The sequence below is a fragment of the Martes martes genome (genome assembly GCF_963455335.1).
Source record: "Martes martes genome assembly, chromosome: 12".
NCBI classification, from domain to species: Eukaryota; Metazoa; Chordata; class Mammalia; order Carnivora; family Mustelidae; genus Martes; species Martes martes.
Genome location: NC_137900.1, coordinates 58,297,548 through 58,369,347, shown reverse-complemented (window position 1 = coordinate 58,369,347; position 71,800 = coordinate 58,297,548). Strand labels below are relative to the sequence as shown.

Below are 71,800 nucleotides of genomic sequence, written 5' to 3'. Positions count from 1 at the left end.
CTCTCTCTGTCAAATAAATAAATAAAATCTTTAGAAAGAGAGAGAGAGGGGTGCCTGGGTGGCTCAGTGGGTTAAAGCCTCTGCCTCCAGCTCAGGTCATGATCCCGGGGTCCTGGGATCGAGCCCCACATCAGGCTCTCTGTTCAGCAGGGAGCCTGCTTCCCTTCCTCTCTCTCTGCCTGCCTCTCTGCCTACTTGTGATCTCTGTCTGTCAAATAAATAAATAAAATCTTAAAAGAGAGAGAGAGAGAGAGTGCACATGCGTGTGCTTGAGCTAGGGGATGGGCAGAGGGTGGAGAGAAAGAACCTCCAGCAGACACCCCACCAACCCACTGAGCATGCAGCCCAATGCGGGGCTTAATCCCATGATCCTGAGATCATGACCTGTGCTGAAATTGATAATCAAGATGCTTAACTGACTGAGCTCACCAGGCGCCCCAGGAGAGAAGTAAATCTTAAACGTGGACCTATCCCTCGACCTTGCACTTCAGCTTCTAGGAATTTATCTGAAGAAAACAAAGCCGTGCACCAAGATGTATGTTTTACTCAGCCAGTGCTTGTAAGTTGAACACTTAGAAGCTACTGTCAATGGGGGCCTGTGCTAGGGAAAATGAGGGGCATCCAAGCAATTAAGTACAGTGTGACCATTGAGAATGATGAAGTGGATCTATATTTATCGACTGGGAAGAGGCATATGGAAAAAAAGCAAACTACACAATGGTATTTCCATATACAGCAGGGAAGTGTATGAATAATTTAGGGCAGAAATTACTCTGTAATTGTTTTTGGGAGCAGATGCATGAGCAGTAGAATGAAGAGATGATCTTCCCTTCTCTGCACAGACTGGACAGCCAGGCTCCCATTTGGGGGTAACAATCTTTAGGGTTTTGGGGGTTGCCTGAGGGCTGAGGCCATTAACAATGCCGGCCCCATTGAAAGAGTGAGCTGGATAGTCCCCTGGGGTGGGGGTTGCATTCCCTGCTAGTGCCCTGACTTGGAAGGAATCTAGGGCTTCCTCCCACAGGGAATGATGGAGGCCTGCGGCCCGTTCACCCGTGGTAGGACGTGGCATACTGTGGGGATGTGGCATGCTGTGGGGATGCTCACGGAGGCCAGACAGCTGGGGCTGATGAGTTTCTAGCTATTCTCTCAGATTTAGAAAAATAAAGTTAGGACATTGCTTGCCACTCCTCCCTGAGCACAATGGGGTAATGGAAGTATTTGAGATCAAAAAGAAAGGGAGGGGACTGTTCCCTGGCTCTCAAGGAGCAAGACTGGCTTGAGGCACCTGATCGGGACCCTGTGAAGAAGGTGAATGTAGGAGGAAGCTGGGGGCCCCCCCACTACTCACGGGGTCTGGGATCTTTGGCCCCAGAATTTAGGAGCTCTGTTGCTGAGGGAGGCCCTGACATCTGGATTCTGACACAGATTTGAGCATGGAGCTATTGCAGACTCATGTCCGGTCCAGATGTGAGTGCTAGACAACAGGCCTGTGCTCCTGGACCTCGTCCCTGCCTGGGGAGTATGTGCCAGAGGAGGGGGTGGGATAGCAGGCCTTGGTATGTCTCGAACTTTGAATCCCTGTCTGGTAGGGTGCTGAGAGTTGTGTGCCCAGCCTTGCCCCACCCTGCTCAGCTAGCTCCATGGGGCCCCACCAGGTGGAGTTTTCTGTATTAAGAAATCTGGACATGGTGAGCTAGGGGAGGTCATCCAGCCAGCGCCTTGGGCCTTGGTGTGAACGAGTCCTGTTGTTCTCTCAGTAACTTTGGCGGGCTCTGATAACAGCAGCCCAGGAGACAGCCCAATTCCAAGGTCCCAGCTCTGTAGTTGGCAACTTCACCAAAGGCATGTCAGCAATGAGGGAGCGAGCAAGGGAGGCTGAAGGCAGACGGGGTGAACGGGTGAACAGCTGTGTGTGGGCCCTTAGGAGCGCACCTGGCACTTTCCTACCTGTTCTGCGCTGCTCAGACGTATTCCCCATCACAGGGAACAGAGGCTCAGGGGGGTCATGTGACTTGCACAAGGTCACACAGAGTGCGTGTCTGACCCAGCTGTCCTGAGTTCCACTGGCCACTGGACCATGAGCCAACCACTCATGCAGACTCAGCAGCCCTTCCTCCCCAAAACAGGCAGCAGCTAGAGGCTTCGGGCTGAGTGGCGCCCCACCCCTGCAGGAAGATGTAGCCCCTCTGCAAGCCTGATGTCAGCAGCAGTGCCCAGGGAAGTGCAGTGCAGGTCAGGGACTGGGCCCAAGAGCATGGTTTTTCATTTGTGTGTTTTCTGGTTTGTTTGGTTTTCCCTTTACAGTTTAGAGGACTTGGGAATCAGGCATACCTCCTGGCAGCAGCTCCCGGAGCAGGGATGTCTGCACTACCACAGTCTGGGAGACACGTGGGGTGGCGAACACTGAAATTCTCCACGAGGATGCAGGAGACCCGGGTCATGGGGTATGAGGAGGAAGGGAGACCCCGAGGGCTGAGGCCCCACATGGCCCTGAAGAAGCAGGGCTGCTCTCCGCCTCTGGAAGCCTTGCTCTGGGAAGCAACAACCTGGTTCACTGCCGGTGCAGCTCCTTCATGCAGCTGCACAGCACCATCCCTGCCCGGGGCTGACACCTGGCCTCCAGGAGGATTCACCACAGCTTTGCCCTGAGGCTGCGGAGACCAGCGGCGTGGGGTGGAGAGAGACCCCTGGACTTGTGTTCAGCCCTCCTTTGGGTCCTTCTGGGCCCCTATCTCCACCCCCTTCTACCATCCAGCCTCTGCCCAAAGGAGGGCAGCTGCCACACCATTCCCAAGCCCCCTGAACATTCTCAGCCAAAGGCACCTTCCTAAATGAAGCCAGGGCTGTGTTTTGATTGGGCTGATGGTTCCTGATTTTCAGACAGGCTGAGCCAAGAGCATTCAAAAGCTGGTCTTTGGGTTTGACTTTATCAGACTTCAGACCTCAGTGATTCAAGTTTCATGTGGTTTGCCCGGGGTGGGAGCTGAGCCAGCCGCAGTGAGACTGTGGAATGAAGAGGGAAGACCAGCTGCTGAGGACAGGAGAGACCTCCCCCATGACTGCTTTGTCAGCTCAGAAGCCAGCCTGGGCTCTGCCTCTGACTCAGGTGCTAGGCCTCAACTTTGTCTCTCACAGGGCGGGGGCTTGGTGACTGGTGGGTTCGGCTGATGAGCTTGGCCCTGCTGGCTGCCCAGGGCCTGTGGGCACTCTCCCCATCTTGGGCCTGCCCTATCTTGTTGCAAATTCACTGCCCACACCTTCCAGAGAGTGTTCCAGGGCTTTTCTTCATGAGAAACAGGGCCTGCCAGGCCTTTCGCTGGCCCGCCACCAACTCTGAGGTGAGGACATGGCTGGGAGTGCTCTGCTTTGGGGAGATGCAGGCAGTAGAGGAAGCTAAGGAAGCCCTGGATGGGGAGCCCGGTGTTGAGCCAATGGGTGACCAAGGCCAGAAACTTGGGGGGGGGTGGGAGGGGATGGTGGCTGTGAGGGCCCTTTAGGTCTGCCAGCCATGGTTCTAGGAAAACTCTCCAGGCTGTTTTATTTCTCCATCTCCTTCTGCCTGTTTGAGGTTGCTGCTGGGGTGCTTAAGATGGGACTCAAGGCCAGAAACAAAGGTCCCCTTTGTCAATCCAGGAAATCCGGGAGGGGGAGGGCGGAAGGAAAGGCAATTCCTGGCAGTTCTGAGGCATTCCCAGGGCATGGTTCACAGTCCAAAGGGAACTAGGCCTTTGCTGTAAGCCTCCCGGGGAGGCCCTGTCGCTCTTCCTTCTTTAGTCTGCAGTACCACCTGGACTGAGGCTGCAAAACCATGAAGTTCCGCTTACAAGGTGAAACACAGACTTGTCCCAAGGGTCTCTGGGGGCCTAGTTTCTGTTTTCTCCCAAATGCTGTTAGAGACAGACCAGAGCATCAGAGCATCAGCCTCGCACCATGCCCTGGGAGGGCCCCAGCCCTGAGCATCTGTGCTGGAATGTCAGCCTCCTGCTCAATTCCCCCTGCAGGTAGAGAGGGCCACTCTCTTACAGGGGACTTGGTGTTTGGGCCCAGCTGCAATCTACAGGAGAGGAGAGGGGCCCACCAGAGGCTTTAGCGCTATGGAACAAGGTCACTGCACTTGCCTGGAAGGCAGTAGTCATCTCAATGGACATAGCCTTTCCCACAGGTGCTCCCAGCACTTGCCAGTTCACAGAGCACTTCCATAACTTCTGGTCTTGCTGCTGATGATAGCTTTGGGAGGTGACTGGGCCATTGGTAGAATGCAAAGGGTATGGACTTATATTAGGGCCAGATATATTTGGGTTCAAACACCTGACTTCAGGGTGCCTGACTGGCTCAGTTGGAAGACGATGTGACTCTTGATCTGGGGGTTATGAGTTCGAGCCCCACAGTGGGTATAGAGATTACTTAAATAAATAAATAAGCAAAATTAAAAAAAGACATGATTTCACCACATAGCCACTTTAAGGTATTGGGCAAATTATTTTTTTTGCATACAGATATCCAATTATCACAGCACCGTTTTTTGGAAAGGCTGTCCCTTCCCCACTGCTCTGCAGTGCCACCTTTGTCATGAAGCTGAAGTCCCATCATAACTGTGACAGTCTATTTCTGGATTCTATTCTGGTGTGTTGCTCTATTTATCTATCCTGTGCCAGACCATACCATTTTTTTCAAAGGTTTATTTATTTATTTGAGAGAGAGAGAGAGCGAGCATGCACGCATATATGCATAAGTCAGGGGAGAGGCAGAGAGAGAGAATCTTCAAGCAGACTCCCTGCTGAGTGTGGAGCCTGATGTGCAGCTCCATCCCACCACCTTGAGATCATAACCTGAGCTGAAATCAAGAGCTGGATGCTTAACTGATTGAGCCACCCTGGTGCCCCAGATTGGTTTTTAAATATTAAACCAAACTTGCATTCCTACAACAGAATCAATTTAGTCATAATCTATTACCCGTTTTACATAGTGCCAGATTTGATTGATTAATCTGTTTAGGATTTTTGCATTTATATTTATAAATGAGATTGGCAGGTAATTTTCCTTCTCATAATATCCTCATCAGGTTTTCATAATTTTTTTTTAATTTATTTATTTGTTAGAGAGAGAGAGCGAGCGAGCACAGGCAGACAGAGTGGTAGGCAGAGGCAGAGGGAGAAGCAGGTTCCCCGCCGAGCAAGGAGCCCGATGTGGGACTCGATCCCAGGATGCTGAGATCATGACCTGAGCCCAAGGCAGCTGCTTAACCAACTGAGCCACCCAGGCGTCCCATGGTTTTCATAATTTCTGAAGGAATTATTTTTCCTTTTTATTTCAATATTACATTTCTGTTCAAAGAAAAACATTATAGTTTGGATTCTCTCTTTTGTATTTTATTTCCATTTCATTAATTTCTGATCTAATTTTTAAGATTTTCTTCTACTCTATTTGGATATAATTTGCTTTTCTTCTCATACTTTGAGATTAGGGCTTAGCTCTTGATATATATTTAAATATATTCATTTGAATTTTCCCTATAAGCACATATTCAACTGTATTCTATGTGTCATGTTTCTTTTTTTAAAAAAATAAATTTTCCTTCTGTAAATTTTAAAAAGATTTTATTTATTTATTTGACAGAGAGAGACACATCAAGAGAAGGAACACAAGTGGGGTGAGTGGGAGAAGGAGAAGCAGGCTTCCCGCTGAGCAGGGAACCTGATGTGGGGCACAATCCAATGACCGTGGGACCATGACCTTAGCTAAAAGCAGACCCTTAACAACTGAGCCACCCAGGTGCCCCTATGTGTCACGTTTCTTACTATCTAATTTCTACTTTCAAATTTTTTCTAATTCCAATAGATTTATTTTTCTTATGATAACACACAAATATGCTTTTTAAATGTCTTTTCATGTGTAGAGATAAGTTCATGGAGCGAATGTGACCCAGGAGCTGGACCTTGGGCAATCAGGGGCTCCTTACCACCTCCCTGGTCCTTAGAATGTACACTAAGCTTACTATTCCACAGTGGGAACTGTTGCAAGGACATAGCCTTGAGAGACGAAGGTGTTATTGAGACAATCTGGACAGTATATGTTACTGAACCCTGTTAAGGCCTCTATATAAACTCTTAATATTGGGTGGGTGGGTGCAGAAATCTACTCCTTTTGCAGTAGCCTAAGGCAAGTCTCATAAATAAGTCTCCTTGCTTATTAAAACTGCCACTTACCAATAAGGAGTGGTCTGCTTCTGCCTCTCCTTGCCCTCTGCACACAGTAGCCAATTTAAGATTACACCCAGAAAGCTCCTAAATTTTTGAATCAGTATTTGGGTTTTCAAATTATTGCTTCTGTTTCTTATGGCTTTCTAGCTCAATTTCATTGTAAGCCGGAAGCATCCGCAGTATATCAATCCTTTGAAATTTGTTGAGACTTGCTTTGTGGTCCAGCATATGGTCAACTTATGCAAATGTTCTTGTGTGCATAAAATGGACAATGTAGGGCTGTCTGGGTGGCTCAGTGGGTTAAGCCTCTGCCTTCGGCTCAGGTCATGATCTCAGGGTCCTGGTATCCACCCCCACATCAGGCTTTCTGCTCAGCAGGAAGCCTGCTTCCTCCTCTCTCTCTGCCTGCCTCTCTGTCTTCTTGTGATCTCTCTCTCTCTCTCTCTGTCAAATAAATAAATAAAATCTTTTTTAAAAAATGGACTATGTAGTCAGAATTTTGAAGGACAGCATTCTGCATATGCCGTTAGGTTAAATTTGCTAACTGCATAGTTCAAATCTTTCATAGCCTTAATGAATTTTTAACTCAGATCTTCTAGACCCTTTGTTAAAAAACTTCCACTATTATTGTACATTTTTCTGGTTATTCTTGTAGTTCTATCGATTCCTACCTTTCATGTTTTGAGGGTATATTGTTAGAGGCCTACAACCTTAGAATGATTATATCTTCTTGATTTACAGTCTTTGCCTTGAACTCAACTTTATCTAGGCATTAGAGTGGTGATGGTTGCATAATCTTGTGAATATAATAAAAATAAATTGTTAAGTTGTACACTTGGAAAGGTATGAGAAAATCTACCTCTTCTGATACTAATATAGCTACATCAGCTTTCTTTTGGTTAGAGTCTTTGCATTATATATTTTTTCATCCTTTAAATTTTTCTGTATCCTTATGTTTTACCTGTGTCTCTTATAAACAGCATTAGTTGTTTTTAAATCCAGTCCAACAATCTCTGTATTTTAATTGGAGAATTTTTTCCATTTATAGTCAAAGTAATTACTGATATATTTCAGTCTAAATCTATCACTTCATTAAGTGTTTCTGTTTGTCTCACATGCACTATATTCCTTTTTCTTTCCTTCCTTGACCTATTTTTGAATTGACTATGTATTTTTAACTTTTCTGTTTCCCCTCTATTGGCTTAGAAATTTTTCATTCTTTTACTATTTTTTTTTTTTAAGATTTATTTAACAGAGAGAGAGATTACAAACAGGCAGAGAGGCAGGCAGAGAGAGAGGGGGAAGCAGACTCTCCGCTGAGCAGAGAGCCCGACATGGGGCTCGATCCCAGGACCCTGAGACCATGACCCGAGCCGAAGGCAGAGGCCTAACCCACTGAGCCACCCAGGTGCCCCTCTTTTACTATTTTTTTTTAGTAATTATTTTACATGGATTACCAGATCAATTGTTGATTTGATCAATTCTACTAGGAATTTGCCTTCTTCCAGAACAATGCAAGAACTTTGGAACACTTCTGCTCCTTTTATGCCTTCTTGACTTCTATGTTATTGTTGTCATGCATTTTAATTTCACTATATTTGAAACCTCACAAGTGATTATTATTGTTATTGTTTTATAGTCAATATCAATTTGAGATTAGCCACATATTTACTGTTTTCGTTGCTTTTCATTATTTTCTGCATTTTTAATGATTCCCTCTGGAGTAATTTTCCTTTTGCCTGAACAATATGTGGAGGCCGAGAAAAAAGACCATCCCACCTCAGGTTTAGCCTTAGCATAAGTACAGCCATCTTAGCTTCGGCAGCCATCTCAGGCCCCTGGGCTGAACTTTCCCCTACTTTACTTTAGTTCCAGAGATCCCCACCCTGCTTTAGTTCCAAGAAAGTACCCCACCCTGCAACACCCCGGCAACAGCTAATCAGCTTACTGCAGAAAAGTCTGAAACTTCTTCTCCCCCCACCCCCCCACAAACCTCTTGTAATGACCCATAAAAACCCCTGCCTTAACTAGCCTCGGGGTCCAAGTCCCTACTCCGCTGTGTCGGGTATACTTGGGCCCAAGCTTAAGCATGTCAAATAAACCCTCGTGTGATTGCATCAGTGCTTGGCTCCTTAGTGGTCTCTCAGACGCAAAAACTCAGGCATAACAAATATTTTCAGTGTGGCTCAACTGGAAGAAAATTTGTTAATTTTCTCTCTCTCTCTCTCTCTTTTTTGGTCAGAAAATGTCTATTTATTTCACCTTCATTATTTCTGGATCACATTTTTAGAATGCAAAATTTCAAACAAGTACAAAAACAGAGATGCTGGTATAATGAACCTCTGTGCTCATAATTAAATTCAACAATGATCAGTACCTATTCAATTTGTTTCATTCCACCCATCCCTTCCCAGTCTCAGATTATTTCAAATCAAATATCTGACATTGTAATGTTTCATCTGTAAATATTTACTGTCTATCACAAAAAAGAGAAATACTCTTTTAAAAAACCCAAATAATTAAAAATATTAATTCTTTAATATCAAATATTCAGTGTTCAAATTCCTCCAATTGTTTCATATGTTTTAATTTATAATTTTTTTTGGAATCAGAATCCCACCTTTCTTCTTTTTTTCCCCACCTTTCTTCTTGAAGGATATTTTCACTGTATATAGGATTGAATTTGTCAGTTGCTTTCTTTCAGTGCCTTTAAGATACAATCAATCCCAATGTCTACTGGTTTCATTGATCCTTATGGGAAGATACGTATTAGTTTACTTTTTGCCTTTTCTTCTTTTTTTTAAGGTTATAAGTCCTCCCCACTGCCCAGATGTTTTTAAGATTTTCTTATTTATTTATTTATTTATTTATTTTAAGATTTTCTTTTTGTCACTGGTTTGATCAGCTTTTCTATGATGTGGCTAGGCATGGGTTTCTTCTTATTTAACCTGTTTGGGTTTCCAGGACTTCTTGAATCTCTGGCTTGATACTTTCTTCCTTTTTGGAAAGTTTTCAGCCATTAGCCCTTCAAGTTTTGCTGTCTGTCTTTTGTCTTTCTTGAATTTGAATTACTCATTGTTAGAGATTTTCATCACACTCTGTGAATTATTCCCCTCTTGTATTTTCAAAACTTTCGTTTTTCTGCACTTATTTCTGGTTATTATTTATGACTATTTTCTAATTCATGAATTCTCTCTTTAGTTTGTCAAATGAATTGATAAACCTATCCATTATTTCTTCTTCTTTTTTTTTTTTAAGATTTTATTTATTTATTTGACAGACAGAGATCACAAGTAGGCAGAGAGAGAGAGGAGGAAGCAGGCTCCCTGCCGAGCAGAGAGCCCAATGTGGGGCTCGATCCCAGGACCCTGAGATCATGACCTGAGCCGAAAGCAGAGGCTTTAACCCCCTGAGCCACCCAGGCACCCCTATTTCTTCTTATTATTGTATCTTTATCTCTGAGATTTCCATTTAGTTTTTTTTTTTTTTCCCCCCCAGTCCTCTATTGAAAATCTCAATCTTGCCTTTGGTATATTTACCACATGGTAAACATAGTTAAAGTCTGTATCTTATAGTTCCAATATTTGGAGACCCAGTGAGTGGTTTCTATTGTATGTTGCTTTTGCTGATTTTCATTTATGCCCTATTGTCTGTGCATGGACCATTGTATTTTAAGATTTTATTTATTTATTTGACAGAGAGAGACACAGTGAGAAAGGGAACACAAGCAGGGGGAGTGGAAGAGGGAGAAGCAGACTTCCTATTGAGTAGGGAGCCTGATATGGCGCTCAATCCCAGGACCCTGGGATCTTGACCTGAGGCAGATGCTTAACAGTTGAGCCACCCAGGTAACCCGTGGGCCCTTGTATTTGTATTTGTAAAACACTATGCAAAAAATTGTCTATGGTAATTAATTGAGGCCTAACTGGTCTTCCTCCAGAGAGGATTACCTTTACTTGCTTCTGCCAGGCTCTGGGGAGTTACTGGCATTCTAGAATCACTTTATTTCAATTTTAAGGATTGAGATTATCTGAAACTGACCCCCGTGAGGAGGACCTATCTACTTTGAATTCAGCCTTATTTTTAAGGTTCAGCCTTTCAGTATAATAACCCAAGGGTAGTTCATCAGGGCTCCTCACTTTGACCACTCCTAAACTCCAATTCCTGTCCTCTGTTCCAAAAAGCCATCTGTCTCTTGGTCATTCATTCTGTCATTGACAAATAGCCTTTAGGGATAAAAAATAGACCCAAACACTAATTTATTATCTCTTCTATGCCTTCTGGCAGATTTGTCTTATATTTCCCAGTTGTCTTCAGTAGGGGGGATGGGCCAAAGTACAAGAAGTGAAACTCTCCTTAACTTTCTGAACCTTAATTTTCTCAAGACGAAGACCTAGACATGTTTGTTGGATTTGGCAACATGAAGTCACCAGTGACCTTGACATAAGGATTTTTTTTGTGGAATGGTAGAGGGGAAAGTCATATTGGAATATCAGGAGTGAGTGGGGTGAGGAGGTAGAAACATTTGGAGGCAATTCTTTCTAGAAATTTGGCTATGAAGGAAAGAAGAAAAATGAGGTAGGAGATGATGTGGAATGATGTTGGTCAAAGGAGAATTTTAAGACACAGAGTACTAGAGCATGCTTGTATGCTGCTGGAAATGCTTAAGATGATATATATTTGTCATCCTCATGATAGGTATATTTCATACCCATATGACAGTTAAATTAACAAGTTGGTTTTCCATGTCTGCCACATAGTGGTGTTTTAATTAGCATGAGTCAAAACCCATGGGCCCTGCCAACCCCATGGTCCAGCTCTAGCTAGCTTTTCTTATCTTTTCCCTAGTCACTTTCATTTCTTCTTTTACTCACTCCAATACCATGCTTGGTCCTAGATTAAGCCCCCATTCCCTTTTATTTGATCTGATTCTCCTGAGGTTCCTACCATTAGGGTCATAGTTCTCAGCCCCTCCTACAAGAAGTCACCAGAGCAATTCATATATATTATGTGCCAGGTACTATTCTAGTATTGGGAGCTCTAAAATGCAAATGTAAACACGTTAGTCTCCCACTTAGTAATACCTCTTTACTCCCCATTTCCTCTGGCTGAAGCCTTAAATTCTACCTGCCTCTCTAGCCTCGCCCCTCTTCACCCTTGTTTCCTTTCTTCAGCAGGCCACTATGTGGTGTAAAGCAGGCCTGGCTGGGAAAGAGATACTTGGGTTGGGAAAGGCAGAGGCTCTGTGTGTCCCAGCTTTTCTGCCCAGCCTGAGCTAACTGTCCCAGGGCTGGGAGTCTCTGGGGCAGCATTTGAGCCCGAACTCCAGTTCTAGGGAGACAAAGGTAGAAGCAGACACCCTGGACTGGTGAGCCACGCCTGAGCTGTGTCAGGGCCTTTGTTTCTAACTTAGGAGAGGCTTCGGGTTTCTGTGTTTTTTCTAAGAATGGGGGATATGCCACGTGGGTACCACAGCTGCCAAAATCAACAGGAAAAATGATACCCGGGGGAAAAACCTACTCCCTTAAGTCAGAGCACTGTGGTGTGTGTATGTGTCAAACTTTCCGTGTCTGTCATAGGACTTTATGTGTCTCCGTATATATATTTCATATCACTGTGTGCGTGTGGTGTGTGTGTGTATGTCCCTGTGTTCCTGGCTGTGTGCCTGTCTGTGTTGTATGCTGAGAGGGAGAAAAGGGGAGTCTGGATTGTGCCCTGCATCCATGAATTAGTGATGGCTGCCTGTTCTGTGTGCCTGTGTCTATCTGCATATATGTCTGTATCATATTTCTGGGTGTATCTGATATATGTTTGTATGTGTTCTAAGCCTCTATGTTTATGTGTATTCAGCTCCCAAATTCCATGACTTCTTCCCCTCAAACATTTCTCCTTGACTCACTTCAGTCACTCCCTCTTGTGGTCACGTCCTGAATCTTGTCTTCACTGAGAAGGGCTCTATCTCAGAAGTTTCAAGATCCAATGTTTCAGATTCTGACACGCCCTCTCTCCAGTTCTCTCCTGCTCTGACCCTCACTCCACAGGTCTTTTACACCATCGGGGCGTCCAGGCTTTCATGGTTCCCCTCCCCCTTCAGCGTTGGTCTCCAGGTGCATCACTTCCTCAGTTCTCTCCTCAGATCCTCAAGGTCCTAACCTCCCACTTCTATCTCACCCAGCTAATCCCCAGCGATGTAGTTGAGCCTTACTGGAGAAATATCATACACAGCTGGGTGGGATGAGTCTACCTAAATAAAGTTTATCACCTATAAACACAGCTGGGGATTCCTCTACCTGATACAAATGGTCTTTCTTCTCCTACTTAAAGCTATTCCTTTCTCGAGTTCAACCTTTACCCCACTGCAAGTGCTTCAGTTGATCTGAACACAGAGGCTTTGCCTCCTACCACCTCACAGAAAAAAACAAAATAAACCCTGAGGTTAATGGGTGTAAACTTCCCCCACTTCCTGGCCCCCCCACCTCCAAACTTGTCTGCAGCTGTACCCATTCTCATCTACTTTTTCTTGGGTCATGGTGTCTTGGTGTCTTTTCTCACATCAAGGCTAGATTTACCCAAAAGAATCTATCTCAGTTCTCTTTTGTCAGTACCCTTTTATTTACTTATTTCTTTTTTTAAAATTATGTTCAGTTAGCCACTGTATAGCACATCATTAGTTGTTTTTTTTTTAAAGATTCTATTTATTTATTTGACAGAGAGAGAAATCACAAGTAGGTAGAGAGGCAGGCAGAGAGAGAGGGGGAAGCAAGCTCCCAGCTGAGCAGAGAGCTGGATGCTGGGCTCCATCCCAGGACCCTGAGATCATGACCTGAGCTGAAGGCAGAGGCTTAATTCACTGAGCCACCCAGGCACCCACACATCATTAGTTTTTGATGTGGTGTTCAATGCTTCATTAGTTGTGTAGAACACCCAGTGTTCATCACATCATGTGCCCCCTCCTTAGTACCCATCACCCTGTTACCTCATCCCCTCCCCCAATTTACTTATTTCTTACATAGATTCCACACCCAGCATGGAGCCAAACATGGGGTTTGAACTCACAACTCTGAAATTGAGGCCTGAGCTGAGATCAAGAATTGGATGCTTAACCAACTGAGCCACCCAGGTGCCCCGTCAGTCAGTATTCTTCTAATAAAAAATGATAGAATCCCGGGGCACCTGGGTGGCTCAGTTGTTAAGCGTCTCCCTTTGGTTCAGGTCCTGGGATCAAGCTCCACGTCAGGCTCCCCACTTAGCAGGAAGCCTGCTTCTCCCTCTCCTACCCATCTTGCTTGTGTTCCCTCTCTCGCTGTGTTTCTGTCAAATGAAGTCTTTAAAAAAAAAATGACAGATCCCAACCAACCAGCTTAAGGAGACAAAGAGGGATCCTCTACCAGCTCACATGACTAGGATGGCTCAAGATGTATTCTTTTTTTTTTTTTTTAAGATTATATATTTATTTATTTGACAGAGATCACAAGTAAGCAGAGAGGCAGGCAGAGAGAGAGGAGGAAGTAGGCTCCCTGCTGAGCAGAGAGCCCAAGGCAGGGCTTGACCGAAGGACCCTGGGACCATGACCCAAGCTGAAGGCAGAAGCTTTAACCCACTGAGCCACCCAGGCACCCCAAGATGTATTCTTTTTAGGAACAGCTATGTCCAGGAACTCACGTCATACCACCCGGAAATGTCATGATTCTGTTCCTCTGTTTCCTCATCTGTAAAATAGGATATTAATAGTTCTTACCACATAGAGTTTTGTGACGAAGAAAAGACATCAGAAACCCAGAGAGCACTAATGGTGTCTATCATGTCTTTTTCTATGCAGTGGTTTCATTTTTTTCTTCTGCAGCCTGACTTTCTTTGCTCCCCAGTCATGCAGGAGAAAGTGACCACTCACAACTCCTCAGCATATCAGACCAGTTGGAACTAGAATATTTAGATCCCAAATCTTAATACCTGGGAGAGAAAATCCTATCAGCTTAGTTTGCGTTAAGTGTCCACCACTGGGCCATTCCAATATGATGAGGAGAGCAATGCCTTGTAAAATGCGACTGCAGCAGGCCCATCCCTAAGAGGGTGGCTGGAGCACCTCAGAAAGAAAGGAGAACTATGGGTTGGCCATCCCAAAAGGTGTCCACTGCATTTGGAGAATGGGGCACCTTGGTCTGCTTTATGAGTAAGAATCATATGGGGAATGAAGCTAAAAGCTTCCCATCAATGTAAAGAAAGGCCAAGCATTCCAGGTGTATAAGTGTAGTCCTTATTCTATTCCCTGGAGTCCCTAGAGGTTGAAGGAAAGTAGTCTAGGTAAGGAGATCAGAAATGCTAGTTACAAAAAAGGACAACAGTGGGAAGTCCCTGTGTGGGAAGTACATGAAGCTGCTGGGGCTCGTCCTGGCCTGGCCCTGTTGATTCTATTTGTACAGATAATACATCAAAGAGTGCTAAGAGAAACCTCTGGAAACCACAAGTGCTAACAAGTCAAGGTGTAGGGAACTGGGCTCTCCAACCCTGGCCTCCCATCCAAGCCCCCAGGCTTGTGGGAAGAACTCTTTCTGTGTAAATAAAGGGGATGCTGGCCACACCCCCCATTATGGGATTGGGTCACAGATGCTGACTTGGCCAGTAGTGACACAGACAGGGATTCCAAGGGTCTAGATAAAATGGAGGATTATGGGGAACCACCCATCCACCAGCTGGTGGCACATGAAAAGGTACAAACCCATCTGAGAGAGTAGCATTGCATCAAAGAGGGGAGGAGTCCTTCCCTCTAAAACTAACCAATTTGACTTTATTTTGACTTTCAGTAATTAATTTTCATTTCTTCCTTCCCTCCCTCCCTCCTTCCTTCCCTTCCTCCCCCCTTCCTTCCTTTCTTCGGAAAGAGAGAGAGAGAGAGAGAGAGCGAGAGCGCAAGCACGAGTAGGGGGAGAGACAGAGGGAGAAGGAGAGAATCTCAAGCAGACTCCATGCTAAGCATGGAGCCTGATGCAGGACTTGATCTCATGACCCTGAGATCATGACCTGAGCTGAAATCAAAAGCTGGATGCTTAAGCAACTGAGCCACCCAGGTGCCCTCAGTATTAATTTTCTTCTTGCATTAAGAAACATAAATGAGAGAAGGGCTTTTACTTCATAATGTATCATCATAATAATAGCAAACCCTTATTCAGTGTTCACTATATGCCAGACAATGCTGCTTCATATATATTAACTCATTTAATTTTCATAGCCTTTGAGGTAGGTACTCTCATTATCCTTATTTTACAGATGAAGAGACATGGCAGAGAGAAGTAACTTGCCTAAAGTCACACAGCTGGTAAGGAGCAGAGCTGGGATTCCAACCTGGGCGATCTGGGCTGTTAACCACTCTCAGCACTACTGCTCTCACTCTAATGGTGTGTGTTGCTTAGGTTCTTTGGAAGCAAGGAGCCCAGACTCTTTGGAAGTGAGATGCTTCCCACAAGCTACTTCAAGGAAAGGAGGAGTTATTCAAGGATAGAAATTGGCTAAAAGAAAGAGATGAAAGAGCTTGGAAGTCTAAATATAGACACCATGGTGCAGGCCTTTAGGAGTCTGGAAATGGAGGTTCTCTAGGGCTCAGAAGCCACTCCAGCATCCTCAGCAGCAAGGTGGAGCTCAGGGCTCACCACTCCAGAGTCCCTTCATTAACACCATGCAACATACTCAGGTGTCTGCTCCACGCTCACCTTATATACTCACAGGCCTTCCTTCCCTCAGCTAGATATCTTCCGGCTCTCTTAGCTAAAGCTGCCTCACACTTTTGTCTTACTCATCTCATGGCTCTCCCTCCCTTAAAACCTTTCAGCTGATCTCTACATTTTCAAGGTCGTAATTCTGAGACAGAGAAAAACTAACTGGCTCAATTCATTTTTTTGAGTCAGTTCAAATCATAGGAAGCCACTCAGTCTACGGTTTTTCTGCTCTTGTATATGGTATCTCCCTCTAGTATAATCTCTTCAGACTGAGATGGAGACTGGTGTCACATGCTATAAAATGTGGTTGCCTACGGTTGGCCTCTTAGGTGGTACTATGGGTGAGGCTGTTTCCTTCGAAGGTGCCTCCATGATAGGTATGTGGAACTCAAGTCTGTCTAAGCATCATGTCATCAGGCTAGAACTATTCTCTGTGCTCCAAGTCAGTCCCATTTCCTTGCCCTCATAGGAAGGCATCTTTCCCCCCTCTGCTTCTCTCTAGTCCTGTAAGCCTGGACTTGGCTGGTCCACCGACAGCATCTGCAGCCAGTAATTTGGGCATTGGTTAAAGAAGGGAGGGAAGGGACAGAAATCAGCATAAATGAGTTCTTACAAGCTTGGGACTCACTCACTGGGAAATCTGGGCGGAGCCCTGCGTTCCTCTTCTCCACTCTCTTGTCCATGTAATGGACAGCGCCTCCTACCAGCCTCTGAGACCAGACCATGCAGACAGGGTTGGTTGGCTGTCCACCCAATGAGCTCAATCTCTTCCTCCTTGCTGGATGATCTGCGATTGTATTTTGATGCCCAGGAAAGCAATCTCTTCATATCCCCAAGTGGCAAATGTGCATGTCAAATTGACCATGGTAATTCCAGTCCCCTCACCACTGATGGCTTCAGCTTCACCATGGACACATACTGCCATCTTGGTCAATGTAGCAGCTGAAGGGGGAGGGTTTTCTGAAAAGATTTTTGTTCCTGATAAAAATCAATCCATGTGGAGAAACTGCCCTTTTGACTATAGGGCCAGGGTCACACTGTAATCTCTAAAGGGAACAGACTTGTTCTTTGGGAGTTATGGAAAAGCCCATTTTGTTCCAAGTTGGAATAGGCGGCTTTCAATCAAGTGGGTATATAAAAAAAAAAAAAAAAAAAAAAGAAGAAGGTCCTTCATCAGAGATGATGCAGAGATTCCTGCTCTGGAGAAGGAGGTGGGAATTAAAAAGGAGAAGGTTGAGTTGGAAGACCTGTAAGTCATGTCCTGCCTCGAATAGGTAGAATTGTGTGATAATTTTTCCTCTAGACTTTGCTTTATTATTATGTTAGATGAAATTGATCTCATTTAATAGGAAGGGTCAATCCTTTGCCCCATTTTGGCACTCAAATATTGACCCTGCCTTATACTTCACTTGCTCATTGGAGGATCTCTCTCCCCTATACCTCTCCTACCAAGTTAGACATCTGGAGATCCAGTTTACAGTGGAAGCTTTTCTGTGGTCAGCCTGCCCTCTGCTGGATTAAGGAGAAAGACTGCAGAGATGCAGACTTCTGGGAAGAGCCAGCTTGCGGGAAAGGGGACATGATCAGTAAATTAGTTTTCTCCTGGGGTCACTGTAGGCCATTTGTTCACAGAAATCAGATCTAGGAGGCTGTAACCTAGTTTCCTGAGTGCAAGGTGGGAAGCTTCCTAATGAATATAACTGCCTGGTTTAGAGGTTAGAAGTTGTGTTGTGGAATTTCTTTACAGATAAAAAAGAGATGTGAGAGGCCTCATTTGTCTAGTATTAAAAACAAAATTTCCCAGACAAATTGGTCTCCTAGTAACTGCCATAGTTTATTATCTTGCTAATAAGGGATCAGCAAGATGACAAAAGTCTATGCTTTGGGTATGAAGAGGACATGGAAATTGATGGGTTATATAGTTGGGATACAGAAGACTTAATAAGCAGCTAGTTTAGGGGTAAAAAAACCCTTCCCAACTAAACTAGGTAAAGAGTGCAGTTTTAGGACACAGTAACAAAAACATCATATTTAAATCGGCTATTACGGAGGAAACATGGATGAGGACAGTGTGTGATGTCAGAGCTATTGGCTGTTAATCAGAGATTAAAAATCCAACACATCAAAGAAATAAAGGATGAGGCTGCCAACTGTAATAAAGTTTCATTTCTCAGGAATGGTGTCTGTCATGGATGCATGAACTACAGACACAGCCACAAATAAGTTCTGACTTGAAACAGGCCGCCTGAGAACAGGGATTATTTTTAAGCAGTAAGCAGTGCAGATAGAATACAGATTACGTGCACCCTCCCACCCCTCACACTTTTTTTCTTTTTTTGTTAGTGCAGAAGCAATTTTTATTTCTCTGAAGTTAGAATTATCAGAGTGAATTTTTCCATATAAGTTAAATTTTGAGATAACTGATATCTGCACCTTTAAGTACTAAAACTGTTCTTCTTAAAATTCAGAAAAATATTTTACATGCTTATGAAAAATAATTTTAATGATGCAAAAAAATGAAAAGGATAAAATATTAGCCCAAATCTTATCATCCAGATGATGTTAGGTGAATATAATTTCGAAGAATATATGTGTGTGTATACACACACACACACACACACATACACAATAGAAGATTAGCTAGATAGAAGATTAGATTAGATAGATGAAGATGAAGCTCACAACACTTTCTGAAAACGGTGAGGCTACACGTTTTGGATTTTAGAATTTTTTATATTTTGGAAAGATAGTATGTTTTATATGCTATATATTTATAATATCTCCGAGCAGGATCTAGGGAGTACTCCATAATTAAATATGCTAACATGTCTGCACATGAATATTCACACTAAAAGAACACTAAAAGACCTTTAAAAAACTGCAAACAGCCTTACTTAAATTCAGGACAGATTGTGCTGCCAAATAACTTATAAAATATCTTTAATTTTCACAGCTTTTTAGATTTCAGAATTTGAGGTAAGGAGTTGTGGACTTGTGTTTTCATAAAATAGGGTAATATAGTACATGCTATTTTTTAGAGAAAAAACAACCTATTTAATTTTACCTGTGACTGACTGAATAAAAAAACTAAAGTGAAACCAAAAGAATTGTCTCACTTTACATAAATGTTTCATTTTCAAAATAAGTATTTTCTAAATTATTTTTCCAAGGTTAAAAAAAGAGGGGGCACCTGGGTGGTTCGGTGGGTTAAGCCTCTGCCTTCGGCTCAGGCCATGATCCCAGAGTCCTGGGATCAAGCCCCACATCGGGCTCTCTGCTCGGCGGGGAGCCTGCTTCCCTCTCTCTCTCTGCCTGCCTCTCTGCCTACTTGTGACCTCTGTGTGTCAAATAAATAAACAAAATCTTAAAAAAAAAAAGAGAGAGTAAGAAAATAAGAGGGCACCTGGGAGGTTCAGTCGATTAAGCAGGGGCCTTCAGCTCAGGTCATGATCCCAGAGTCCTGGGACTGAGTCCTGCATAGGGCTCCTTGCTTAGCGAGGAGCCTGCTTCTCCCTCTGCCTGCTGCTCTCCCTGCTTGTGCTCTCTCTCTCTCTCTGTCAAACAAACAAACAAATAAATATCTTTTAAAAAAGGAAAAAGAATAAGACATTGGAGTTGTTATGCTGGAATTATTTGTGATGGAGATCTTCCCTACATGTTCTCAAGTACAATTAGGCTCAAGGTCCTCCATATATTTGGTAACATTCTCTTTGGTATCTTTAAATTCTTGGGTAATATAATCTACTTATACACATAATGAAAGAATAAATATAATGCCCAATACATTTGAAAAAATTGGTATAAAATATAGTAATGTGTGTTTCAATATTTAAATCTTTGGGCCTAAAGACTTAATAGGAGTTACAAGAAGAGAAGCTATTCCATTTAAAATGAAAGCAGAGGTGTAGCAGACACTAGAATAAAACGTGTGGTTAAGTAATTATAGAGAAGACTTATTCATATCAGTGAAGTAGGGAAGCAGCCTTGATTGAAGTAAAAACAACATGACAAGTATTAGGTGAAGATAATGAATATTCTATTGTTGAAAATGAGTTGGCTCTTTTCAAGGAGGATGTGTAATAATCTTCCATGTTGTGTCATGGGATGGGATAGTGGAAGACTCTCAGAAATCACACAACTATCTAGCTATCTCACCACATGCTGGAGCAAATATTTGGACTTTCTTTGTGATATCGAAGACCAGGTCCTTGAAGAGTTGACAGGAAATTGAGAAAGATTTGAAAAAACAACAACAACAAAACACAAACCAGTATTTAAGAGGCTAGAGAGAAGCTGTGTGCAGATCTTTGGGGATACACACAGTATCAGATAAGACTGAAAGCCAACAGGAAATCTCCAAATAAATCATTTCAGTATGTAATTTTCACAACATAGATTTCTTACCATTTTGCTGCAAATATTTTTTTAAATTTATACAGAATGGCAATACAATATTTTAAAAACTGGCCTTTATGAAATTCATTAACATCTCTACATTTCATTTGTCTCGATTAATTTAATAATGTATGGTTTGAAGTCTATAAAAAGGAGTCTCAAGTCTCCCTTTGAACATTTGCATTTAGTTTCATTGTTTTTCTAGCAACCTACCACTGCAGTGAAACTCTTTTAAACTAAATACTTAGTTGGAAATGCTATAAATACTTCAGCTCTTTCCAAGAAGTGGGTATGCAAGTCCCAAATATGTCTCCAACTTTTCATAATTAGACTGACTAAACTGTTTCGGCTTTAAAGTCTTATGCTTTTAAATCTTTCTGTTTACTTCTTAACACTTAACTCTCCCTACAAATGTTTGCTAGCGTTCCACTGGTTTCGAATGCATTAATCTCCTAGTCAGGTATTGTGAATTCAATCCTATCTTTAAGCCTAGTCAACTAATTGCATCAAAGGAAAGCAAAATTTCCAAACCATTGCTTCCAAGCAGCTCTCCCTCAGGGAGCTGGGAGAATTCTTTTCCAAAGTAGGCGAAGCAGGCGCGCAGACTCAGACCTCTAATAGCCGCTCGAAGCCCCGCCCCCCACGCACTCCACGCCCCTCCGTCGTATACGTCGTCTCCGGAGCGGGCGTCGGACGTCGAGCGGAAGTGGTGTAAGGAGGCCGTCGGAGGTGTATGTGGTGTGTTGCGCGACTGGGCCTAGGGGTGGACTGGTGTGTGTCCCTGTGAAGATATCACTATGTCGATCGAAATCGAGTCATCGGAGTGAGTCGTGCGGTGGCGGAAGTTCGCGAGGTGGTGGGGGCGGGGAGGTAAAGGGTGTGGAGTGGAAGATGCTCAGGGGGAGGTGTCTGAGAGTGGAGGGCTTTTCCTTGCCCACAAAGAAGCTTCTTGGATCTGGCTACCTCGGAGGCGGGCCCACTAGAAAGTAGCGAATGAGAAGCCCAAAGCCCGGTGGGAGAGTGCTGGGGGCTGGGAGGAAGCATAGGCCTTGAAGATCTGAGTTCTAGCCATCGCCGACTCCTTGCGCGCTCTGTGACTGGTCAAATTGCCCATACATTCTGAACTCCAGTCTGATTACCTGCACAAGGGAGCTTGGATTCTAAGATTTCTTCTCTTCTCGTTCCCCCTTAAACGATGTGATTCGTTTTCCTCTGTGCTTACATGGCCCCTTTTGAGTTTCTCTGCCCCGCACTTACCCGGCATTGTAGGTGTTTCTCTGCCCACCCTACAGGCCTGTGTAGGCGCCGAGGAGTCCTTATAGTCCAAGTTCTTAGCACATCGTAGATGCTCAATTACTGGCTTTGGAACGAATGAATAATTAGCTGTTTTATCAAGCGGTATCTGGCGCTGAATTTTGATTGGCCAGAGAGTTCTCTGTAGCTACAAAGAAGAGACAGAATGTGAAGACGAGGCCAGAAGAATGAATGATTGACTTGTGAGGGAGGCAGACTAATGACTGAAGGTCTTAAGTGAACTTTTTTAGGACTCCACTCTCTACCTTGCCCTTGCCTATACTTAATAATTAAACCAGCAGACATAACATCTGTGTCCTGAGTGTAAGTAAGGGAGAAGACTTGTCCTGAAGACCTGCCACAGGAGAAAGGGAGGCTTATTCATTCAACAAATACTGAAGTCTATTCTGTGTTGTTCTAGACCCTGGGGATGCAGTAGTGAACAAAACACAAAAATTCTTGCCGTTATAGAATGTACATTATGACAAACACAATAAGTAAGAGACTTAACAGATGGTAGTAAGTGTTGTGGAGAAAAATAAAGCAAAGAAGAGTGAAGGTGCTGGCAGCTAAGACAACTAAGGGCAGTAGTTGCAAAGCATTCCGTGCTTTGGGGTCTCAGTAATAACAGACACTACTCAGTCTCTCATCCTTGGGCTGCTGCATGCTTGTTTGTTTGTTTGTTTGCTTTTAAGATTTTATTTTTAAGTAATCTCTGCACCCATTTTGGGCCCTGAACCCACAGCCCTGAGATCAAGAGCCTCACAGTCTACTGACTGAACCAATCAGACGTCCCTGCATGTTTTTATTATCAGTAATAGCTACTCTTTAGTATTTTCTATGCTAGTCATGCTATGAACAGTATAGTCAACCCTACAGGATAGGTATTTTTCTTAACAGATGAGGAAACAGGCACAGAGATGTTAACTGACCTGCCCAGGGTCACAGTAAGTGACCAAACTCTGATTCAAATCCCAACCTATCTCCAAAGCTTTTAGGTCTTTATGTATTACAACTGACTCCTAAATAACGGGTTTGAACTGTGGGGTTTGCTTAATCTGAGGATATTTTTATAGTACAGTACTATAAATATATGTTCTCTTTCTTACGATTTTCTTTTTTCTAGCTTCCTTTATTGTTAGAATACAGTATATAATACATATACAGAATATATGTTAATTGACTGTTTATGTTCTCAGCATGGCTTCTGGTCAACAGCAGGCTACTAACATTTACGTTTTGGGGGAATCAAAAGTTAAACACAGATTTTTGATTGTGCAGGCCGTCTGTGCCCCTAACCCACGTTGTTCAAGAGTCAGCTGTACATTGTGTTTGAAGAAAGTAAATTTGATTTGAGGTGTGTCAAATACAAGATTTTTATAGGGAGGGTACCTTTTTTGGGAGTGCAAATGGAAGTATGCTAAGAAAGATAGTAGATACTAGAACAGCAGGAATCTAAATCTGAGTAACTCTTAAAGGGGCCATGAGAGAAAAGACTACTTAACAGAAGTAGCAGTAATCACTTTCTTTCTGCAGGAGTTTTTAAGAGGGTGTTTGCTTTCCTGTCCAGGGATGTGTGCTCAAGAGCCACATTGTCAGTTTGAGCCTTCATTTTTCCATTTATCTCTGTTACTTGGTCAAATCCTTATCTGAAAAGTGGACATAATAGTAATACCTACCTCGTAGGATTGTTTTGAAGAATAAATGAATCAATATGCCTAAGATACTTAAAAGGGTATCTGATATATAGTAAATACATAATAAACAAGAAATATTGTTCATTGTTTTATGTTTATTATTTCTCCCTGATAAAGGAAATTGATTAAATTCCTATCTGAAATTCCTTCCAACCAGGACAGTCTAACCCTCTATACTCCTGCTGTCTGTAGAAATAGGGTGTGAGGGGCGCCTGGGTGGCTCAGTGGATTAAGTGTTCAACTTGATTGATTTTGATTTTGGCTCAGATCATGATCTTGGGGTTGTGAGATCAAGCCCTACAACAGGCTCTATGCTCCATTCTGGCTGTGGAGCATACTTAAGGTTGCCTTTCCTTCTGTGATTTTTGGAAAGTTTTGCTTATATGATAGGATAATATATAATAAGATATATGATATAATAAAGAACTAGAAAGCAAACAGTGAAAGGAGGATGGCCGAATAGAAGAAATAAGCTGCGGGGAGGGGGTTTATTTGTGGACTTATTGGTGTGTGAGGATTACTGAGCTAAGTGACGTGCTCTTTTTTTTTTTCCCCCCAGTGTGATCCGTCTTATCATGCAGTACCTGAAAGAGAACAGTTTACATCGGGCACTAGCAACCTTACAGGAAGAGACTACTGTGTCTCTGAATACCGTAGACAGCATCGAGAGTTTTGTAGCTGACATTAATAGTGGCCATTGGGATACTGTTTTACAGGCTATACAGTCTCTGAAATTGCCAGACAAAACCCTCATTGACCTCTATGAACAGGTAAGAGTGGAGGTGATGCTGATCCCCTTGAATTGGGTTATTGTGGGCCCCCTCACTGGGAAGCATCGGTGAGCATTTCTTGAAGCACTGTGGGAGTGTAACAGCCCTTAAAACTTACACTGTCAAGGCTTGAGTACTACTTTGTATGTTTTTTTCCTTTTCTTTTTCCTTGAAAAGCCAAGATTTTCCTTAACTAAGATTATTTTTTAAGTAATCATTAAATAAACTGTTCTGATACCAAGTAGTATATTACAGTTTGTTGCTGGCACTAACCACGCAGTTAGTGCAGACCCTGCAAGCTAAAGACTCAGTCTTCCCCAAGATGCCCCTTCAGACACAGGCTGCACTTTTTTTGGGTCTCAGGCCCCCCACACTTCTGACCAACTGGCTGCATATCTGGGGTCCCCATGGCCCCTTCAGAATTGATGATTCACTAGAATGAATCACAGAACTAGTAAAGTGCCATATTTATGATTACAATTTTATTATCAAGAATACGGATTAGGACCAGCCAAATGAAGAGACACATAAAGGAGACGTCTCAGAGGGTCCTGAGTGCAAAGCTTCTAATGCTCTCTCCCTATGGAATCAGAGCATCTCACTTGGTGTATTAATCTGTTTACCAACCAAAAGCTCCATTGGGGTTTTTATTGGGGTTTCATTCAGTCTTCAGCTCCCCAGCACTCCTTGGAGGTTGGGCTCACTCAAAACCTCAACCTTCTAATGTGTTTGGTTTTTCTGGCAACCAGCCCTTTCCATGAAATGTCTTCATAGTGCAAACTCAGATGTAATGCACAGGGCTCATTAATAATGAAGATATTCCTCTCAATAGGAAATTTCCAAGGTTTTTAGAAGCTCCGTGCCAGGAAACGAGGACAAAGATCATACAAATTAGTTATTATACACTTGTATAATAACAGAATGGGCTTTCTGGAAATAACTATGTAGTTGTTTAAAATAAAAATAGGATAGTTTGTTTATTTACAGTCCATATGAGTTTAGTAATTACCCAAAGAAAATTTTGTTAACTGGAGAAAGGTTTCTCTGGAGCTCATGGAAATATTCTCATCTTTAGTTTTCTTCAGTTTCTGTATTCTGAGCAGGGAGCCTGAGAGGAAAGGAGATCGGTAGGTAAAAATGAAGGACAGAAGTTGAAAGACTCGGGTAGCTCAGTCAGTTAAGCATCCGACTTCATCGTGATCTGAGGATCCTGAGATCTGAGTCCATTAACAGGCTCTGCCTCTCAGCGGGCAGTCTGCTTCCTCTTCTCCCTCTGCCCCTCCCCACCTTGTGCTCCCTCTCTCATAAATAAATAAGATCTTAAGAAAAGATTGGAAAAAAAAAAAAAGATTGAAGTTACAATTTATAATTGCTTCATTCACCCACCTGAATATACTAGGGAAAAGAGGAAGGAATATTTCCTAATTTTGGAAATCATCTTGGGAGGCCATTTTTGAAGCAGAAATTGTACTGAAAGAGTACGAAAAGAATGCATTAAAACAGACATTTTCGGGGCGCCTGGGTGGCTCAGTGGATTAAGGCCTCTGCCTTCGGCTCAGGTCATGATCCCAGAGTCCTGGGATCAAGCCCCACATCGGGCTCTCTGCTCTGCGGAGAGCCTGCTTCTCCCTCTCTCTCTCTGTCTGCCTCTCTGCCTACTTGTGATCTCTATCTGTCAAATAAATAAATAAAATCTTAAAAAAAAACAAAAAAAACCCAGACATTTTCTTTCCATTTTCTAGGTTGTTCTGGAATTGATAGAGCTGCGTGAATTGGGAGCTGCCAGGTCACTCTTGAGACAGACAGACCCCATGATCATGTTAAAACAAACCCAGCCAGAGCGGTATATTCATTTGGAGAACCTCTTGGCCAGGTCTTATTTTGATCCTCGTGAGGTATGAGAAGAAGCTCTTGTTAACTTAAAAAAATAAATAATTACTCTGTTTTTTAACCATTTTATTGGATACTGATTTTGATTTAATTTTTGAGAATGAGGCTTAACTGTTTATATATATTGATTGAAATTTACATATGCTAAAAAGAATAATCTTGTTCAGTTTTCTGAGTATTTGAAGGTCTTCCCTATACACCCCATTTTAGAGGGTTGTATGTTGATTAGTCAAAAAATTTACTCTGATACAGTTTCTACATTAGCCCAAGTACTTACTTGACCCTGAAGTGCTGCCTGACTGCTAGTATATTTCTGTGCATTTGTGTCCCTTGGCCCAAAAAGTGCAGTTTTCTCTTTTTTTTTCTTTTTTAGTTCTTGGAAAGCTTGTGCTTTTGTCTCAGCTGGTTATGCTTTCTGGTAGAGTGTGGTGACTGATACTCTCTTCTTCTTCCCAAACCTCTTCATGTGTTTCATTGTTGCTCACCCAGACTTTTACTAGTCTAAATAGAAGGAAGAAGAATTTAATAGGTCCTAGAGAGTATAAGGTTAGGGTAAACTCACAGAAACCATGAGGAAAGAAATTTCAATTACCATGACAGGATTCAGGTTAGAGGTGGCGAAGAACTTCTGGGTTGGGAGTCATTGGACTGAAATAAATTACCAAAAAATTATTAAAAGAATCCTCAACTCTGCAGATTTTTCAAAAAACTGGAAAAACAACTCTGGCTTTGACATATTTACTTGGACCCTTTCAGAAGTAACAATGTGGACTGGCTGACTTCAACTCTCTCCCAGCTTATACTTTTGAAATGCAAGTGGGGAGAGTTGGGAAGTTGTCTTAACTAATTAATATAATCAATCCCTTCTTTAACCAGGTAGTTTCTTTTTGTGTGTGTGGTTTTGGTTTTTTTTGTTTTGTTTTTTAATGTTTCTGCTTGGCGCGCCTGTGGGTCAGTTAGTTAAGCCTCTGCCTTTGGCTCAGGTCATGATCCTAGGGTCCTGGAATGGAGTCCTATGTCAGGCTCCTTGCTCAGCAGGGAGTCTGCTTCTCCCTCTGCCTGCTGCTCCCCCTGCTTGTGCATGCTCTCTCTCTCTTTCTCTCTGTCAAAAAAATAAAATCTTTTTTTTTTTTTAAGATTTTATTTATTTGACACACAGAAAGAGACAGCAAGAGAGCAAATATATACAGAGGGAATTGGAGAGGGAGAAGCAGGTTTCCCACTGAGCAGGGAGCCCAGTTTGGAGGACCCTGATCCCAGGACTCTGGGATTATGACCTGAGCCGAAGGCAGAAACTTAACAACAGAGCCTCCCAGGTACCCCAAATAAATAAAACCTTAAAAAAAAAGTTTCTGCTTGATGATTATTATTGGTTTTAAATAAGCACACTCATATCCTGTAGCCACTTCTTAGAATGATGCTACCTCATCTCCTTTTTCAGGCATACCCAGATGGAAGTAGCAAAGAGAAGAGAAGAGCAGCAATTGCCCAGGCCTTAGCTGGGGAAGTCAGTGTGGTGCCTCCATCTCGTCTCATGGCATTGCTGGGGCAGGTAATTAAAGTCTGTGGCACAAAAAAAAAAGTCTGTGGAGCTGAACTCCTGGTACTGTTTCCTATATATAAACTCTATAGGCTAGAGAAATCAGATATCCTTAGTATTGGGGACAGCCTACAGTGCTGCTTGTACCAGCACGTGTGCCATGCCACCTTCATCTTTCCTGGGAGAAGCAGTATAGATTAATGGTTAATAGCACAGGCTCTAGAGTGAGTTAGAATTAGGATGATTGTAGAATTTATCATTCCATCTGGGATAGCTTGATGGTACTGTTGATCATTGTGCCAGGACACTGTCAAAGGCAAATTGGAATAAATGTTTAGTTAGAATCCAAGATCTCTCACTTACCAACTAATGTGGTCTTTAACACATTACCTAACTTTTGTGGATTTTTTTTTTTAACTAATTTCTACACCCATTGTGGGCCTCGAACTCCTGAGCCTGATCACATTAAAACCTCACAAATGGATAGGAAAAATAGTAAAAGTACAGTAGATAAGTGGGCAAAAGCATAAATAAACAGTAAGAAGAGGAAATAAATTGGGAGCCATTAAAAGAGTTGGCAAAAGATCTACCCTAGGATCATCAGTCTCTAAAATGCATGATTTTTCCACTCCCTATAATGCAATCTTAAACACTACTGAAGTTACAACTTTTTGGGAAACTGGTTTGGCAGTGTGTATCAAGAGCTTAACCATTCATACTCTTTTTTGGGTTCAGTAATTCTTCTTCTAGGGATCTATTCTGAGTGAGTATTATCCCTCAAATAGAAAATGCCTTATGTTCAGAAGTGTTTGTTGTGGCATAATTTAGCCGTGTAAAAAATTGGTAGCAGTGTGACTGTCCATTAATGTATTAATTAAACTATTAAGCCCTTCACCATGTAGGGTATATTTTATAGCCATTGAAATGATAGTTATGTCATTGCATGACCTGATGGTAGGTGGTGAAAACAATATAAAATTTTATATAGAACATCATTACAGGTATGTTAATAAACACATGGGGTGGGGAGAAACACTAGAAGGTATACACAAAATGCTAACAGTTGGATGTTGGGACTTTGGGAGATTCTTGTTTTTCAAATTTTGTTTCTAATAAAGGTTAAACCTCTAAGAAAAATGATATGGAAATACGGACCTGTTGGCTTTCAGAGTTCCCTGCATCCAGGCATCAGCGTGTGTTCCTAAGACACACAGAGCTGCATTGATTATATTGTCTTCAGATGGCCAAAGACTCGTGTTAACCTGATCCTTTCGGGCTGGCTTTGAGCAGTCAGGACTGGATCTTAGAGGCACCCAAGCAGATGAGTGTACGTTTCTTTGCTCACAGGCCCTGAAGTGGCAGCAGCACCAGGGGTTGCTTCCTCCTGGCATGACCATAGATTTGTTCCGAGGCAAAGCAGCTGTCAAAGATGTGGAAGAAGAAAAGTTTCCTACACAGCTGAGCAGGCATATTAAGGTAGGATCCTTAGATACTCAACCACTTGCTAATCATTTGTCAAGGACTTCATGCCTGCCCAGACAGCGCGTGTGCCGGGGCTTGGGTGGGGGAGCAGAGCTCATTCTCCAGCTCTGACAACATTCAGGGTTGCAGCTGGTGATCACTGGCGTCTTTCTGGGCTCTGGCAGTGGCACACCTCCGGTGTATATCCATAAATTTGGCAGCTGGCCCATCCTCTGCCCTTGCACTTCTTCCCAGGAGGGCTTCATTTGGAAGAATGGTTAGCTCTTTGGGTAAGCCTGGAACTCACTGTGAACTTTCTGTGTATTCATCCTGTTCAGTGTTGCAGTTTTTGCCTGCTCCATGTCTGGCAAATTACCAGGCTTGGATTGTAAAGCAGGCTTGTGTGGTGTTGGAGGAAAATAATTTTATCATCTCATGGCCATTTCTTGGTTTTTGTTGTTGTTGTTGTTCTTTTTTTAATCTGAGACTTTTCTAGGATAAAGCACACTCACGTAATTGCTGCAGCTCCCAAAATTAAAAGCGTATTTGCTACTTCAGCATCTCCTTTATATTAGTTTCTCCCTGGGTTTGTAGTCTTACTGAATTTATGGCTTTTGAAATAATTTCACATTCCTCAAATCTTGGGCTTTGGCTTAGAGCTTTAAATTTTACCTTTTCTGGATTGTATGTTCTGATTCCCATGTAAAGATATTTCTAAGTAGCACTGTTATATTTACCTGGGTGAAGCCTTGAGACAGATAGAAATCCATTATAATTATGCTGCTGGGCTAAGATTTTCTTTTATGAACACTTTCCTTTTCTGGTATTTAAAATGAAATTCATAATAGAGCTTTTCTCTGTTTTCCTTTGTCTAATGTTCTGTAGTTTTCATCTGTTACTGGGAACATCATTGCTGGTAAATGCTCAGGATACATCTCCTAGGCAAATAGTCTATCAGCTCTAATTAGTTCTTGAGTCGGTCAACTACACGTTATCACTTGATTAAATGAAGGTCATGAGAAGGAACAGGATGGAAAATTTGTTTACAAAACAATATAGGAAAACAGGCATTTATTTTGGAAAAAAAAAGAAAGAATTGTTGTCCCCTAGATGTACAACATATTGTCTCACATTGAATATGAAAGGCATACTATGGCTGTGTCAGGTAAAAACTTACTGAGTATTTTAATAGGATTATTTGTTCCAAGTCCTGTACTAAAATAGTTCCTTCATACTGCTTTGGAAATACCAATTTCACATTAAAAAAGCTAGTTTAAACTGAGAGCCCAGACCTAAAATTGCCTCTGTCCAGATACAGAAATAACTCTCCAATACTCTGTAATAGAGGCTAGCTATCACTTTGTTCTAGGGCAGGATTTCTCAAAGGGTTAAAATGGAAATTGTCTTAAGGTCAGTAGATAAAAATGCATCTGTTTCATTGTTTCATTTGAAACAGTTTGGTCAGAAATCACATGTGGAGTGTGCTCGATTTTCTCCAGATGGTCAGTATTTGGTCACTGGGTCTGTTGATGGATTCATTGAAGTCTGGAACTTTACAACTGGAAAAATCAGAAAGGTAAAGTATTAAAATATGTTAACTTTTCTAGTGGCAGAATTATCTATTTTTTGTTTTTAAATTATCTTATTTTTACAATACAAATTTATTTTTTAAATCAATAATACGTACATCTGATACAACATTTTTAAAAAATAATATTTGTTTGAAAGAGAGGAGAGCACACCCGAGTGCTAGCCCAAGCATGAGTTGGGGAAGGGGCAGAGGGTGAGGGAAAGGGAGAAGCAGACTCCTCACTGAGTGCAGAGCCAGCTACAGGCTCCATCCGAGGACACTGAGATCTTGACCTGACCTGACCTCACTTAACCAACTAATCCACCCAGGTACCCCCCATTTGATAAGACATTTTATAAATAGAAAAGTTATTCAGTAAGAGTCTTGCTCCGGGGCACCTGGGTGGCTGAGTGGGTTAAGCCTCTGCCTTTGGGCGGTCATGATCTCAGGGTCCTGGGATCGAGCCCCGCATTAGGGGGTCTCTGCTCAGCAGGGAGCCTGCTACCCCCTCCCCCTCTGCCTGCCTCTCTGCCTACTTGTGATCTCTCTCTCTGTCAAATAAATAAATAAAATTAAAAAAAAAAAAAAAAGAGAGTCTTGCTCCTATTGTCCCTCAGTTGGTCAGTTCTCTTCCTTGGCCCACCCAGGGTTATCAGTTTCTTATGTAACCTTCCTGCACTTTCTAGGTATGTGGAAGAAATTACTTATTTTTTCCTAATCTAAGTGTAGTACTGATTGTTTCTCTTATTATGAATGAAGTTGATTATCTTTTTATATGTGAAAACTACCAGTGTTTCCTGTTCTGTGAAGTCTTCGTATCCTTTGCCTATTTTTCTTTTGGATTCTTACTGATTTTTAGGAACAGTTTTTGTATTATGTATTGGAAATATTTTTCAGTTTTGGCTGTTGTCTTTTGACTTTGCTCATCATTTTGTTTTACAGACTTAGTTTTTTTGTATCATATTTATCCATCTTTTTTTCCTACAACTTCTAGTGCTTTCATGTTTCATTTTATGTTTAGTTTTTGATCCATTGGAATTTGTTCAGGGAGATGAAGTCGGTGTAGATCCAAATTAATTTTTTCCCTAAAAGGTATTTATTGACTATTCACTGATATAAAATAGAACCTTTATCTTAGAATACTAACTTCCGCTCCATGGGTAGTGAATTCATAAGTGATTTTCATTTTCTGCTTCATATATTTCCTTATAGTTTGCTTTTTTTAAAAAAAAACAAAACCATGACGCAGTCTTACTTTGTAGTTAGGAAAAGATGGATACTTTGTTCTGAACAGCAATGGATGATAAAAGTAACATCATGATTCTGTACATTAGTCAGTATATGGTTTTAGAAAAAGTAGCTGCCAATTTGAAAAAGAAATTGTCTTTTCACATCATACCTCTGAAATAAATTCAGATACATTAAAAATGTACAGTTGTGGGCTTGTAGGGGAATTTTGCACAGAAGGATCAATAAGCAAAAGATGTAGGGTGTTATATTGGAATTTTTTAGAGTATTAATTTGAAGTGTGTAAAATTACTTATTCCCACCACTATCAGTTGTTCATTAGGAGCACATGTGCATGGCACTAGTATTTGCTTGGGAAATTTAGGGTAGGCACAATCTGTTACTCTGCTTTCAGTGAGTTTATAGAGATCTAGCGTAACTGGGGAGTTTGTGTTGTTTTGGTAACTGCTTATCTTTGTTTCCTTTAGGATCTTAAATACCAGGCCCAGGATAACTTTATGATGATGGATGATGCTGTCCTCTGCATGTGTTTCAGCAGAGATACAGAAATGTTAGCAACTGGGGCCCAAGATGGAAAAATTAAGGTATTTATTAGTGGCACAAGCTTTTATATGTAGACATTTTGAGACTTCTGCAATGAGGTAGTGTTCCACATGTGATAGCTTAATAACACCTACTGTTTCTGAGCATCAACTTTATGCTAATTTACTTTTTCTTGCTTAATCCTAATAACTCTGCCTAGGGAGGTCCAATAATCAGTTTAAGGTCACACCGTTGATAAGTGATAAATTGGGACTTCAACTCAGATCTACTCCTCATGCCCTTTCTGCTGTACCACCCTGGCTCACCTTATAAAGATGTGTTGTACTTTGGATTTTTTTTTAGAGAATGGGATTGGTCTGCAGTTGATTAGCTGTGGTTTGTATTTAATTGCTGGTAAAACACCCTGGGCTGGATTAAATACAGAAATGGTCTCTGCTAAGTGAACTTTCAGTCTAAACTTTTGTTTTAATAATTTATGAGTAAAGAGATTTAAGTTTCAGAGGATTCGGTTATTGCACTATGTGAAGCAGCCATATTCAGCTATTAGCATGCATTTTTAATGCTGTTTTAGTACACTGTTGAGCATTGCCTCTTGCTGGGCTCTGCAGTCAGGAGTGGGACTCTGTTTACAAGTTTTTACTATTTTTTTTATAAAGGTATGGAAGATTCAGAGTGGGCAGTGTTTAAGGAGATTTGAAAGGGCCCACAGTAAAGGTGTCACCTGTCTAAGCTTTTCTAAGGATAGCAGTCAGATCCTTAGTGCCTCTTTTGACCAGACAATTAGGTAAGTAAGTCTCCAAACTCCCTCACTTGGGTTTGCTATGGTGAAGCACTGGAGGGAGGTACTCGTGATTCCTTATGCTTTCACCTAGATGGTGTTATATGAAGAATGTGTGTATTTGAGACCTCATTATTATTTTGTTCATTTTAGTCTACCCCAGAAGAGAGATTAGAAAGGGATTATACTAGTGTTTCATGTTTCTCAAAATGTGATTTTTTGACCCACGTGCATCAGAAGGGCATATTTTCTTCCAGTCTCTGTGCCAAGCTTTTGTTTTTGTTTTGACAAAATGAAAATTACACTGTATAGTCCTCTTTCTTCACCTGATACTATAACTTGAGCGTCTCTAATTCATTGAAAGAATATTCAACATCTGGTCCCAACTGCAGTCTATAGAACACTTTTTTTTTTTTTTTTAAGATTTTATTTATTTGTCAGAGAGAATGAGAGAGGCAGACAGAGGGAGAAGCAGGCTCCCTGCTGAGCAAGGAGCCTGATGTGGGATTTGATCCCAGGACCCTGGGATCATGTCCTGAGCTGAAGGCAGACGTTAAGGAACTGATCCACCCAGGCATCCCTAGAATATTTTTCTTAATAAACACTTTTTTTTTTTGAAGATTTTATTTATTTGTGAGAGTGAGAGAACACACAAGTGGACAGGAAGGGCAGAGGGAGAGGGAGAAGCAGACTCCCTGCTGAGTGGGGTTCCATCCCAGGATCTTGGGATTGTGACCTGAGCCAAAGACAGACAATTAAACAACTGAGCCACCCAGGCACCCTGCAGTCTGTAAAATTTTAATTGTTCATTTCTTTCTGTTTGTGATAGAATTCATGGTTTAAAATCTGGGAAAACTTTGAAGGAATTTCGTGGCCATTCCTCCTTTGTTAATGAAGCAACTTTTACCCAAGATGGACATTATATTATTAGTGCATCCTCTGATGGCACTGTAAAGGTTAAGTATTTGCTACTAGTCTATTTTGGGGTGTCTATTTTTATCCTTTGAAGAGTTTTCAGTGGTGATAATGGTAATGATTGTGGTGGAGTAAACTTTACTAGCTCTTTTAGCTGTAAATGAGGTAAGTCTGAGACATAGTAATATTCTTGGGTGAATCCCTATTGAAGTACCTCGGGTTTCAAACTTACATATTCAAAACAGACTTTATCATGTGTAGGAAGAGAAGAAGGTGTGGAGGCCTACATTAAGTCACACCCCATTTATAGCAGTTAAAGTCTGTCTAGATATAGGTATGGTTCACCCACAATAGTCAAGTTTACAAAGGGCTTAGTAGCCAGATAAATAGATCTCTTTTTTTCTTGCACAGTCTCACTCTATCCCTGACCCCCCAACATTTAGGGGTCTTCTCAACAACATTTATAGAGAGGCAGGGGAGGTGTAGAGTAGAACTAAGCCCTCTCTCAAATACTCATTTACTATCTCAGCTCTCAGCTGAAAGTGGTGGATCTTCATTTAGCAACTTCAGAGGCCTATTTATTTATTTATTTATTTTTTAAAGATTGATTATTTATTTCATAGATCACAAGTAGGGAGAGAGGCAGGCAGAGAGATAGGGGGTAGCAGGCTTCCTGCTGAGCAGAGAGCCTGATGCAGGACTCGATCCCAGGACCCTGAGATCATGACCTGAGCTGAAGGCAGAGGCCCAACCCACTGAGCCACCCAGGCGCCCCAAGTCTTATTATTTTAATGGCAGGCTTCATTTCCTAGCAGAGATGAGAAGTCCAAATAGAAAATTGCTGGAGATATTTGAGACAATCCATTTAAATTCTGGACCTGCTTTTGTTTACTTTTTCATTTATTCATGAGATACAGAGAGGGAGGCAGAGGGAGAAGCTGGCTCCCCTCAGAGCAGGGAGCTGGATGTAGGACTTGATTCCAGGACCCCAGGATCATGACCCCAGTTGAAAGCAGCCACCTAACTGACTGATCTGCCTAGGTACCCTGGACCTGCTTTTTAAATCGCTTTAGGTATCTGTGTAGTTTATAGCAGAAGACCGAAGCATTTGAATACAAATGCCTAAAAGACCACCCTCAGAAACTGCTTGTTCTGGCTTGGGAATTGAACCAGGAACCTGAGGGTAGGAAAGTCTTCCTCAGGGTTGTTGGGGCCATATACAAAGCTGTTAGTACTTTAGTCATGGGATTTGCCCTCGTTGTGCTTTGTATATGGGCCTTAAACAATCTGAAATGCTTGTGGTCTTTTCCTTTAGTTCATTAATGAGTCAGATAAAGCATCTCACTGACTTTTTGGACAGAAAACACTGGGATCCTTATAACTCTTCACTGAAAAGTTCATTTCTCTCCTGAAGATAGTTGGGCTTTAGGGAGATTGGGCCAGATGATAACGTATAAATTAGGAAAATAAACGCTGGGGCAATTAGCGGGGCAGTTATTTCCTCCAGTTTATAGGTATTCAACATTCATTTGGTGCTATGCTCTGTTGAAAGCACAAAGGAAACAACACAGTCCGTGCCTTTGAGGCCTGTGTGTGTGTGTGTGTGTGTGTGTGTACACACACACACACACACACACACACACGTCTCGTTAAGTGAATAGTGTCCAGACAATGCTGTGGAAGATTTGGTCCATTCCTTCTCTCAGCTCATCTCAGATTTCAGGAACTGTGATGTCTGATTTAGCCCCATCAGTTTGTAACAGCTCAGAATGGCAAGGTGAGCATTAGGGTGGGGCCTATTAGCAGAAGAGATGTTGGGCTAGGAGAGGTAATACACGTGGCCAAGAGTGACTTCTGCTTCATGGATCCTCATGTGTGCGTCAGCATTGTGGCTTCTGTTCAGTGGTTCGAGCTGTATGCTGGAATCATTTCTGGAGCTTTTTAAAAATGGACATGCCTATGCCCCACCCTAGAGCTCAGGATAGAGTCCTGAGCATATAATTCTAAAAAGTTATTTTGATGTCCAGATAAAAGTAGCTTTCTGGTTATTTGACAGTAGCAGTGTTGATACATAGTAAATTTTAAAGATACATAGCTCATTAGGAAAATTTTGTAAAGGAAGATCAGAGATTTTAAAAGGTTTTATTATATAGCTTTGTGACTTTTGTTGATACCACTCAATTAGCAAACATGATAAGTGCTTACTATGTATATGGCAAAGCTGGGTATCTGATAGGACTAAAAATCAAGAAGCTTTTTTTTCTGAATCAGTTTTATTCGCTTTTTTTTTTTTTTAAATCACATTTTCCTTTTTTTAATCCCCAAACTTTTAGAAATTCTTATACCCCAGAAATGTTAATGCCTTAAATTTTTGTGTCATAGATCTGGAATATGAAGACCACAGAATGTTCAAATACCTTTAAATCCCTGGGCAGCACTGCAGGGACAGATATCACTGTCAACAGTGTGATCCTGCTTCCTAAAAATCCAGAGCACTTCGTGGTGTGTAACAGATCAAATACTGTGGTTATCATGAACATGCAAGGGCAGGTGAGTGCTCGGAACTTTGCATAGAACTTGTGGGCCATTCCTAAGTCATCCCTTGGTTCTGGCTCTTCCAGTAACAAAATATGGGTTCATCACTCCAAAAACCATATATAGTTGACCCCTGAACAACATAGGGGTTAGGGGCACCGACCCCCTGGATAGCAGTCTGCATGTTACTTTAGACCCCTTCCAAAGCTTAACTATTAATAACCTACTGTTAACTGGAAGGAAGCCTCACCGATAACATAATTGATTAACACATATTTTGTATGTTACATGTATTATATATTGTATTCTTATCATAAAGTAAGCTTAGAGAAAAGATGTTACTAATAAAATCATAAGGAAGAGAAAATACATTTACAGTACCATACTGTATTTATTTTTTAAAAAAATCCATGGGGTGGTGGATCAGTCAGAAGAGCATGTGGCTCTTGATTTCAGGGTCATGAGTTTGAGCCCCATGCTGGGTGTAGAGATTGGTAAAATAAATAAATAAATAAACATTAAATAGAAAAATCTGTATGTGAGTGGACATGCGCAGTTCAAACCTGTGTTGTTGATAACAGTCCCTGAGTAAGTGAGCTACAGTATGTGAATTACTAACTCAGTACATCTCCCAGTTACCACACGATCTAAGGTAGAACTCTCATAGGAGAAGGGCAACAGTGCTTCATGATATGTATTTGTAATCAGGGCACCTGTATGTTCCCAAGGAACCTCACTTTTGTAGCACCGGGGACATTAGGAGTGTCAAGATTAAAGTCTCAAGCCCTGGGAATGTGTTGTGATGCTACTAGACTGTCGGCTTGGGCCCTTGAGGATCCTGCTGAGCGTGGAGAAGAGCCAGGGGCTGGTGTCTGGAACCGTCTCTCCCTTCCATTAGTCCTTGTAACTGATAAATTTGTAGTTTAGAATCCATGGTTGAGGGGCATCTGGCTGGCTTGGCTGGAAGAGCTTGCAACTCTTGATCTTGGGGTTGTGAATTCAAACTCCACATTGAGTGTACAGATTAAGTAGGCAGACAGACTGACTCACTGACTGAACTAACTAAAAAAAGAGCCCATGGTTGAGTTAGCTGGTCTGCATTATCTACTGGTCCCCTGTATAACACCTATTGTTGCCCACTTCCTAGTTTTCTGCTGGTACAGGACGAAGAGTGCCTGTGTATGCACCCTTTCCCTGGTGATAGCATCATATGTAACCATAGTACAGTGATCAAAACCAAGAAATTGACATTGATACAATACTATTAAATCAGACCTTATTTGGATTTCACTAGTCTTTATATGTGTTCATGTTGAGGCAACAAGTTCTATGAAGCTTTATCAGATGTATAGATTTTTGTAACTAACACAACAGTCAGGATACAGAACTGTTCCATCATCCCCAGAGGAACTCCCTCATGCTACACCTTTATAGTCAAACTTTCCCTCCGTCCCTAGCCGCTGGCAACTACTGTTCTGCTTTCCATTATTATTTTGTCATTTTGAGAATGGTGTAAAAATGGAATCATATGTTATGTGACCTTTTAAGCTGTTGAGATTGGTTTTGCTCAGCTTGATTTATGATGATATGGTGTGTAAAATACAGCAAGCAAGGTCTTGGAGACAGAGGTCATCTTGCTTAAGGAAAGCATCCCATTCTGTTAGAAAGAGGAAACAATGGAGTGTAGGTCCACAGAGCATTGACAACTGGTAGTATATTGATTTAGAAATTGTTTAGGTGGTAATGAATTTACTTCAGGGTAAAATGACTCAGTAGACTAAAGAGCAGGGTTGGTAACTTGGGATGTATGATTAAGTTTAGATACCATATCCATGGAATATTTCACAGGCAAGAGGATTTAGCACACGGTAAGTGTAATTGGCGATCTAATTATAAGTGTCAGTAAACCAAAATGCAAAATTAACAATGTGAAGGTGTTGGTTAAAACTGCTGCTTTTGAACTGCTGCTAATCCAGATGTTTTGTTTTTGCCTTGGGGTATGGTATGATTTAGATTGTCAGGAGCTTCAGCTCTGGTAAGAGAGAAGGTGGAGATTTTGTTTGCTGCGCCCTGTCCCCTCGCGGTGAATGGATCTACTGTGTCGGGGAGGACTTTGTGCTCTACTGTTTTAGCACAGTCACTGGCAAACTGGAGAGAACTTTGACAGTGAGTATTACTAACTTAAGGCCATCTCAAGAAATTGCACTAATACTTGTGTCTTTCTGAACTCTGAAGTAAACCTTTTCCAGACTTCTCTGTGAACCTTGGTATAAAAATGTAAAAATTTTACGACTAAATAAAATAAAGGGCCCATTAGTAATGATAAGGAATTACCTCCTCTCTCAGGAAAGGTCTCCTTCAATGAACCTTCAGCTTCAAATGAATAGGATGGGTGTACATAAAGCAGACAATAAGAAAGGGAACATCCTAACTAGCCAGCTAGATTAGGTGTATCCTCCCCGGTGGGACCAGAGAATGACAGATATAGCTTATTTCTTGTTATGTCACAATGTGATAGGAATTAGATAGTTTTCCTCCATCTTTTGTGTCATTTGGAATAGTGGCCTCCAAGATCTCAGGAGGAGAAAAACTAGCTGAGGGCTATACTTCCATATCTGGAAGTGGCTTATACTTTGTTCCTCATTCTTTTTTGGTTTGAATTCAGTCACATGGCTGACTAAATGCAAGGGGGGACAGGGAAAATGTAATTTTCTGTGGTCCAGAAGAAGTGGTATGGTGAACATATAAAAAATTACATACAAATCCTTGTTAGAAAATCATCTCTTGGTCTCACTTGACTCTTGAGTGAGCTTTTGATGCACCTGCTCTGTCAGGCCTCCATGCAGGTCTCAGGGATGCCTAGCTGAGGGGTCTGGAAAATACAAGTTCACTGAGTTGATGGAATCATTTGGTCTTAGACACTGTCTTGGCCTAGAATTTACAAAACAGTGATGGGGAGTAGGATCAGCTGTAATGCAAAATGGATTTGGGACAAAGCATTATTCACACATTATGAAAAACAGTATGGAAATGTCAACTAGCATTGTGATAGCCTCATTTGTTTTCGTTTTGTTTAGCCCTCTTCCAGGCTGCCTTAGGTTGGATCTCTTTGGTGGGAAGTGGAAGCTTCACTCTTCCTCCCTCCCACTCAACTCTGGATGCCTCTTCAGGGTGATTTTAATAGACCTATATCCTCTAACCCAATGCTTTACTTTTCCCAGGTTCATGAGAAGGATGTGATTGGTATCGCACATCACCCTCATCAGAACCTGATTGCTACCTACAGTGAAGATGGACTCCTAAAGCTCTGGAAACCCTAATTTCCACTTTTCTTTTAAAAGTTGCTTGAGAGCATGTACTTAAGTGAAGACATATTCATGTATTGCTTTTTTTTTTTTTTTTTAAGGCTACCTTTTCTAAGCAATTGTCTGAATTAGGAACAAGAGTAATTTTGTGAAAATTCATGTTCAAGTAGCAGTTACTCTTTTATATATATTTTTAAGGTATTCATTTATCTATTTCTAATTGGGGCAGTCATGTAATGTTTTCAGTAGTCTTCTACCTGAAGAGTGAAATACTGCTCTTTCTAGAAGAAAACTACTTTGATATGGTGATTAAAACATACCTCCTGCAGTAAAACTTGTGAATAAGTAACTATCCCATATTCAGTAGCTCTTTGCTGGTCTGGTTTTTTTAGATGTTAATAAACTTTATCCTTTTGGAGGCTTTGTTTTTAAATGTAAGTAAGTGCTTATCTAGTTAACATATTTACTTGGAATCAGGTGAGGAGAGTGGGACATAACATCATTAATCCGAGTACAGCAGGAAGTCCATTCCTAGTTAGAAAGATAGACTGACTATTAAAGGGTTGGGTGTTGCATAGGCTATCTCATTTCATTGCCTTCACTGTCCACTCACTCTTATTAGCTGTGCCTTCTCATATGTTCTGGTCAACTCCAGAGACTATCATCTCAACATCTTCTCAGTAGAACCAGTTGCAGGATCCATTAGAATTCAGTTTTGGTTTCTGAAGTTTTGGCATTTAAAATGCGCTATTGTTCTGAAGGAAACTGGAAAAGGACCTGAGATTTAGAGAAGTCTTTTTTTGATATGTGCATCCTTACCAGTTAAGGAAAAAAAAAAGCCAACAAAATTCTTGAAAATACTTTGCACATGGGTGTCTTTATGTTTCAACCAAAGATACATTCAGTGCACGGATGTTGATGTTGAAGGTGCTGTGCAGGAATCATTTCAAGAAATTGAGACTTTCACGTAGGCCAGCTCTTACGCCTTTTAATTTTAGCCTTTATTAGGTACAAATTAATGGGGGAAGTTTTTAAAAAGCTTTAGAGTGTTATAATTTACCTTTGATTGAAATACAGCCTGATCCTTTGCCTGGCGCAATAATGTTCAATATTGGCTGAATTATTCCTTGGCAGCACTAAGAAATGACTTTTCCCCAATCATATTCCCAAAAGTTTTTTTTCTTTTGCTGTTAAATCTGCAGCTTTTGGGGGAGCCTGGGTGGTTCAGTCATTTGAGTGTCCGACTCTTGATTTCGGCTCAGGCCATGATCTCAGGGTCCTTGTGTTTGAACCCCATGTCTGGCTCTGCTCCATGCTGAACGTGGTGTGCTTGAGAATCCCTTTCCCTCTGCCCCTTTCCCTTGCTCATGTACATACTCCTGCTCTCCATTCACCCCCAAAGTTTCAAACATGCTTTTTGACAGAAATGTCATTTGCTGCCATTTTGAGAGTTGAACATAGTCATGAATCCATCAACTTCACATGAATTCTGGTGTCCCATCCCAGTGAAAATAAGTTTTCACATAAATAAAAGGTTTAAGGTGGAAAGAGGAAACAGGTTATGTTAAAATTCCTTAGAAAAGTCTTAAATTGGGATTTTCTATTTAGCCCATGACCTCATGAATAAGCAAGCAGTTGAGCAGTACTGTTAAAAAATAAAGCAGGCCAAGGGCTTCTGGGTGGCTCAGTTGGTTAAGCTTCTGCCTTTAGCTCAGTTCATGATCTGGGAGTCCCAGGATAGATTCCCACATAGGGCTTAGTGCTCAGTGAGGAGTGTGCTTTCTCCATTTCCCTTTGCCCCTCCCCCTGTTCATGCTCTCAAAAAAAAAAAAAAAAAAAAAAAGGCCTAAAATGGAGTCACTTCTGCTAAGCCCCACATCAGCAAAGGCAGACTTAATACCTACCCAAATTGCGGTTTCAGCCTGTCCCAGGACTAATTTTTAACTAATCTGGAATAAGCTGATTCAGCATTTATATGGTAATCTGCCTGATAGGCCCCTTCTACAGGAAGGTGACCTTGCATGAAACAATCCACTCTGTTGGGAGATTTATTTTCCCCACCCCCTTCAAGTTTGTAAATGCCTTTCATTTGTGCAGCTCTTCAGACCACCTTTTTATTAGGATGTTACTGGATTCACTAATCATTGAATAAAGTCAGTTTTGCAGTTGAATTTTTTAACTATTTCCTTTGTGCTTATGAAGAACAAGAATCTAGTCTGCACATGTTCACTTACTCCTAGAAATTTTTATCAAATCTCTGTTCCTGTACCTAGTACTGAGGATGGCTTAAGACCAGTTCCTGTCATAGAATAGGCAGGAAATGGGGGCACCTGGGTGGCTCCAGTAGGTTGTCTGCCTTCGGCTCATGTCATGATCCCTGGGTCAGTGGGGAGCCTCTACCTCTGCCTGCTGCTCCCTCTACTTGCACTTGCTCTGTGGGAAGAAATGCAAGTTAAAGGGAGTGCTTAAAATGGGATATGAGGAAATCTTGCTGTTTTTTGGATAATGGGAGGAAGGGCACCTTATCAACCCTTCTGAGTTAGGAAAGGCTTCATGGAAGAGTTGACCATAAAAAGACCAGCTGGAGCCCATGGGTAAAAGGATTTGGCCAGTCCAAGTTAGCAGGAGCCTTTCTGGGCACCAGTGTGCTCTAGCTCCAAGGCATATATACTGGACAAATGGTAGCATCTTGGGAGACCAGGTGGAGAGAGAAGCCTGGATTTGGAGCCTCTTTTTTTTTTTTTTTTTTTTTTTTTTAAGATTTTATTTATTTACTTGACAGAGATCACAAGTAGGCAGAGAGGCAGGCAGAGAGAGGGGGAAGCAGGCTTCCTGCTGAGCAGAGAGCCTGATGTGGGCCTCCATCCCAGGACCCTGGGATCATGACCTGGGTCAAAGGCAGAGGCTTAACCCACTGAGCCACCCAGGTGCCCGATTTGGAGCCTCTTAAGTATTTTTTCTTAATAATGAATTGGTGTAACAAGTACAAAGTTGAAAACCGTAAATCTTCTGCCTTGCCCAGGTAACTGCCATCTGTCTCCAATTTCCTTTTGTACAAACCTTAAAAAGTGTGCATTTACTCTATACCTAACTATTCTTATGTAAGGGGGAGTCCCAGGGACTGAGGCCAAGGGGAGAGAAGGGCCACCCAGGCTTCTTGACTGCACCAGCCTGTACCAGTGTCCAGCTGCTTGAGGGCCTCAGACCCTCCAGGCACACAGTGGTGTCTCTGTCCTTGTTCCAGGTCTGGGGGAAGCTGAGCAGTGCTGGCGCTGGCCTGCATCCTGGGCTAGGGTGCCCCTTAAAAGCTGTGGGCGCTGTGCACCTCCTGGAGCCAACAGTCAGCGGCTGGAGGTCTCTGATGGCACCAACTGGGCTTTTCACTTTATGAAGAGATCATGTTGTTATTGGCCTCTTACCAGTATAAGCAGGAGAGGAAGGGAGTTTGATACCACCAAGCAATGGCATACAGTAGTCCCTCCTTATCTGTGGTTTCAGTTACATGTAGTCAACCGTGGCCTGGAAGCAGATGATCTTCCCCTGACATAGCATCAAAGTCCACAGTAGCCTAACATCATGTTACAATGCTTTTCATCATTCACCTCCCTGCATCTCCTTTTGTGGGCATTTTATCTCCCATCATCAGAAGGGTGAGTACAGTGCAGTAGGGATAATTTGAGACCACATTCACGGAAATTTCATTATAGCATGTTCTAAATGCTTTATTATTGCTGTCCATCTCTTACTGTGACAAATTTATGAACTAAATAGGAACACAGGTAGGTAGGTATGTATAGGTAAAAACATACATAGGGCTCAGGACTATCTTTGCTTTCAGGCATCCACAGGAGGCTGGGGGGTGACTTGGAATGTATTCCCTGCAAATAGTGGGAGAATAGAGATGGACAACTGAGCTCTTCTGAAACAGCCAAGTTGTGTCAGGTCCCTAGGGAGGTCCTCTGCCGCCACTACAGATCTGCTATTGCCCTCCAGCACTTAAAAACTTAAGTACATGGCAGTAAATTGACCTCTGTAAGGGTAAGGACATTTGTCCTATCCCCCATTCAATTGCTGAATAAGTGACTGGAAACACCGAAGATCTGAGGGTATTTCAAGGTAACCTTTTTTTTCTTTTTAAAGCTCAGGTCCTATTCGGTTTCTTCACCAGTTATTTTTCAGCTTGACTAGAACTAAGAGCATTTACTGAGCCCTTCCTTCCGATGTAAGCAGCCTCATTTAATTCTTAGAACTAATCTATGAGGTACAGCCTATTATGGTTCCCATAATACAAAGAAACACACTTGCACACTGAAGTTATTCCAGAGATTCCCATACCTTTTACATGGAGGACCCACTGAAAACTAGGTGTAATTCCAAAGCTCAATTTCTTTATTCTTTGAATCCAGATGCTATCAGCTTCTCTTCAGGTTTGGGAAAAGGCAAAGAATGCTTGGATTATTAGGCCACATTCCACTGGAACTTATTTACCTAAACTGACCACAAGCAGTGAGAGGAGTAAAAGAGCATGAATTACAAGAGCTGGGATTCTAGTTTTTGCTGTTCTGTTTCACTTTTGCCAGAGCAGAGGTTCTAAGTGCCATGAAAAACTAATTCTCAGGTTCTGTCCCTGACCTATGGAATCAGATGTGGCAGCAGGGCTCAGAAACTGCTCAAACCTGAGAACCAGAACACTAGCGGGGAGTTTCTCCACCTACAAAGTAGATGTTCTCACAGATTGTTCAGATAACCCAATTAAGTGATAAATGTCCAGGACTTCAAAAACCCTTAAAAGAACATCTTTATAGTGCTGTAGCTTGCCAGCAGTTTTATCCACTGGATATTTAGATCCTATACATCTCATTTCTCCACATTATTTCAAAAAGGAAATTGTGATAAAGAGTCCATCTAAGCTGGGGAGCTCCCTTGGTCTGAGTCTCAAACTTTTAATAGCAGTAATAAGGGCTGCCATTATTTCCCCTTCCCCAGCAATTGTCTTAGCAGGGCCATTACTACCCTAGGTAGTTAACATCACTATGCCTCCCTTGTTGGCAGTGTTGAACCCTGGCTGTTCAAGACCTCCCTGATGCTTAAGCTATACCCAGCTCCATTACATCAAAATCCCCGGAGGTGGGGTGGGGGGACACAGACATTTTAAAGCTTCCCAGGCAATTCTAAATGGAGCCAAGGTTGAGAAACAGTACCATATGTAGAAAAGATAGGATGCTAACTTCACACACAGGAAAATCTCCCACCATGTTCCAAAAGCATCCTCATGGGACATTCTTGTTCCCTCTAAGTATGAATGGATGGGGGGGAAGTATCAGAGAAAGCACTAGTGCTGGGGACAGGAATTGCACTTGTGTTGAAGCATAGGTGTTCCTGTGGCAGACCTGGTCAGTTCTAAGAGATGACCTTGGTCAAAGTTCTGAGAGGCAGTTTTTAGACTACAAATTTATTGTTTCTGCCTCTCCAGATTGTTAACTATTTCCTTCTAGTGATTTTTCTTCCAGATTTTTATCTTAAAATGTACTTTTTTTAAAAAAAAGATTTTATTTATTTATTTGACAGAGCGAGAGATCAATCACAAGTAGGCAGAGAGGCAGGCAGAGAGAGAGGGGGGAAGCAGGCTCCCTGCTGAGCAGAGAGCCAGATGCGGGGCTCCATCCCAGGACCCTGAGATCATGAGCTGAGCCAAAGACAGAGGCTTTAACCCACTGAGCCACCCAGGCGCCCCAAAATCTTTTTAAAATATTATTTATTTATTTGACAGAGAGAGAGAGAGAGAGATCACAAGTAGGCAGAGAGGCAGGCAGAGAGAGAGGGGGAAGCAGGCTCCCCGCTGGGCAGAGAGCCTGATGCGGGGCCTGATCCCAGGACCCTGAGACCATGACCTGAGCCAAAGGCAGAGGCCCAACCCCCTAGGCCACCCAGGTGCCCCTTAAAATGTACTTTTTAACCATTTTTAACTGTATAACCCAGTGGCATTAAGTAACATTCACAACCTTGTATAACCATCACTGTGTATCTGAAACCTTCCCATCACCACAAACATGCCCTAAAACTCTCCATTCCTCTTCCCCCTAGCCCCTATAACTGGTCTCTATGAATGTGCCTAATTTAAGTATACATATATTTGTACGCACACGATAATTTGTCCTTCTGTGTCTGTCATCTATACATGCACCATCGCATTTGGTCTGTCCCTTAGTTGGATATGGCTTTGTTTCGTTTCCCCTTTGGCTACTGTGAATGCTGCAATGAACACTGGCAGTAAGAATCTTCCTTAGCCAAGGAGGGAACCACACTAGTCCTAATAGTCCTTGTTTGGCTTTTTGAGGAAGTGCCCCAACTTTCCCATAATAGACACACCATTTTACACTCTCCCCAGTACGGTAGAGTTCCAATTTCTCCGTATTTTTACCTGTTCTCATTTTGGATTAGTAGGTGTGAAGTAGTATCTCACTGTGGTTTTGATTCACACTCCCCTCATGACTGAGATGGGAAACATGAAGCTCATGTGTTATTTTTAAAACATATTGAATGTATTGCCAACACAGGTTCTCTTTAGAAATTCAAGATTTGTCATAGCCATTGTTTTGAATACTTTTTTTAAGGAACTACTTTTATACGATAAATTGTAGTTTCCCCTACAAGGAAACTTAAGACCTGGGCCACTTCCCGGTTAGAAATGTTTAAGCTTCCTGATTATGGGAGATGCAGCAGAACCAGAACAAACAGGCAAACACTCTTGACATTCTCACTCCAGTGTTTGCTAAGTTTTTAAAATCCCTTTTGGCTCATTACTCACCCCTCACGCACATTCACTCTTGTTTAACATTTAACTGTAGTTAAGTAACATTTTGTATTAACCATTTAACTAGTTAAATGAGAAATCTCCTATCTTACTTAGTGAAAAGACAATGCTTTCAATCTAGGGGAAAAAAAAGCCTGTAGTGACACACTGGAAATGCTTTGTAATCAGTATATTAAGGAGACATTCATACATTCCAATTGCTTAATTCTGATAACCAGATTTAAGCTTGTGAACATGACTTTTAAACATACAATTAAAGCTATTCATCATAATTTGCTATACTACCAACATTAAATTACAGTTACTTCGGAGCGTAAGTTATTTAAAGTAAGCCTGTAACATACCTTAAAAAAAAAAAAAAACAACCAAAAAAACCTTCCTATCTCATACATGCAAACTTCTCTGCGTAAATGTCTCTTCATTCTAAGTTACCCTGCTCCCGAAGCCACTACTCTGAAGCTTATCATGGTCCAAAGAGAAGGAAAAAAAGTATAACCAGGACTGATATATATATATATATATATATGTATATATATATTTTAAAAAAAGGGGAAAAAAAAGATGGCACAGAAGGGAATGCAATTCTACAAGTGCAAGCCCTCAAGCAGCAGCATATGATAAACCCCTTCTTTAAAGAGATCCTTTCTATCACTGATACCAGAGGCCAAATTACATAGCATGCCATCTTCAAGTAACAGTTGAGGCAATAAATGCAGAGGCATCACAATGAATCCCACTTAACATAACTATAGACCAACACTTCTCTACAAATTCTTTGTCTGATTGCCAATTAAATACAAGTTTTAACTTCATAGCTTAACAATTAAGGGTCATACACTGAAGTCAATACATACACCTAGCATTTCAGTCTGAGCTGTTTCATATACATAGAACTGAAATTAATTACAAGGTATGGCCTAACAAATGCTAGGGGAGATTTTTTTTGAAAGCAGTTTTTACAAATACTAAACTTATCTTCCACACTGAAGTCATCATACATACAGGGCAAAGTCAGAGCTTTTATATTTGAGTTTATTCTTCATTTAACTTTTAAAACACTACTATAGTTGAATATTAAAACAAAAACAATAGCAAGTAGTGAGCTATGATTATAGTCCTTCACTCATTCACTACTGCACATAAAATGCCAGCAGTGTTATTCACTGGCCCCATTAAGAGGTCTGACACTGAACACCACCCCTGGGATGATGTTCATCATCCTCATATGCTTCCCCATTGTAATGGCGCCGTCTTTCCTGATTTGGATCAAAGTCCACCAGTTCTACCTGGTCCATTTCATCAGTCTCTTCTACTTCCTTCCTCTCAGGTAGGAGTTTTTCCAGCAAAGAGAGTTTATCAGGAGACAGAAAGCCATTCTCAGGAAAGTTTACCTGTAAGAAGAAATCTCTACTGTAAGTTCAGTTTGCTATATTTCATTTGCTCCTTATATATATTACCACTGACCCATTTTTTCCCCAGAAAAACATGTGATGACACACATGATGATCTTTTGGCCCATCTGCCACTCCCAAGTTAGAACATGTGTTATAAAAGGCACAGCATCTATCTAGCTAGTATGCTGAACTAGAACTTAAGGCATTAAAAAAAATATTATCCTACTAAAATTGTGTTGTGATGATCACTGTTCTACTCAGCACCCATCTACTCAGAACCCACCCTGAAATACATACTAATTCCTTTTAACAGGTTTTTAAAAGCTATTTTTTCTCAAGAAGGCAGTTCTTTCTTTGCCCACAAGTGGTTTTTTTTTTTCCCCCCAATTCTCCATTTCTATAAAACGTGATTTAAAAAAACAGTATTTTTAACTCTATGGTCACCAGAATTTCAGTTATCAAAACTGCCCACTTCACTTGGCATCCCTGAAAAATGTTTTTAATAAAAGCTGTATTTATGGGCCAAGGTCCAGACAATTTAAGACTGAAAAACGTGACTGAGGGTTGCTTTATAAACCATCCTATTAGCAAACCAAGCCTTGTAGTATTTTGCCAAAAAGGCACAGTAGTTATTTTGAGTGCTTCTGCTGAACTTTAAAATCCCATTTATAGCCCTGTATTAGCTTAATTTATTTCTTCCTGGACAAGAAAGAGTTATCAATTTGATGTACCTTACTATTTGGAAATATAACTGTTATTTTTAAAATAAGCTAATCATTCTTCGGTATTCCTACAATACTTTATAGCTTACCTTAAATTCGATGATGAGGCGACCCTTCTCATATGGTCTACGATAAATTGGCATGCCTTCATTTAGCACACACTTGATATCTCCATGCTTGACAATTTGACCTAAAAACACAGAAGCCAAGTTTTTCCTTAAATAGTCACATTTTTATGAGTAGGGGAAAAAAAGAACAGAGGAATGTGCTAGCTCACTGACAGGAATAAATTTATGTGAAGCCATCAATCCCATTACCTTTTTAGGAGCTTCCCAAAAGACCCAATACCCTATACAATTTCAGCTCAGCTTATAAATTATGTAACTGACCAAGTAAAATACCAGTTTTCTCAGTGCCCATACCAGCTAGGAGCAGATCATGACAATACTAGAGGAAAGACAAGTTCATCTAAAGTATTATACCTGGATGAGAGGTGATGACAATGGTTCGGTTGTCAAGAGTAGATATTGGCTTTTGAAAACCGCACAGTGCTTCAACCAGCTGTATGTCCATGCACATGAAAAGGTCTTCTCCTCGCCTATATCAACGTCAATATGACATATACTTAATGAATCTTTCAAACCACCGATTATTAGACGTACCATAGCAGGCAGTTACGTTCTCTTAACAGCAAGGGTGTATGGGTATCTTTTACAAAGATGTCCTTTCTTTCCCCATTCTCAAAACAGCTGAAATCTAGAAACAGCAAATATACATGGATCCTGCCAGCTGTTTCCTGGACAAGACTTTAGAATCTTTTACATTCTAGGCAGCCTCTACTACTTACCATCTCTGAACTGTTACACCATCCCACTCCCTGCTTGTGCTTAAGACTGTCTTTTCCATTCCGTATTAGTAAAATATCTTACCCAGAGTACTCTACAAAAAAACTCATGTAGAGTCACCTTGAATGACATCATTTTCCATTGAGACATTTGTGGTAATGCTCTTTTTTCATCAAATTAAAACCAGTTCCTTCAGGTGTCATTCCCAACACATTTACTGGAACCCTACTCTAATCCAATGCTTTAAATTAGCAACAGATGGATATTTAACACATTGCTAATCATTCTTGTGCTTCACTCCAAGTTCATCATAAACAGTATTATTTCACAGTATTTCCAAGAAATGTCTTTAAGGTAATGAAAAGCCCATTTAAAAAAATATGCATGATGTCAATTTGAGTAGTTCATAAAAGTTCTTACCGAGTAAAAACAGCATGGTCCTTCTGATCTAAAACAATGATAATATCTCCTGGTTCCAGTCCTGGTTCTTGGTCTCCTTCACCATGGAATGTTATCTTCTGGCCATCTTTCATGCCTAAAAACAAAAAATTTCATTATACTCTTGTTTAACATCCAACTAATGCCAGAATCTCAATCTGTTAAAAACACACTGATGCACGTTTGTGAATCTGTAGGGGAAAAAAAAAAAAGGTCTTTGTAGATGTAGGTTTACCGAAATGACTGAGAATGCCCGCATGACTAAATCAGTCCCATTTCTTACGAAACGAAGTGAATGCAGTAAACACAAACTCTACAGACAGGTAAGGCTCCAAATTTCAGAGCTATTACTTACTACTAGCTGAATTACCCTGGGGAAGCAAGTTGCATACCTTCCAAAATAAATACTAACTTTCTCAGAGACCTACATCACCAGGGCTGTTTTGAGGTTTAAATAAAAGGCCCATACTGCCACCAAATCAGCAGACTGGCAAACATTATTAACTATAAATGTTAATTATTTCAATTTCATTACTTATGTCCCTCTATCTCCTGAAACAATGATCATCAAGGTGACCAACACGAGAACTGTTTCACTCATTATAGAAAACATTAAACATATATGTAGCCAATACTAAAATGAATCCCTATATAATCAACAAACTAGATCCAGCAGCTATCAACGCATGACTACCATTTTCATGTATTATACCTCCACCCATAGTCCCACCCACCAACATATTTTGAAGCAAAATCCTGACATAATACTTCAGAGTATGTATGTACCTCTAAAAAACTAAGAACTTAAACCACAATACCAGTATTTGACACTGACAAAACTAAACAGTCTTTAATCATTCATGAAGCCAAGTAACTTTTTATGGTGATGAAGCAATTAAACAACTAGCTTTTGCTAGTTGTTCCATTACTTTAAAAGACCGTGGGTAAATACAGCAAAAATGGCTTCACTCACCACTAATGCCCTCAAAATACATACTGCTCATAGCAAAAGGGGAGGTCTTACCAGTGCAGGAGAAAAAAAAAAAAAAAAAATCCTACTAAACACGGACCAATTAAAGAGGAAAAAAAGATGGGAGAGTCGGTATCCTGATTCATATGGAAGAATACTACTGCAGGAGCTTAAGTTAATGTAAATGTATGTAATAATATACAATGTTCATATTATCAATAGTTCCACCAATATACAATATATAATACTAGTTTCATTTTAAATTAATAAAGTCTGAAAGGCATTACTACATATCCATAATCTAAGTTCTTACATATCAACTAATGAAACATGCTCATTAGTTTAGAAAAATTAAAGAAATCTTTATGAGACCTCCAGAATTCTTCACCTAACCCCACCCTCCATCCTTCAAAGCAAGCATATTCCAGGGTGCCTGACTGGTTCAGTCAGTGGAGCACATGACTCCATTTCAGCGTTCTAACTGCAAGCCCAATGTTGGGGGAGAGATTGACTGATTACTGATTGATTGATTTACAGATTTTATTTATTTGACAGAGGCACACAGCGAGAGAGGGAACGCAAGCAGTGGGAAACGGAGAAGCAGGCTTCCCTATGAGCCGGGGGCCTGATTCGGGGCTCGATCCCAGGACCCTCAGATCATGACCTGAGCTGAAGGCAGACACTTAACTGACTGAACCACCCCAGCGCCCCCTGGGTGGAGATTATTTAAAAAATCTTTAAAAAAGGTAGGCATATCCCTTAAATTTAGCAGTTCCCAAGAAAATTACCACCGTGAAGTTAATTGCAAGAAAAAAGTGGAAGAACTAATGATTTAATAGAAGAGAATTAAGTGTGGAACACTATTCAATCATTTGCTGATGTCAGTGTTATATTAAGTGAGGAGATCCTTTAAGTATTCACTACAATTATACAAAAGCTTGGCATAAAAAAGCATTTATTATGTAGCTAAGACTTATCCTTGTGTGATACCATACATAAAACCTATTAAAGATAGTTTTTAACAATTACAAAATGTAGTATTATTAAACTTGCTACAGCACTCAAGAACTCACAATAAGAAAGTGGCTCAGAACTCACCTTTGTCAATATGAACTTCTAGAATCTTCTTCTCTCGAACTATTTTCCTTCCATTGCAGCTTTTACATCTATCTTTAGGACTGATCCGTTCCCCATGGCCCTGGCACTCCATGCACACAGACTGAATTTGCTGAACCATTCCAGGTCCTATCTGATGAATTCTTATTTGCATTCCAGTACCTCGGCAATTGGGACAACACTCAACTGCTCCCTTCTTACCACCTCGGCCTAAATAGTTTAAAAAGAAATGTTTGAATTAGTATTAGATACAACAACAAAGGTTTTAAATGAGTTTGTACATATATCTGATAGAATTCTGCCCTGAAAGTCTACAATTCAGGTTTTTACATTTGATAAAATACAGCCACCATCAGCTTCAATTATCTACTGACATTTTGACTGCTGTCTTAAAGTGCCAACTCAGAATCTTATTTTGAGCATGTGCTCTCAAAGCACCATTCTTAGGACTACTTTATCTGTGAGATGGGACCATTTTAAAGCATTCACTCTTTAGGAAAGAACATTTCCAACAAATAACTTATAAAAAAGATCAGAGGTTCTTAGCAAAGAATTTGTCTGAACAGCTAAGTGTCCAAAAAAGAGGACACTATCAAAATCATATCATAGACTCTGAAACCATATGAATTTGAGTAAGTTTTAGAGAGAACAGCAACTGTTCACCTCTAAACAATGTTGAGGAAAAGACACCAAATTTGATTGATCTCAACTGTATTTAACACACACACACACACACACACACACACACACACACACGGTGGTATTTTGCCAATATTTCTCAAGGTGGTAGGTTCATGTTTTCTTCATACTTGCACCCTACAAGATTTAGGCATTAGATAGTGTATTGTCAGTTTTATATATCCAGAAGAGTTTCAGTTTCATTTTCAGTTATATTTAGAGGTGTTAAAAGACCGTACCTTCACATTTATCGCAAATCACATTCTTTTGCAGAGCTAATTTTCTTGTTGCACCATTATATAAATCTTCTAAGGTTACTGAGAGCTGATGCACAACATTTTTACCTAAAACAAAAACAGTACTCATTAAAAGTCTGAGATGCTACTTCTCTTTGTGTTCATTGCACTTCAGAGAAAGATATGAAAGATGACGTTCACAAGATACATCTGTTGAGCACCTACTACATACATAAAAGGTCACATTATCACTTGTGATCTCAAAATGAGATGTAGTTTCAGATGAGGAAGATTAGGTTAAAGTAATTGCCTACGGACATATTTGCGGCCATCTTACAAACTCTAGCAATCAAAAATGTCAACTACAAAATCACTTGGGAAACCAGTTATTAAATAGCAGGTTTCCCAATAAATTAATTCAAACTGCATCTCTGTTGTAATGTATTCTTTGAATCTCACTTAGTATAGTACTGATATGACCAATTATTTCATTCAAAAATTCAACACAGTAAGTCCAACTAAGCAGGATTGGCCAGGGAAGCAGATATACTTATCCAGTCTCCACAGAAAACCATTAGTTCTCACTTCTTTCTGACACAGGAGTAGCAACCCTTACTTTTGGGACAACAGTACTTAAAAACTGTATTTCTCATACAGTGCTAATACACCTTTCTGCAGGCACAAATATTTTATATCCCCGATACCTAATATAGAAGCTGCTAATCACATGTGGCCATTTAGCACCTTAGTAAGACCACAAATAAAGGAATTTTTGTTTCAAATTAATCTAAATTTAAATGCAGCCAGGGGATACAAAGGAGTGACCTATCTCATCTTAAAATGTGAAGTGGAAGGTGGAGATTGTGTAAGAACACAAAGGCTACACAAACGAAATTACCTGCCAATGGTTAGTAAATTCCTAGTTAGTGATTCTTCCAGTGACTTTTACCCACCACAGAACAGTACTGCCTTAAGCCTACGCTTTTCTCGTATCTGCATGTCTAATGAATACTTTTAGTTCCCCAAAGAGTGTAAAGCACCATCAACTATACCCTTTTGTTCCTAGCTCCACCTTTGGTTCTGTATCAGATATAGTCCATGCAGTTGGTTCTGGCATGCTAAAAACTGCCCCTCTTACTTTAGCTTTATAGATCTGAGAACACAAGGAAGGAAAACAAAAACTCCTTTAGTGTGGTTACATATCCTTCAGTATCACACCAAAAAACAACTTTCATTAATCTAAGTCAAAGTCTGCCAGCCAATTCCTTAAAATTTTTTTTTTTCTAAATAAAAACCATTTTTTTTTCCTGTGGGACAAATCATCCTCAACAATTAACTATGATTGCAAATTGTTCTGAAGTAAATTCTGCAACCACATTTCTGTTAAAGGTTAAGTGCACGTATTTTAGTAAGAAGCTAAAACAAGATTAAACAGGCCATAAGCTATTTGGAGTTAAGAAACCTGTGTTCCATTCCTGACTCTACCTTCCAGTATATGACCTTGAAAAAATGTTAATTTCTAACTTTAACTCACTTTTAACTGAACAAGGCCATGTATCTCCAACTGGATGGGGGGGGTGGGGTGGGGGTCAAAAAAGCTCTCTAGAAAGTGTTTTGTACTTTACTGTGTTCCTTTAATTAATGCTTGATAAAGGTATCAGAGAGCTTTACAAGCATTTAAGTAATCTCTATACCCAACATGGGGCTGGAACTCATGACCCTAACATCAAGAGTTGCATGCTCTGCTGATAGAGCCACTCAGGTGGCCTACAAGCATTTACTTGTTAGAACCTGATTGGCCTATTTTGGGCTACATCAATCCCAGTGTAAAAAACATCATAAATCAAAGCGGCAGTTTATGTCAGTTTGCAACATTATACCAACACGTAAACAAGCATTTCAGATAGATACTTTATGAAGAATCTGCTTTCACTAATGGCTACTTTAATTTGCTCCATGTAGACTAGGTTTTTTGTTTTTGTTTTTTTTTTTTAGGTTTTTATTTATTCATTTGACAAAGATCACAAGTAGGTAGAGCAGCAGGCACAGAGAGAGGGGGAAGCAGGCTCCCTGCTGAGCAGAGAGCCTGATGTGGGACTCAAAGTCAGGACCCCGAGATCATGACCTGAGCTGAAGGCAGAGGCTTAACCCACTGAGCTACCCAGGCGCCCTAGACTAGGTTATTCTTACCTCTCCTTTCTCTCTGCATTCTTCCTCCTCCTCCAAAAAACATATCAAAGATGTCCATGGGGGAGCCAAAACCACCACCAGCTCCACCTTCTTTAATTGCCTGTTCACCTCCTTTGTCATATAATTCCCTTTTCTTTGCATCAGAGAGTACTTCATAAGCTTGAGAAATCTGTTTAAACTGTTTGAGAAAAAAAATTTCGCTTAAAGTGTTGCAAAGCAGTCACTATATTACACGTACTCATAGTCAGGTTGTAGTAAGTACTATACACCTGGCAAAGAATCACACAGCTACATTTAAGAGTCTGAGTACATCACTTGCCTTCTCTCCTTCATTTGGATTCTTATCAGGGTGGTACTTCAAGGCCAGTTTCCTGTAGGCCTTTTTCAGTTCTTCTTGGGTGGCATTGGGTTTGACCCCCAAAACATCATAGTAAGTGGTTTCTTTCACCATTTTCTACAGCCTGAAATAAAATGCAGTTTCAACTGACTTTCAACTGGAAATCTTAATTAGTAAAAATCAGAGTTAAGGCAGAGAAATCTACTTCTTCCCCAAATTTGATTTAAAAAGTCTGCCTTCCCTAAACTTCAGAGAAGGTAACCATTCCTTGGTAATTCAGCCATAAATTCTAACCAACTAAGTATTAGCTAATAATTATCGGGATAATTCAAAGGCCTTCTACTGCAGCTGGTTCCCCCTCTCCCACAGGAAAGCTCCATACTAATGCCACTATTATCTGGATTCTTCCTGTTTCTCTTTCCAGTACTGACAGCAGTAATAAAAAAGGGCACCAATAGGTTCAGCCTATTGGTTATTACATTATCATTCTTTGGTAAATCTGATAAGCACACACTCCCTAGATTTTTAAAAAAAAATGTGGGCACGGGGGAGGAGTAAAGGGAGTGGTTTACGAAACTGATTAAAAGCACAAGAAAGCAACCTCCCCTCCCCCCTCCTAAGGATATTTCTCAATCACAGAACTTACAGCATCTCCACTTTGACCACCGAACCCCTCTCGCCCCCACAAAACAGCGTAGTTTATATGCCGTTAGGTTTCCCCTGCACTAAGGGCAGATCTTAAAGGTTTTCTTCTTTCCACCTTGACCGAAGGGGTGGGAGAACCCCAGCCAGCCTTCAACAAAGAGAAGGAGGAGAGACCAGAGAAGCGGCCGCAGCCTCCGCCCCGCTCCCCCGCGCAGCCCCTCGCCCCTCTCGCGCGTGCGCGCATGGTCGCCCACCCCCAGCAAGCTAGGGCGGAGGGGACACGGGGGCGCGCACGGGGGGGGAGGCGGCGGGTGGAAAGCCGAAGGCGGCAAGTCCTTGGGGACCTCAGGCTAAACAGAGTGGACAATGCTTCAGTAACGTCTCGGGCCCACTCACCGCGTGCCGGAGATGGGTTGCCGCGGAATCACACCAGCCCTCCCAAAATGAGAATCGCGAATACAGGAACCGACAACCCTCCCGCCCACGCGGAGCCAACCGCCTCCGACCGCGGTCCCATCCGGCTTCCCCGTGCCAACAATGGCGCCGGCCTTGGGACGAGAGGAAGCGCGAGGGCTGAAACTCACCGGTGAGAGGGCCGAGGCCGAAGTGGGGGAGCGGGAGGGAGCGCGTTGCTGGGCGCAGCTCGGGTAGCCGCCGCTCCTCCGCGTCTCACCGAGCGTTCTGGAAAGTTCCGCCCGGCGCGCCGCAGCCGTCGTCTTTTGTAGCCGAGTCCCGACGCGTCACTCGACGGAAGTCCCGCCCCTTTCGCTGCTGCCCCCGCCCCGCGGTTACCTAGGCAACAGCGCGGGGGCAATCGGCCTGGGAGGAGCTGTGCCGAAGGGCCTTATGGGGTTGGGTACAAGCTTGGGTTCCTGGAGCTCGTGGAACTTTCTGGAGTTCCTTTCTCCACCCGGTGGGCCACAGGGTGCGGAAGTCTCGGGCGGGAGCGGGGGTAGCTAATAAGCGGTATAATACCGGCCCAACTCCGGATTCCCGAGCCCGCGGGGCCTCATGGGCTTGGGCTTGGGCGGAGAAGGGCTTGGGAACAGAGCCCCATGCAGGAGCTGAGTTCGGGACAGGAACCTCTCAGAACAAAACCCTGCCCTACTTCCTCCCTGCCGGCTCCTTTTTTGCCGCTTTGGGCATCTGTAATTGGCCTAGCTCCTCAGTCCTGAGATTCTAGGAACACGCGGAGGAAGAAGTGCCTTGTTCTGGACAATCTACCAGGTCTCTGAACTTGCTCCTTTTCACGCGTAGTCCGTGGCCTTGTAATGCACCAAATTGCAAGTGGGAAGAGCTCTTTGTGCGAGTCCAGGGCCATGCACGTATGTTACTTACCTTGGCCCTGACCCTGTGCTACACGTTGGGTGCAGGAAAATGTTTGGAATACCTTGGGCCAAACTGAGGGCCTTGGGCTACTGGCCTGGCATTCACTTTGTTGACCAGTGAGAGGCACCAAGAGTGGTTAACAAATCGTTTTAATTACCTAAATTTTAACCCCCGACAGTTTGTAAACTTGAATTTACAGTCTGCAAAGTGAGTCCTTGCACTTTTAAGTGTCCCGATGGGGGCCATAATGGAAACCGAAGTGTTACATTCAATAATACTGAACATAGGAGTATTTATCTACCACCAAGGAAGCTGGAGATGCAAAGTAGAAAAAGCCCGGTTCACATGGCTTAGATTTTAGTAGGGAACCAGACATGTCAACTAGCTCAAGAGAACCACAAAATAGAGGTCAGCAAGGAAGAGACTCCTATATCAGATCTGATGGTATAGAAAAAGAATCTGTGGGAAGGTAGTTGAGCGGACCGTTTTTTCTGACGATGTTATTTATTTTAATTTAAATTCAGTTGATATATAGTGTATTATTAGTTTCAGAGGTAGAGTTCAGTGATTCATCAGAACACCCAGTTGCTTATTATATCATGTGCCCTCCTGGATGTCCATCACCCAGTTACCCGATCCCTCATCCCCTTCCTTTCCAGCAACCCTCAGTTTGTTTCCTATGGTTAAGTTTCTTATGGTTTGTCTCCCTCCCTGATTATACCTTGTTTTATTTTTACCCTCTTCTTCTATGCTTCTCTGTTTTGTTTCTTAAATTCCACATATGAGTGAAATCATGTAATTGTCTTTCTCTTACTGACTTTTTTAAAAAAGATTTTATTTGTTTATTTGACAGACAGAGATCACAAGTAGGCAGAAAGGCAGGCAGAGAGAGAGAGGAGGAAGCAGGCTCCCTGCTGAGCAGAGAGCCTGATGTGGGGCTCCATTTGAGGACCCTGGGATGGTGACCTGAGCTGAAGGCAGGGGCTTTAACCCACTGAGCCACCCAGGTGCCCCTCTGATTGACTTATTTTGCCTACCATAATATCCTCTAGTTCCATCCATGTTGTTGCAAATGGCAAGATTTCATTTTCTTTTGATGGTTGGGTAGTTGTGTGTGTGTGTGTGTGTGCGCGCGCGCGTGTGCGTGCATATATATGTATATATATGCACACATACACACCACATCATCTTTATCCATTCATTTGATGATGAGTATCTGGGCTTTTTCCCTAGTTTGGCTATTGTGGACATTGCTGCTATGAACACTGGGGTGCACATGCCCTTTCAGATCACTACATTTGTATCTTTGGGATATGTACCTAGTAGTGCAATTGCTGGGTCTTTTTACCTTTTTGAGGAACCTCCACTGAGCTGATTTTTTAAAGGGAGAAAAACATTCCCAACATAGAAGCACAAGAGAAGGGTAAGGGGTGAAAGAATGTGATACTTCTAGGGAATTGCAAGTAATTGGATGTTGTCACAGGTAAGGGCAGTGGGCTAGGCATTCCAATTTTACCATATTATAAGCCACGTGTTTGTTAAGCTAACATCAGTTAAGCATATGAAATAATAAGTAGAATATATATATATCAAATCACTTCAAGAGTTTCCGCAATGAATGTTACTATATCTAGTATTTCTTAAATACTACTGTATTTAGTGTTTCTTTTTGCCTCAGGAATCCAACTGAAATTCCTGCAACTTTGAGAAAGATGGAAGTCAACATAAAGCTACAAAATGTGATATCAAAAATCCTTCAAGCTAAGTGAGCTTAATTCTTTATTAAGACTAAAACAAGGGGCATAAAAGTTGGTTTTAAAAAAATGAAAACTGTCGCTTATTTGCTTGTATGTTTATAGAATATCTCACAAGGATACCAAAAAAGTTGTAATATGGTTGCCTTTGGGGAGATATACGTGCTGGGTAGAGGAAAATGGGAAGGAAACATTTCAGAATATAGCATTCTGTAACTTTAGAATATCTAGCTTATTTGAATATACCACTTATTTAAAAAATTAAACTTTAAAAAAAGTATAGAATCCTCTCCTCCCAATTCAGGCTTTGAACTAGTAATTTGTCACCCCAACGACAAAGAGGTAATTTTTGGTGGCCTTAAAAACCATCATTACATGTGTTCTAATGTTTTTCCTTCATAGAAACTTAATGATGGTAAAAATATGTCTTGATGAATATTCTAGCTTTTCAGTAAGAGAACTTAGTGCTTTTAAGGATTCTTATTTATATAAAATACAAAAAGATGGGCAATAATTTAGTATGTGATTTTTTTTTTTTGGTTAATCTCTTCATACATGCTGTTTGTAATTTGCCCCTTTCACTTAATTTATTGTCATCTTACCATGTTAGAATAAATAAATCTACCTTTTTTTCTTAAGATTTTATTTATTTGACAGAGAGAGACACAGTGAGAGAGGGAACACAAGCGAGGGAGTGGCAGAGGGAGAGGCTGGCTTCCCGCTGAGTGGGGAGCCTGATGCAGGGCTGGATCCCAGAACCCTGGGATCATGACCTGAGCCAAAGGCAGATACATAACGACCGAGCCACCCAGGCATCCCTCTACTTTGTTATTTTTAATGGCTTCATAGTATATAGTGTGCAGGTATTTTAATTTATTTAACCATTCCCTATTGGTGAACATTTGACAATTTCCAGTGTTTTACATACAGTGTTGCAGAGAATTCTCAAATACAGCTGTAGATACTCATGCCAGTATTTCTGTAAGATGGACATCTAGAATTGAAATTCCTTGGTCAATGTAAGTGCAGGTTTAAAATTTAATAAGTAACTACCCTTTTCCTTTTTTGGCTTTTGTGTTTCTTTTTTTCCTTCCTTCTTTTCCTCTCTCCCCTTTTTTCATTTGCTATGCTTAGGAAGCTTTCACCAATCCAACATTATAAACGTATTCTCCCAGGTTTTCTTCTGGTATTTTCATGGTTCCAGTTTTTACATTTAAATCTTTATTCCACCTATAATTGATTTTGGTTTAAATACTGAGGATTATTTATAAGAAACTGAGTTTTATTTTTCTTCAAATGGAAAGCTAGGTTTTCTGTTTTAATACCCTATTTTTCCTGCCTAATGTGAAATTGCCATTTTTCTCATATAGTAAATTTACATTAAAATGCATTTTTAATTTTTTGAATATTTTATTTATCTGAGAGAGATTGTGTGAGCATGAGCAGGGGAGGATCAGAGGGAGAGGGAGGAACAGACTTCCAGTTGAGCAGGGAGCCCAGTGCGGGACTCGATCCCAGGACCCTAGGACTATGACCCGAGGCAGCCGTTTAACTGACTGAGCCACACAGATGCCCCTTAAAATGCATTTTAATGTCTGGGAGGGCTAGTTTCCCTCACTGGTCCTCCTTTTTACAGTTTTTCCTGGCACTTTTTAGTATGTTTATCCTTCCAGATGAATTTAAGAATATTTCTGGCCAGTTCCCCCTAAATCCAATGTGACTTTGATTGTGATTACAGTCACAGTGCTTTTCTACATCAGTCATGTTTATAAGGTTGAATCTTCCTACCTGTGAACAATGTATATTATGCATACAGCTGCGTATTCCCTTTACTGTGTTTTATAGTTAGTGTTTTTTAAAAACTAGGTCCTGATCAGTTCTTCTTGAAATTGTTACTAAAGATTGTTTTTTTACGGTTATCATGAATGGTCTCTTGTCTTACCATTGATTTTATTTCAGTGGTATGCATCATAACTTTCCCTAAGCATGTGGCCAGATTACAGGTATTCAAGGAGGTAGCTGGAGATAGAGAGACGCATGGTAGAGGCCAAGTCATTAGGGCTTGAGCACTGTGCTAGTAGTTTGAATTTTATCTTGAAAAAATACTGGAGGATTCTCAGGAGGATGGTAATATAACTCTACGAGCTGACTTTTTTCTTCCTGAGTGCCTGTCAGGCACCGTGCTAAACTTTCTGCAATTGTTGTCATATATTAATGCTCACAGCTACCCTTTTTTTAACAGGTGATCTGATCATATTTACATTTTAGAACAATCATTTGGTACTGATGTGAAAGATGGATTCCTAGGAAGCTTTTATTGTGAGAGCGAAGATTACAAGTGGTGAGGCTTAATAATAGAAATAGAAATAGAAATAGAAATAGAAATAGAAAGAAATCTGCAGCTCATGGTGACCAGCTGCAGAAGTAAGGGAGAAGGCATCATGCCTGACTTCTGGCGTTCTGGCCTTAGCAACACAATGATTGGGGATGCCCTTCCTGAGTTAAGGGAGCCCAGAAAGAGGAGGATGCGAAGACTGTGGTGGGGCAGAATTAGGGAGGGCGAAGATGAGTCCAGTTTTGGATGTGTAGGATTACTGTATACATTTTTCTTTAGATTAAAAAGAGAAAATTTTTATTGGAAAGTACAAAATGGAAAGCAAATTATAGCTAAAATGCTGTTTCTCATGCTTGTATAAATTAAATTTCTTGAAACATTTAGTTTTTATTTGACTGTGGGGCCTAGTGGGGCTGGAAATATTTCTTTTTGCATATCAACAATTTGTTCTTGTTCTCCTCTTTATAATTATACATGGTTTATCTTCTTTATGAGCTCCTCTCCCTTGCAACCCCTCACCATTCCAGTTGTTATTATTTATTTATTTATTTTAAAAGAGTTTCCTTATTTATTTGAGAGAGAGAGTACAGAGGGAGAGGGAGAAGCAGACTCCCTGCTGGATGGAGAGCCCGATGTAGGGCTTGATCCCAGGACCCTGAGCTGAAGGCAGACGCTTGATCGACTGAGCCACCCAGATGCCCTATTTTTCTATTTTTAAAAATTTTTTTTAATTTATTCATTTCAGAGAGAGAGTGTGTGTGTGTGTGAGTGAGAGCACAAGCAGGAGGGAGGGACAGGGAGAGGGAGAAGCTGACTCCCCGCTGAGCAGGGAGCCCTATGTAGGGCTTGATCCTAGGACCCTAAAATCATGACCTAAGCCAAAGGCAGATGCTTAACTGAGCCATCCAGGTGCCTCCAGTTTTTATTTTTTAAATATACTTTTAATTTTAGAATGGTTTAAGATTAGAAAAGTTAAAAGTTAAAAAAAAGTTAAAAGTTAAAAAAAAAGTTAAAAGTTAAAAGGATAGTACAGTGAATTTCTTTATAGCTGGCATCCAGTTTTCCTTATTGTCATCATGTTAAAATGATAACAGTAGTTACAACTAATGTAACAGTAGTTACAACTAATGAACCAATACTGATACATTATTAGTAACTAAGGCCCATTCTTTGAATTTCCTTAGTTTGTGCTTACTGTCCCTTTTCTGTTCCAGGACCCCATCCGGGATACCACATTACTTTTAGTCATCATGTCTCCTTAGACTCCTCTTAACTGTTACAGTTACAGTTACAGTTTCTCAGATTTTTAAAATTTGTTTTTCGTATTTTTTATAACCTTGACAGTGTTAAGGAGCACTGGCCAGGTATTTTGTAGACTGTCTTTCAGTTTGGGTTTGTCTCATGTTTTTCTCCTGGTGAGACTGGATTTATAGTGTCAAAATCTAAACTGCACACTGAATACGATGAAGCAGAAAGATGAGTTTATTGTAAGGCTTTCTGCCTGCCAGCTGGGGAACTCAGGGCAACGGGGAGGAATTTTTCATGGGGTAAATGTGGAAGTTCTTGGTTTTTTCAGGTGATTAGTTGCCTAGTGGTCTTTTTTCTTGTCTCGATTAGGGTAGCTGAGTCGGGAATAAGAAAGTCCAGAGATGGCATGAGCAGACTGGCATTTGGGGATCGGCTGATGTACTTGCTGATTTCTGAGAAGAGCTATAAATTCCTGTAAAATTAAGTTAAGTTTCCCTTGTATGTCTGCACTGACCACCTCCATTTTGTCCCTGACATAAGTGACTCCATTTTAGTTTGGTCTTACAATGGGTTTGAGGGAGTAAGACCGTAGGGTTAAAGTGTTTAGCTTCATCATATCATATCCAAGGTACCTACTATGAACATGACTTATCCCTATTGATGTTTACCTGATCACACCTGGCGAGGTAGCATTTGTTAGGTTTTTCCATTATAAAGTTATTCCTCACTTCAGTTCACTTCTCTTTTCCATAATGTATCCTTGAGAAGGAGTCTTATTCATCTTGATGTCATTGGCATAAAGGCATGGTCTGGCACAGGGTAGACATTCAGTAAGTGTTTGTTGAACTGGACTGGATCTCTATTATTTTGTGAGTCTCACAAAGGTCCTGCCAGATAATTTTCTCTGTTTTATCAATAGGAAAATAAAAATTTGAGAATTTGAGTAACTTGCCCAAAGTCCATCACCAAACTAGTCAAGTTTGGAATTTGAACTCAGTCTCTCTGAATGCAAAGCCTGTTGTCTTTCCCCACACCACTCTGGCTTCACAGAGTGTTGTGTTTACTTTGGCTATTTTGTAATGCAAAGAGTATCCACAGATAATGGGGTTAGTTCTTTGTTTATATTGAAATTTAATTCATCTTTTCAATTTAAAGTCCTACTTCAGAAGTCTCAGCCTCAAATTTGGCAGACCTCTGTGCCATGTATTGCTCAACCTAATTCCAAAAGAATATCTTCTTTTTAATTTCCTACAGAGTGGTGGAGGGTGGGTTGCAGCAGGGCAGGGCCTTCCTGGGATACTATTACAATAAATAATAATAATAATAAATAATAATGCTATTACAATAGTATGAGACTGGCTACATAATTTGTGAGGCTCAGTGCAAAATGAAAACATAGGGCCCCTTATTAAAAAATTATTAATAGTTTTAAGATAGCAACAGCAGAGCATTAAACCAAGCATGGGGCCTTTCTAAGTGTGAGACCCTGAGTGACTACACAGGTCACACACCCATGAACCTGGCTGGGCTGTAGTAAAAGTAGTAGATAAGGAGAGCCAATATTAAAGCAGTGGAAGTGCACTGGAGAAGACAGGGTGGTAACACCAGACCTTATAGAGGTGAACTTATAAGAATAGATTGATGATCAGATATGATAGGTGAGTGGGCAGATAAAATATGGAAGGTAAAGTTTCTGATTAGTGATGCCATCTACTGACACAGGAAATCAGGGGACCTGGTTAGCTCTGAGGAGGAAATGGGAAGTTCAGTTTTAAACATATTAACTCTCATATGCAGTCAGGAGGTACTTGGGTATACAAGTATCCACAGAAAAAGAGTTGGAGAATACGCCCCAATCTGACAGTACTGCTTGCTTATTTCTGAGATTAGGGACTTTAACTTTTTATGGAGAGTATTGTTGTATTTCTTATGTAATTGAGAAATAATATTTTTATGATGAAAAGCAAATTATGAAGTATTATTGTGTTTATAAGAGAAAATCAATCTGAAAGTAAAAGTTTGCAAAAGTTTGTAGTAAAAAGAAAGGCACTTATGATAGATTTGTAGTCACATTATTTTCTGTTGCCAATACCACAGTACCTGATTCAAAACAGGATCTTAGTTTACTGTCTTAATTTTTTTGTGCACCCACAATCTATTGGTTGTTCTACAGAGCGTATAATTTTGAAAACTTATATTTAAAAAAATTTTAAAAATAAAAGCTTACATTAGATTTTATTTTTATATCCTATCTCTATGTTTTTTGATAACTGGCATGTGATCATTTTTTAAAAGATTTTATTTATTTATTTGAGAGACAGAGATCACAAGTAGGCAGAGAGACAGGCAGAGAGAAAGAGGGGGAACCAGGCTCCCCGTGGAGCAGAGAGCCCGATGCAGGGCTGGATCTCAGGACCCTGGGATTATGACCCGAGCTGAAGGCAGAGGCTTTAACCCACTGAGCCACCCAGGTGCCCTGGCATGTGATCATTTTTATACTTTAGTATATATTTTATACTTTCTTTCTAGTCCCTGTGTACTTTTTCTTGGGGAAGGTGACAGGGCCGTAGGGACAGCCTAAAGTTGGAAGTCAGGTTTAAGTTCTGGCTCTGGATCTTACTGACCATGTGATGTCAGGAGAATTACTAAACTTCTCTGGGCATAGTTTCCTTGTTGGTAAAATGGAGATGAAATTAACTTTACTGGAGATATGATAATTAAATAAGATAATTAAATAAAAAAATTCTTTGTAAGTTCTAAATTTTGTGGATCCATATCCTTTAGGTTTGCACCCAGGGCTCTTCTTGGTGAGCCTCCCACCTCCTTCCCAGATTCATACCCAATAGTCTACCTTCTCAAAGTTGTTTTCTCATCATCCCCTGAACATGCCTTATACTTTTCTTTCTTAATTTTGCTCTAATTCCTTTATTCCTTTATTTGTTAAAGATATTATTTATTTATTTATTTGTCAGAGAAAGAGAGTGAGCACAAGCAGGGGGAGTGGCAGGCAGAGGGAGAGGAAGAAGCAGGCTCCCCGCTGAGCAGGGAGCCTGATCTGGGACTACATTCCAGGATCCTGGGATCAGGACCAGAACTGAAGGCACATGCTTAAAACCTTAGCCTACTGAGGCACCCAGGCATCCCTCTAATTCCTTTATTTAATCAACAAATGTTTATTGAGCATTTTACTTCCCTCAAGACTTCGTTTTAATGTCACCTTCTCAGTGAGACCTACAGTGTCTACCCTATTCAAAATTGCAATCTGCCCGCCCTTCTCCGCACTCCCAACCCCCCTTTACTGGCTCTACTTTTTCTTGTTTCCATTGCACTCCTGATAAAACACAGTATTTACCTATTGTCTCTTCTCTCTGTATCCCTTTCCCAGTTGAACTAAAATTTCACTTGGGCAGGAATCTTTGTTTTATGATATATCCCGGGCATCTAGAACATTGCCTGGCACGGAGTACTTACTCAATAAATATTTACTGAATGAATGAATGAATATGCATTGTGCCAGACATTAAGCCAGGTGCTGAATATCTAACATTGTGAAAAAGCAGAGGTATGCCTGCCCTTGTGGAGCGTCCAATTTAGCGCTATGGTGGCTTTTCTGTGGGCCTGTCTGCCCTCCTCTAGGAAGTGTCAGCGTGACTAATTGCTGAGTTCAGAGTAGCCTATGGTCTTAACAGTGAGAAATTTTCTGGTAATTTTACTTTTGAGGTTTTTAAAAACCTGTAATAAAAAGAAGATGGGCAAAAAGAGTAATGCATTCTCTTTAGTCCCTCTAAGTTAAAAGTCAGTAATTTTCCCCAATGCAAAGACAGAATAGTATCCCCTTTAAAGTGCCAGGCCTTGTAGGTAATTGAAAGAGATCATGAGTCTGTCTGGTTTACCTTTTCTTTTTGGTCTCTTTTTCTAAAGTGAAGGAAGACAGTTGTAATTTTTCACACTGCTGAAGAATGAAAGGATGTAAACATGTTTATAGCTTTTTTTTTTTGCAAATTGTGGAATACTTCATCCATATTATCCTAACTTATTTCTTTTTTGAGGTCTTCTGTATGCAGTGGTCAATATGAGTTTTTATATTGATAGACTTCTTTTTTTTTTTTTAAGAAAAGAAAAAAGAGAGCTCAAACTGAGTGTATTTAACAATAATCTGCTGATCCAGCACACTTAAAACAATGTGTCAGCAACTATTCTTTTTCTCATCCTGTTCTCACACAGGCAGCCACACAATCCAGGGAAAGTACAAAGCCAGGGGTCTACAGGCAAGATGGAATGAAGAATTAAGGAAGAATACTGCTGCACAGGTATACAACTGAACTAAATGATTCTTAATATCCCCTCCAAACTGAGACTCTTGATCTTGATCATTTTAACTCCTAAATCTTGTTTGTCCTCCTCTATGACAGTTGATGACATTGTGTGTGTGTGTGTGTGTGTGTGTGTGTGTGTGTGGTAAATATTTGAATCCATCACCTGCCTTTGTAATAAAATAATTTATAATAAAAAATTATAAAATAATTTTCAATTTTATTTTGATATTCCATCTGAATTTCCTTTTCTGCACATAAATTCTGATGTAGATGTGAATTGTTTGTCCCCTTAATCTTTTTGTCAGGAAAAAAAATCTAATGAAACTTGTGGAAGTAGGCTCAGTTTGTTATGAACAATTTCTATGGTATCCCATGAAACCATGAAACGACATAAAAATCTACTCTGTGAGATACTTTTTTAAAGTCTTGTACTTGGCAGCAACTTAATTTTGTTTAATGGTTGTCACATTGTCAATAAACTCTGTAAAATCCTTAACAAAACAAAGAATGAAGAAAAGACTCAACTCAAGCAAGCATGATCCTTATGCAAGGTCTTCTCTCATGTTCTTAAGAGAATTATAAGCCCTTTCATGTTCCCACATCATGCTGTGGACCCATCTCTAACATAGCATATATGTATATGTGTATAGTGTATTATAAACATTGATGGTGATGTCTTCTTCTGGAAGGGTTCATAACCATTTTTAAGGATACAAGAAGAACCCCCAAAACAACAAAAATCACACACACACACACACACACACACACACACACACGATGCCATAAATTAAAAGTGCAGAGAAAGAAGAAATAAATACATGGATAGAGACAAAACAGAACCAGGGACAAAGCTAAAAATGCATATAGGAATGACCTTCACATTTGCTACAGCTGGGCCATGAATTTATCTCTAAACTGACAGTCTCATTGGTCCCACAATTCATGGTGTCCATTGTAAAAAAACAAACCCATTACTCTGCAAAAGTAAAACTGTTCCCTGAACAGAGATCAGATTGGACTGTTTCCAGGGGCTGCTCTTAAGAGAACAGTGTGTTACATCAGGAGCAGTGTCCTTGACAGCATCATTGACAGGGTGGCCAGTTCACAAGGATGCCTCTTACAGCTGGATGGCAGCACACCCAAAAGAGATGCAGTGGGTTACTGAGCTGGGGTGGGTGCTGTCTCAGTGATCATGGCTTTACAATATTTTATTTCCTGCACCTAGCACAGTTACTGGCTTATAGCAGGGGGCCAAAAGTATTTGTTGAGGGAATGTCAAATGGAGAAGACCCGGTCTGAAGACTCTCTAGAAAGGTCCCTGTAATTTCCAAGACTTAAAATCCTGCTCCCCAGCTCTGTACCCCTTTTGTATCTATCTAGCAATAGAGTTATGAAGTAATTCTTCTACTCTTGGGTTAAACTGCCATTTTAGTATTTTTTTTAAATTTTATTTATTTATTTGACAGAGAGAGATCACAAGTAGGCAGAGAGGCAGGCAGAGAGAGAGAGAGAGAGGGAAGCAGGCTCCCCACTGAGAGAGAGCCCGACAGAGAGACTCCCCACAGAGAGCCCGACGCGGGACTCGATCCCAGGACCCTGAGATCACGACCTGAGCCGAAGGCAGCGGCTTAACCCACTGAGCCACCCAGGCGCCCCATTTTAGTATTTTTAAAGAAGATTTTATTTATTTTAGAGAGAGACAACACAAGCCAGAAAGACAAAGGGAGAGAGAGAATCTCAAGCAGACTCCACGCTGAGCACAGAGCCTGACCCGGGGCTCCATCCCAGAGCTCTGAGATCATGACCTGCGCTGAAACCAAGAGTCAGACACTTAACAGATTATACCACCCAGGTGCCCTGCCATTTCAGTATTTTAACATTAAATTTCTTATGTTTTCTCCAAGTATGGGAGTGAGGCCAGAGGCATTTTATGTGTGTGTATACACACTTGCTGGTGGTGGCAGTGGTAGTGTTGGGTTAGGAAAGTACTATACTCATCAAACTGGTGATGAGGTGCAGGTGACCTTGAGAGTGCTACTGGCTTAAATCTAGACTCCAACATCCAGACTTTCCTTTAAGGAGAGGTAGGGCTTGTGATGATGCCAGGGTGCGCCTTGCCATTGGTTTCTGTGCTGAGCATCAGGAAGAACCAGTCATAGGTTCAGAAGCATGGGCATTAAAAGAGACACAGTGCTGACCTAGCAGGCAGTGTCTCAGGGCTCTTTATAGCCCCTAGGGCGAATGGGGTTGAGCTGAGCTCACAGGTTGGTGTTTAGTCATTTTAGCTGGCAGAGTTGGAGGTTTGGGGGGTAGGGCCTGGCATAAGGGTCTTCCTGGAGGATGTCACCGCCTCTCATTCCTGATGTCACTGACCTTGTAAAGGTGCTTCAGAGCAAGAACTTAGTCTTTGTGTGCAGCTTTCTATCTACAGAGTCACAGCAATGTCTTTATCACAGTTTTCCTCTTCATTTTCTGATATGTCACCTTACCTTATTCTTGTTTCAACAGCAATGGCACTGCCAGACTTAGGACAGGAATCTGGGAGAGAGAATGTAGTAGCTAAGTCACTTAAATATATGTAGTTGTAGTAGTAGTAGTAGAAGAAGAAGAATATAGTAGCGATGTCACTTAAATATATGTTGGTGGTGGCAGAGCTCCATAAAAAGGGTCACTACTCTGATTAAAATCCTTCAATGATTTCCCATTTCACCTAGATAGCCACATGACTTCTTTTAGGTCTGTGCTGAAAAAAGGCCTTTCATAATACACAAAATACCCTCATCACTTTCTATACTGCTTTCTCTTTATGGCATTTATCCTCACATGACCTGTATACTTCTTTATGATCTTCCCCTCCCCTTACTAGATTGTAAGCTCTTTACAAGCAGGAACTTTTTGTTCGCTGTGGTAGCCATAGTACCTAAAACAATGTCAGGCAAGTTGAAGGTGCTCAGAAATACTTGTTGAATGAATGAATAAATATACCAGCCAAGGGAGAGCTAGAACTTCTCTGCTTTTATCTGGCTGGAGGCCAAGACACTGGAAAATGTGGGATGCATGTGTCTATGTGGGTTCCTACAGCCACTGTCCCTCTTACTAGTGAGAAGAGCTGATTTTGACAATGTCAATAGCTCAGGTCCTTCTGTTCTGGGAGTTATGGTTAACCATCTGTAATTATGAGGTTGAGGGCCTGGATAGTACAGGATTCATATGGTTTGGGAATGGTAGCAAGGGCAGCCCCACCATCTTTAAGTTATCTGGAGTAGTTTTTACTCTACTAGAGTAGTTTTCAAGAACCTTGACTGAAGGGGTTCAAGAAATTGAAAGAGAGCCCCATATGTTTGGATGTGTTGATAGGCAAGGGAAGAGTGGTAGATGAGATTAGGTCTTCTGTAAAAATAAGATGGAACAGTGAATTTAGTCTTAATTGGATGAGCAGTGGAGGCCCATGAAAGGATTTAATCAGGAAAGTGACATGGTCAGATTTGTGTTTTGAAATATATTCTATAGATGCATTGTGAATGTATTAGAAGGGCAAGAGTGAATTTGGGAGAAAAGAACATTCCAGAAAATAGCATGAATGTCAGGAATGCATTTGAGTACTGCAGTTGGGCCAGGGCTTAGCTCATCCCATATAACCACTACTAGATTCTAGAACTGGCGTTTCACTCTGCTTGCTCTATTTCATTTTTCTTCATCTCTCTATTCATCTATTTTTTAGATGCAATTCAATAAAGTGCAGATATCCGTACATTTTGCGTTTCACCACTTCAGCTTGCATCTAATTAACTGGAGTTCAATATTTGTTTAAACTTTTTAAGGTAAAGTTTAGATAGAAAAAAATGAATGCACAAGTTTTAACTGTACCATTTTGATGAGTTTTGACAAACACATATATATCACTCAAACCCTTATCGAGATATAGAATATCACCATCACCAAGAAAGTTCTTTCAAGTGCATTTTTCAGTCAATCCCTGGTCCTGCTTTTAGAGAGGCAAGTACTGTTGTGATTTTTTTTTCCACTGTAGATTTTAGATTAGTTTTTCTTGTTCTAGAAAGTAACATAAATGGTATCAGAATGAATGCTTTTGAGTAGGATTCTTTTAATCAGCATGGTGTAATTTGTATTTTTTTAATAACACTTAAATCACCATGTAACATACCTTTGTGTGTTATTGTCAGCTTTCCCTCCACTAGACTGAAAAGGGGTATTTATTTTGTTCATTTCTGTATTCCTCATAACTGAAACTGTACCTACCATATAGCAGGTACTCAAAAATATTAAGTAAGTGGAGAAAAGGAGAGACAGTCATCTATCTCAATACTGGGGAAGAGGGAGTTAAGGGTAAGCAGTTCAGTATTGCTAGTACAAGGCTGGGAATGAAGAGATGGTGGGTGGCAAGGCAGAACACGTGAAAACTCCCTGTGACTTTCTTAATCTGTTTATAAGACATTTTTTTAAAATCTTTTTTTTTTTAAAGATTTGGGGCGCCTGAGTGTCTCAGTGGGTTAAAGCCCCTGCCTTTGGCTCAGGTCGTGATCTCGGGGTCCTGGGATCGAGCCCCGCATTGGGCTCCC

At 41.1% G+C, this 71,800-nt stretch overlaps 2 protein-coding genes across 2 annotated transcripts; one reads left to right on the top strand and one right to left on the bottom strand.

Moving 5' to 3' along the window:
- Window positions 1-20,981: 20,981 nt before the first annotated feature.
- SMU1 (SMU1 DNA replication regulator and spliceosomal factor) lies at window positions 20,982-40,269 on the top strand. The gene is made up of 12 exons (XM_080820386.1): window positions 20,982-21,131; window positions 23,858-24,068; window positions 25,811-25,963; window positions 27,400-27,510; window positions 28,846-28,974; window positions 30,416-30,535; window positions 32,245-32,361; window positions 32,977-33,104; window positions 33,928-34,054; window positions 36,396-36,563; window positions 38,562-38,714; window positions 39,770-40,269. The coding sequence occupies exons 1-12, from the start codon at window positions 21,106-21,108 to the stop codon at window positions 39,866-39,868; spliced, it is 1,542 nt and encodes a 513-aa protein (XP_080676512.1). The 5' UTR covers window positions 20,982-21,105; the 3' UTR covers window positions 39,869-40,269.
- Window positions 40,270-47,678: 7,409 nt separating this feature from the next.
- DNAJA1 (DnaJ heat shock protein family (Hsp40) member A1) lies at window positions 47,679-56,977 on the bottom strand. The gene is made up of 9 exons (XM_080820387.1): window positions 56,823-56,977; window positions 55,576-55,717; window positions 55,257-55,434; window positions 53,070-53,174; window positions 52,135-52,362; window positions 50,049-50,163; window positions 49,266-49,381; window positions 48,873-48,973; window positions 47,679-48,058 (listed from the first exon to the last, which is right to left on the bottom strand). Exons 2-9 carry the CDS (start codon window positions 55,705-55,707, stop codon window positions 47,840-47,842), a joined length of 1,194 nt encoding a protein of 397 aa, XP_080676513.1. The 5' UTR covers window positions 55,708-55,717; window positions 56,823-56,977; the 3' UTR covers window positions 47,679-47,839.
- Between the last annotated feature and the right edge of the window lie 14,823 nt (window positions 56,978-71,800).

Excerpts from the sequence above, each read along its gene's own strand:
- DNAJA1 (XM_080820387.1), bottom strand. The coding sequence starts at position 55,707 with ATGGTGAAAGAAACCACTTACTATGATGTTTTGGGGGTCAAACCCAAT. Across the intron at positions 53,175-55,256 it reads AATGCAGAGAGAAAGGAGAG|GTAAAAATGTTGTGCATCAG; the intron begins GTAAGAATAACC and ends TTTTTGTTTTAG. Across the intron at positions 50,164-52,134 it reads AGAAGTTCATATTGACAAAG|GCATGAAAGATGGCCAGAAG; the intron begins GTGAGTTCTGAG and ends TTTTGTTTTTAG.
- SMU1 (XM_080820386.1), top strand. The coding sequence starts at position 21,106 with ATGTCGATCGAAATCGAGTCATCGGA. Across the intron at positions 28,975-30,415 it reads AGCTGAGCAGGCATATTAAG|TTTGGTCAGAAATCACATGT; the intron begins GTAGGATCCTTA and ends CATTTGAAACAG. Across the intron at positions 32,362-32,976 it reads CCCAAGATGGAAAAATTAAG|GTATGGAAGATTCAGAGTGG; the intron begins GTATTTATTAGT and ends TTTTTTATAAAG.